Consider the following 72,089-nt stretch of genomic DNA (forward strand, 5'->3'; position numbering starts at 1 on the left):
GAGAGCGTCTGTGTTGTCGCTCCAGTCCAGTTTATTGTTCAGATGAACACCCAGGTACTTGTAAGTTGAGACCCTCTCAACGTCTGTTCCCTGGATATTCACTGGTGCAGGTGGAGAGTGCCGACGCTTGCGGAAATCCACCACCAGCTCTTTGGATTTCCCAGCGTTGATTTGGAGGCGGTTCTGCTGACACCAGTCCACGAACCCCTGCGTAACCCCTCTGTACTCCCGATCGTCATCGTCAGTGATGAGGCCGACAATCGCAGAGTCATCAGAGAACTTCTGCAGGTGACAGGTTGTGGAATTGTATTTGTAGTCCGAGGTGTAGAGGGTGAACAGGAAGGGAGCCAGCACAGTTCCCTGCGGCGCTCCCGTGCTGCAGAGGAGCACGTCAGACACACAGTCCTGTGTTCTCACGTACTGTGGCCGGTTTGTGAGGTAGTTGTGAATCCATGTGATGAGGTGGTGGGCCACTCCCGCCTGCTCCAGCTTGTCTCCCAATAAGGCGGGCTGGATGGTGTTGAAAGCACTTGAGAAATCAAAGAACATGATCCTCACCGTGCCCCCCGCCTTCTCCAGGTGGAAGAGTGAAGTGTGGAGCAGGTAGATGATGGCATCATCCACACTGATGCCAGGCTGGTATGCAAATTGGAGTGGGTCCATTGAGGAGCTGACCAGGGGGCGCAGATGGACGAGGACCAGTCTCTCCAGGGTCTTCATCAGATGAGACGTCAGCGCCACTGGTCTGAAGTTGTTGAGCTCCTTCGGATGGGGTGTCTTTGGAACCGGAACCAGGCAGGATGTTTTCCACAGCTGGGGGACTCTGCCCAGCTTCAAGCTCAGGTTGAACATGTGCTGGACGATTCCACACAGCTGGTCTGCGCAGGATTTGAGGAGCTGGGAGCTGGTCCCATCTGGGCCTGCCGCCTTCCTCGCCTTCATCTTCCTCAGCTGGTTCTTCACCTGAGATGTTGTGAGGAACAAGGCTGAGCAGGAGGAAGTGGTGGTTGTCTGATGAGGCTGGGAACTGGAGCCTGTGGAGAGAGAGAGGGGGAGAGAGGGTCTTGTTCGCAGTGGCAGGAGGGGTGGGTGGGGGCTGCATCAGGGAAGCCTGAGCGGGGTCAGACATTTGATCAAACCTATTGAAAAATAGGTTCAACTCATTTGCCCACTGAAGCCCCCCCCCCTTCTGGGTCTTACCTGCTTGTCCGTGGCCTGAGATGGTCTTCAGGCCCCTCCAGACATCCCTGGCATTGTTCCGCTGCAGTTGTTCTTCCATCCGCATCCTGTAGGACAGCCGTCCTTACCTCCCGGATCTTCGTGTATGGTGTGTGTGTGTGTGCACGTGTGAGGACAGGGGCAAGAAGTCCATGTGTTTTTACGTTTCAGTGTCCAGTTTGAGTTCGTCATTCTCAACATTAATCAGGTTGTAATGGTACATTTGGGCAACAAACCTACGATTAACCATCGTCTTTGTCATAAAAATAATGCAACATGAACAGACTACACATAACAAAATGAAAACTATAATTATCCCTATATATTTTAAATTCTTCATAGTGGTCATAACATCAATAATTGTTTCATTTTTATTAAAAATTTAAATGCAGTAATGTACTCCAATCAAGGCTGATATTCCTTTATGTACGTCATTAATTTCCAAACAATATCTAATCTTTTTGTTCTGTGGCTTCAACATATTTATCATCTCATCAATATTAGCACCACAGAGTACTGAGTTTCGAGATCCTCACAATAGTCGTTCTCAAAATGATATTTTATTTTTATCAATTTAGCTTTGTTAAGGTAAGATATTTTATTGACAATCTAACATTAATATGCAAAGAACATGTACATTAGTACGAAATGTAAAAGAAAATTGTGGTGGGGGGGGTGTGAATTGTTTTCTTCTTGGTAGGGGGGGCATGACAGGAAATAATTGAGAACCACTGGTCTCGTCACACACCAGCTCGGGTTCATTCCCTACCAGAGAAATGACATTCCATGTCCCCAGAGCTAGGCGCTTTATGTTGCCGGGGATTGGACTGCCTTTGACTGCCTCCTAGCTCAAAGGAAACCCAAATTCTTTGGTCCCGCCCACTGGTAGTGAGCCGAAGCCCTTGTATTAAATAATAAATAAATACATAAAATAAAAAAATTAATAAATTTAAAAAACGGACCGATCCACTGCTTGGGTTAGTTTGACCCACCTTGAGATCCGTTCCCACTCAGTGACAGTGTCTACAAGCCACTGCCACCAGGCCAGTGAACCCAACGTCCAGGCAGTGACAAAAAACGTGATCAAATTACATTGCTCATCATAAGGTGTTTGTGAGACGCTCTTTGTATGTTTCCTCAATTAAGACCTGTTTTCCATTGGTGTATTTGAAAAAAGTGGTGAACCTGTTAAATTCACTACAAAACGTTAAGAAGATGAAAGTAATGTTTGAAGGAATATTATTTTTCTATCGACGTGCCGGCGGGCGGGCACAGATAGAGAGTGATAAAGCAGCACCACCCGCGCGGGGCGTGCTGACGAAAAGGCAAGCGCTCCTCCTCTCATCGCGTCCTTATTAAGACAGAAAAAAGACGCTGTTGAATTTGACCTATTCGCAGTTCGAGCAGGTGCTTAACGCTGGAGAATATCACCACTTCGAAGTTCGAACTGCTGTTGAAACGGAGAGGTAAGTGTTTTTCGTTGGGTTTTTTTCAAAACATGCGTCGAGTGCATTTGTTCATAGTTAGAGATAGTTGTGTGGAAAACACTATACAAAGTAGCACCATGGATGTGGGCCTACAACACTGGCCTAGCAAACATGTGCTCCTACATCGACATAATTGACGAGCTCCAGTTAAGCATTGAATAATTATAAAACGTCATGGTGCTTTTACTCATTTAAAGAACTAAACCGACGCGTATTGTCATCCGGTGGTCAGGTTTGCATTGAATGTGAGCACGAGGGACGCTAGCTTGTTGCGTTAGCTTTGCGGAGCTAACAGCTTGCACTTTTGTTATAGAACCACAGAATGCAAGTACCATGATAATTTCTGTCATTAATTTTTGTGTAAGACACGATGTTCACTGGTTAATTACATGATTCTTAAAGCAAAGGTTACTGTGAATGCAATTTTGGTAAGATTTTTGTAGTCGCACTGCATAAATCTGTCTGTGTCTGTTGTTTAAACTTCAATATAAACTATTATGGTTGAAATCGTTAATTGGGATGGAGGAATTGATATTTTTTTAATTTATAATTTATTTTTCTTACACTGATATTGTTAAAACTCCATTTAGCCCATAGTATTAATAATTCTCAACACAATACTGTCTTTTTTCTTTATAGAATAAACAATGCCTTCCCTGAGATGCAGGAAGTCCCCAAAGCAGGATACTATTGAACATTCAGTCAAGGGTCTGGACAAGACTGCAGAGTTAGAAGCGAAGTATATAAACTCATTTAAAGGTATGATGTTAACGCTTTTGCTAAGATATATTATTGTTTTCTGATAACCAAGCTGACATCGTTTTTTAAGTGGTTATTTTACATTAAGAGTGTCTTGACCTTTTCTTTTGCCACTTTTGTCAGTTTCAAGTTATTTCAGTGAGTGTGAAACCTGATGGTAGGAGTTCTATCTAAATTAAGGCTGTACTTGATGACGCCCTCCGGCATTTTTATACCACAATAGACCGGTGAACAAGTCCGATATTGATAGTCTAGTGTAAAGCACGTAATACGTCACAGAGATCACGTGACGCGATCCAATATGACTGTGTACAGTGTATGTCATTGTTTTGAAACTAAATAATCTTAAAGTTTTTTTTTTACGTAACCAGGTGCAATTGACATTTGTACTTTCAGTCCTAATACATACTGGCTAATGCAATGCTGGAAAATGAATTTTGGCTAGTCTGTTCCTTTAAAATCATAAAGAAGGGCTCTGCTCTATCCCTCACAAGAAGCAATGTTTCAAACCACCCTACATTAGTATAGTGGCCCAAATGAATATGATGACTCCTTATTTGTGTGCTTAAAAATATGACGAAGCTAACTTGATTTCCCTGTTAACTAGGTCGAGGAGTATTTACCAAGGCCCCTTTCAGGAAAGACGACTTTATTCTTTATTATGGAGTACAGAGGAAAATTGATAGATTCTGATGAATCTCAACGCAGGAAGATGGATGGAAGAGGCACTGTCTTTTTGTTTGACTTCCGCCGGCAAGAAAAAACTTGGAGGTGAGGCAAAGATTGAGATGTTATCTTATTTTTGTTTTTATTTAAAAAAATAAACACATACTCATCCCATAAGTGTTAGGGGAAAAATCATTCTCTAAGCAAAAATGTATAATTACTTTTATTCATGCGTTGAATCTGTACAAATGAAAATATAGATCATGAAGTCTCAAAGACAAGCTGTTAATAGGGTCTGATTCCAATAGAAATTTCTTGTATGATTTGATTTAGATTTAAAAATTGTGGATTTCCTATTTTTATGTTTTGTGTACACAAGATTGTCTCAAAGATTAATTTCTGACATTGATTGAATAATTGTTTTTTTTTTTTTTAATCTATTTTAAGTGTTGATGCAGCTCAAGAAGATGGCAGTCTGGGAAGACTGGTTAATGATGACCACATGCACCCCAACTGTAAAATGAAGAAGATGACAACAGAGGACAGACCACACCTCTGTCTGTTTGCGCTCCGAGACATTGATGTTGGCGAAGAAATAACTTAAGACTATGGACCAGCTGGCCTTGGAGAACACAGGTTTGTAAGATGCATCTTTAAGTACAATAACAGAGCCCACTTGTGGTGTTCTGGTGATGTAGTTTCCAATTAGTTTGGCAATCTAATAAATGTATGTGAAGTTTCTATGGAAGTTGAACATGATGACTGACTGGGGGAGTTCTCCATTGTCCACTATCTGTAATTCAAATTTGTGGGTCTGAGTCAAAGTTTGGCTCTGCAGGAACAACGAACTGGTCAGGGAGTGACAGTATTACAAAGTTCTGCGTTACTCCTTTCTGGGCGGTGGCCCTGTTAGGCCATCATATGCCATATTGCAAATATCCCCATTGTGGGACTAATTAAGGACATCTTTATGTTGTGGTTTCCCTACCAGAACCAGCACCAACCCTGTATATTCATGATATAAAACACTGTTTCAATTTGATATTTAGCCTTTCTATACTGTAAAAATAGAAGACCCCAGGCTTTCCTGCGCTCCCTTGCCCAATTGGTGGTGTTCAGGAGACAACCTGGGACTGAAATATCAGTCACAACCAGTGTTGTTTTCGTCACTGATGACTATGACGAAAATACTTCGTTAACGCCCCTTTTTTAATGACGATGACAAGCTATACGAGGTTCTTTTATGACGAAAACATGACGTGATGTACATGAATTTTTTTCGTTGACTAGACAAAATTGTTAGCATGTGGTTCATAAATTATTTTATGTTGCTTTTAGTGAAATAAAGCCACAACAGTTGCCCAACAAAATGTTTTGCTTCTCTGCTTATTTTGGAGTAGTGAGTATTGATTCCACTGTTGCCACTTTTTTCTGTTTGTAATGAAGAATCCTTAGTAGTCCATCCAAAAGTCTTTGTTATTGGGTGGAAACCTTGAATGCCTTGTTTTAACTCAAATGGACTTAAACCCATCCATCCATCCATCCATCCGTTATCTGTACCGCTTCTCCTCACTAGGGTCGCGGGGGGTGTTGGAGCCTATCCCAGCTGTCTTCGGCAGTAGGCGAGGTACACCCTGAATTGGTGTCCAGCCAATCGCAGGACATGCATAGACGAACAACCATCCACGCTCACACTCATGCCTCGGGGCAATTAGAGTGTCCAAGCAACTTGCCATGCATGTTTTAAGAATATGGGAGGAAACCGGATTACCCAGAGGAAACCCACGCAGGAAGGCCGGAGCCAGAATCGTACCTACGACCTCAATATTGTGAGGCCATCATGCTAACCAGTTGGGCCACCGTGCCGCTTGGACTAAAACCTTTGTGAATAAATTGACGAAAACTAGGGTAAAACTTTTTTTGCGTTTCCGTCGATTAAAACTGGACTAAAACCCTTTTTTTAGTTTTCGTTGACTAAAACTGGACTAAAACTATAACGAATTGGGATGACTAAATGTGATGTAAACAAATCAGCACTTTGTCCAAATGACTTGGACAAAATCTAAAATGCCTGCCAAAAACAACACTGGTCACAACACGTGTCTACAGAAGATTAATTGGCATGGGCGAAATTAATTAGTTTTATTTCATTCATGAGCTTATGTTTTGTTTTGGGTGGCTAAGGCTTAAAATGTGTAAAAATCTAATCCAACCTCAAATATAATTAATTCAATAAATTTATGATGCTACTAAAACATCGAAGCAGCCTCCTCCAGGCTTTACAGACTCAGAAATGGAGGTATGCGTATCGTGTGCTCATCCTGTCGTGTCTCGAGATGTTAAAATTGCAGTTAGATAGACGTGTGCTGATTAGACAAGACTTCTAATATATCTGGTGTCACAGGATATTTGTCAGTGAATGTGTATGTCTGGTTTGAGGCTCACTCAGCTTTTTCTTGTGTTGTGGGGTCCAGTTGAGTTGAATTGCGAGTCAGGTATGTTGGCCATCTGACACCCAACTGTCAGGTTTGCGTTCGTGGGGCCCCCGTAGAGCCATTTTTATTGTTGACATAAATCATAGCTAATCATCTTTTCCTTCATTATCATATGAAATACAGTTAGGAGTTGTATGTGCCTTTACTATGTTATAATCTTAGAACCTACCAGCCACTACAGCTGTCCGACAAGAAGACTTTTGGCTGTCCTGTGCTCCATTGCGGCCCTGGTGGCGTTCAAAAGACAACCTGTGACTGAAATATCAGTCACAACATATCTCTACTGAAGATTAATTGTCATGCGCTAAAGTAATTGGTTTTGTTTCATTCGTGAACTTGTTCGTTAAAATGTGTAAAATTCTGATCCATTTTCTTTTTTTGAATTCATTAAATTAATATTCAACTTGTTCATTAGGATGGAGGACAACCGACAATGACTGAATCGGCTGAGGTTGATGCCACCAGAACATCGAAGCAGCCTTCTCAAGGTTTGACAGACTCTGAAAAGGAGGTATGCGTATCATGTGGTCATCCTGTCGTGTCTTGAGATGTTAAAATTACAGTTAGATAGACCTGTGCTGGTTGGACAAGTTTTCTAATATATCTGGACATAAATCGTAGCTAATAATATTTTCCCTCATCATCATATGATATACAGTTATGCGTAGTGTATGTCTTTACTATGTTACAATCTAAGAACCTACCAGACACTACAGTTCTCTCATTGGGAGACTTAAGCTTTCGTCAGGCTGTCGACTGCTGCATTGCCCTCTTATTGGCTTTAAGTACACAACCTGTAACTGAATTATCTGTCAGAACAGAACCTATGTGTCCACAGCAGGTGATTTGGCATGTGGATTCTTCAGATTTTTAGAAAATAGGTAAAATTGTGATCAAAAGTTTAAAATGTATAAAATTCTGGTATAGTTTGCAATAGTATATCTATTAAATCATTTCAAAACTTCTTAACAAGGATGGAGAACATTGGCTGTGACCGAATTGGTTGAGGTTTACATTACCAGGACCATTGAGCAGCCTCCTCAGGATCTACAAATTTAGGAATGAAGATATGCATCCCATGTTACAATCCTGTTATGGCCCGAGGTTTTGAAGTTGCAGTTACATATTGGGCTGGGCGATATGGCTGATAAGTACATAGCGATATAAGTATTTCATATGGGTCCATCGATACACATTGAATTCTTTTTTCGTATTATTTTATTCATTATTTTTTTTATTTTCCAATATTTTCACTGCCCTGTTAAAAAAACATTTAATGTAGTTTTCCTCCCGGGAGCTTTTTGTTACGGTCAATTAAGTGTTTTTGTTAAATATAGCTGCGTAGAATAATTATATGCATTATTATCGTACCACAATGTTTTGGTTTTGCAAATAATTTCCTAAAATCATTCTAATTTTATGACATTATTTTGTCATAATATCATTCATCAATATTTTAGTTTTTTTTTTTTTTCAAATAGAATTAAGACCTTTTTCTGTGCAGATTCCTCTGGGGATTAAGTATTTAATGGGTTCTCAATTTTCTCTTGGACTCTGATGCAACCCAGTCTCCTCCCTTGGACAAAAAATATGGGCTGAATCTTCCTTGGAATAACGACACAGATTCTGACGAATCATTGTCAAATCCTGCCCCTGAACTTTGTGCCTCAGACCCAGACCATATTACTATCCCAAGGCTCCGGAGGACCAAAAGTATACAGGTAAACAACCCATATAGATTTCAGGGAATCTTACAAGCAAATTGCATATATTTTATTGGTCTCCTGCCTTCTATCCTTTATATTTCGTTGTTGTTGTTGTTTTTTAGATTAAAAAAACAGGCTGACTTTGGAATGGAGAAGCATTATTACTCCAACTCAGATGACGGTGGAGATGAATATATTCCGGATACAAGTGAGGCCTCTGATTCAGACGGAAGTGAATCTTTGAAAATTGTGGACCCTCTCTTGAAGTCTAAGAATGCCTTCAGAGATTTTTCTCCCACACCACGAATCTCAAAAGCCACCTCAACGCAGGTTGTTAATCAAGGGCGTTCACCCGTTCGGAGGAGTAGCAGCACTGGTGTGATTCTTGAATTCTATGGCTCTTCAAATATTTGTGCAGTTTAACACAAATCATCCAAAATAGAATTCAAGCACATCTGTGACAGAAATTCAAATTCAGAAGTCAAAGAGAGAGAACAAAAAAAAAATCTAATGCTGCGCTTCTTCCGAAGACATATACTGTAAACAGTAAATGTATGTTAGGACAATCTTGAAAAAAGTATTAGAACACCCTTTACTTTTATTTCTTGTTAATTTTATTAACCAAAATATGTCCATTTTTATTACAGATTAATGAATACAAAATTAAAACTCTAATCAGCTACTTTTTAATCGTTATATTTGTATAAACAAATGTTATACATCTGTGTGTTAACTTATACAAGAAATGACGGAAAAGCAAGGGTGGTTTAGTATTTTTTTATCGTATATAGTCTGTATAATATCTTTAACCTATGCTGATGCTGTTTAATACTGATTTAAATAATAATAATAATGTCATAATCTGTTGGTTTTACATGAACAAAACCTTTCAAGCACTTTTTAAAATTCTAAATACTACCTCTTGTCAGTAAGTTGGTTCACAGCACTGCCTTGGAGTGAAAGTGTGTAGTGCTGAGACAGTCGGTATGTGCTGAGTCGTCTGACGTTTGTGTGACTGGTACCCAGGAAGGTAGCAAAACCAGGCAGTGTGTATGTCGTACCCAGGAAGGCAGAGAAACCAAGCAATATGTATGTGGTACCCACGAAGGCAGAGAAACTAAGCAGTGTGTATGTGGTACCCGGGAAGGTAGCAAAACCAGGGAGTGTGCATAGATACAGACCCCAAAAGTGATTAAAACCAAATAAAGTCCCCAGAAGATCATCTGTAGTCAGGTGAAGGACCCTGTACTTTGTTCAACTCATTTACTCCCTTAGACGTACAAAGACGTCTTTTAATGCAATGGCGCCCTCTACCAAAGACGTATAAGTACGTTTCCTGTCTTTTTTACGTCATAGTGTACATAAGGGTCTGATGCAACCTCTGACTGAGAATCAGCCTTGTCCGCATTGTGAATCATGTAAAAATCACCCAGCAGGGGGCAGAGGTGCAAAAGATCCGCCTTGAATCTGCGCCAGAGGTACAAATGGGGGGGCGGGATCCTGGGGTAGACTTATAAGTGTGGAGAGCAGCGTGGGTAGCAGCAGCATCGGCAGCACTAGCAGCAGTCGCATTAGTAGCGTTAGCAATGAAATCCTCCAAGCAAATGACGATCGAGGAATGCTTTTTTTTTAAAAAAAAGCTTCCTAAAAGCATCAAGGCGATGGAGACGCTTTGGTTGAGAGGATGACGCTTCGTCGTCGTCACAACAAAACGGCGTCTAAAGAGGGTGCGCGTGCCTTGCGGCCTGCATCGCCTGCCTTCGGACAATAGCCAAAGCAGCTGAGAGTCCTCACCAGATCCCCCCGAACGAGGAGGTAAGCGCTCGCAAGTTACCATTGAACATGTGGTTTTACCCCTCATGCTTTTATTGTACATATCATGCATCTTGCGGGCAGAAAATGTCGCGTAAATGTGCAGTTAGACGCGAGCTTGCTCGCTGACTTCCTCATCCGGCCGCCTCTATTGCACAATTACACGCGAGCGTAAGTCCTCGCCGACGAGGAAGTAAACGCTCGCAAGTTACCATTAAACATGTGGTTTTAGCCCTCATGCTTTTATTGTACATATCATGCATCTTGGGGGCAGAAAATGTCGCGTAAATGTGCAGTTAGACGCAAGCTTGCTCGCTGACTTTCTCGTCCGGGCGCCTATTGCACAATTACACGCGAGCGTAAGTCCTCGCCGACGAGGAAGTAAACGCTCGCAAGTTACCATTGAACATGTGGTTTTAGCCCTCATGCTTTTATTGTACATATCATGCATCTTGCGGGCAGAAAATGTCGCGTAAATGTGCAGTTACGCGCGAGCGCATCTCCTCCCCGACGAGGAAACAACAATACTGAATGGTGTGGTAATCATGCATACTTTCTAAAATTCACAGATTGTGCATCCCGCGGCAAGAAAGTTCCTCCTCGTCTTGTTGGTGTAAAGAAAGGTAAATTATAATATGAAACTTCACACGCCAGCAATAAAATGCAGCAATAAATATATATTTCCAATTGTTTGTATTTCTGTAATTTACAGGTTGTGCATCAGGAAGCAGTGGTTCCGGATGGCGTCACACTGGATGGCAACCGAGGAAAATCGACTTTACAGCAACCCCTGGACCACTGAATGCCGCTGCCCATTTGGAGTCTGAGGAGCCAGCTGATTTCCTGCAGCTGTTTCTCACGGATGAGCTTCTGCAGCACATCGCGGATGCCAGCAATCACTTCCCAGACAATTATTTTCACACAAACCCCAGTGGACAAACACAAGCTCGCCTATTTTCCACGGACCAGCAAAGCCAGACCACAACGAAAGTGTCGGGTCTGTTTGTGCAAAGGCAAACGGAGTGAAACAAGAATGTGGTGTGAACTATGTTGTGTGCCCTTGCATCAAGGCAACTGTTTTATTTTATATCACACAAAAAAAAAGTATGTATGACACTGATGTATTTCATTTTTGTACATAGTTCAACAGTTCAGTCGTTTAGTGTTATGTGCAAATAAATTTATTTTATCAAAAACATTTTTTGTGCTTTTTTTTGTTATTTTATAGAAGGCATGCATTATTTAGATGTTAGAGGTGTCATAAAAGCCATAAATAATAGTGTCAAAATTCAAATTATGGTCAAAATGCATCAGTTTACAAAAAGCTCATTTTCTCAGTTTTTTCCCCAGGGATTGGAGTTTTCATGAAATTTAGCTATTTTCAAATGCCGATTGCTCAAGAATGGAAAAAGATAGGAACAAACATTTTTTTCTGTTGAAAGAAGAGAGTCTCATCTTTCTTCGGGTGTGCTCCATGTCTATATAGCATTAGAATACTATATTCTGTGGGCCTTGCAATATTAGTCAAAACCCAGGAAAACGCTGGGATTGAGCGGGTTGCTCCAGTGAAAATGGCTGGTATTTAATGAGTTAAGACTGGTTAGGACATCCGGCTCGCAGTCCCAAGGTGCAGGGTTCGATCCCGGGACCCAGCTTTCCTGTGTGGAGGTTGCATTTGTGAGTGAGTTTGAGCGCAGATGGTTGTTCGTCTTTGCGTGCCCTGCGATTGGCTGGCAACCACTTCAGGGTGTGCCCCGCCTACTGTCCGTTGACAGCTGGGTAGGCTCCAGCACGCTATCCTTGTGAGAATAAGCGGATTGGATATTACATGTATGTGTTTATGCCCTAGGCCAGGCGAGGGCAAACTACGGCCCGGGGGCCACATGTGGCCCGTTAAGTTTTAATCCGGGCCGCCGAACTTGAAAAAAATTTAATGAATAAACCTTGTTAATGTTTTATTTTCTAAACACTGTGGTTTTCAAAGACAAATATTATTGTTGGAATGCTTTTATTCACTTTCATTTAAAATTAAATGTATTTTTTTTCTCAGATGAGGTGAGGTTTCCAAAACACTCCATCCATCTGCTCCTGGTCCGGCCCCTCTGTCATATTTTAGAACCCATTGTGGTCCTCCAATCAAAAAGTTTGCCCGCCCCTGCCCTAGGCTTTGTGTCTTTGCTTGGTTGACTGTGTAATGAGTGTATGAATGCATTTCTTTCTACCAGACACCTTGGACTTCCCATGGCAGATTAATAATCTATTTTATCTATCCATCAGGGTCACGAATGTCATTTGATGAGTAGAGAATTTAGAGTCTCCAATTAACCTAATATACATGGATTTGCGCATGGAAACCTGAGAAAAAGCCCTTAGTCCTACTTTTCCATCTGAACCACTTTATCCTCACGAGGGTCACAGCCGTGACATCCCAGCTGACTTCAGAAAGTAAGTGGGCGACGACTCATGATCTCTTGGTTGAATAATATTGTTAGGGGCTCAAAATGGCCCTCTACAATAAAATGGCAGAAGAATATTACATACTCTCTGGCAGAAGAATATTGCGTTTTTTTTGTTTTGTCCAATTAACTTAAATAAAACTTGGGAAAATTTAATGATTACATGTAAACCAGCTGGTCTTCCCCATACCAAGCCCTGGCTAAAACTGACTGAAAAATGCATGATGTGTGCCTTTTAAACTCCTCGGCCCATCCACTATGCCAGGGATGGGCAAACTTTTTGATTGGGAGGGGGGGGGCACAATGAGTCCTAAAATACATTTAATTTTAAACGAAAGTGAACAAAAGCGTTACAACAATATATATGTCTTTGAAAAACCACAGTATTTAGAAAATAAACCATTAACAAGGCTTATTCATTTAATTTTTTTCAAGTTTGGGGGGCTGGATTGAAACGTTTAACGGGCCACAAGTGGCCCCCGGGCCGTAGTTTGCCCAAGTGCCCTAAGCCAATTGATTCTAAAAAATAACAGTTTTCTTCATCAAAACAACATTTTATGATCAACATAAATGTTAGTGAGTACATAAAGGTATACTCATTCGATCTATCATAACCCCATGCACTTAGACTGTACAAAAAAAAGAAAATTTTTATTTTAAAACCTAGTATTTCGCCATGACGTCACACGCTAGCGTCAAGTGCTTGGCGCTAAAAACCCGGAAGTAACAGCGGCGCTCGGTTTGAAAGTGGAGAGTTGTGCATGGTAGGCGAATTCGGGAGAAATGTTTGTTGAACACGAGGACTGTGGCGTAGAAGATGGTTTAACAGCGATCTAGTGCGCACCCAACCGTGATGGCTGACCAACGAAATAAATGCGGACCGACGGAGTGGACTGACAGGACGTGGAAAACAGGTGTGTGGCATGTGTGCGTGTGCACGAATGTGGGAGCGCGTTCACTATGGTGGCAGCGATCGCAAAGCAGCAGCACCACTCCTTGACAAAAGTATTGTACTTTCTCTGATGTTTTGGGTTTGCTCTGCTTTGGGGTTTGTAGTTCTGGCCACGCAAAAGTAACAAAGCAAGTTCTTGGATGTCTGCTTTTTTCTTGAACTGTTAATTGGTTAACATCGTGGCTCTTATTTTTATCTAATGTATGGAGTTTGGTGGCTATCTATATGCACAACTATATTAGTTGCACTTGAAATTGCATACAGAAAATTAGTATAAATAGGTTACGCTATAAAGTATAACAATATTAACAATCGTTATTGTTGTTACTGTTTATTTATTTTATTTTGCAATAACTGTGCTCCAAGCTTAGCTGTTGTGCCAGCTGCCAAGTAAAAATATGTAATCTCACTCAATAATAGGAATAAATACTTAACTAACATCTCAATTTTTCGGGTTGGGCTGTGGGGGAGGGGAGGGTGGCTGCCTGACATAAAGCAGACTGTCCTGCACATGCGCAGACCAGCCGAGTGTGTGAAGTGTGCGTAAGTGCAGTACCGGGACCGACCACTAGACAGCGATCCTGAGTAATTTTTCCGCACACACATTTCGAGCACACTCGTCTTGTTTTTGTGACCTTCCTGGGAAGCCCTGAAACTTTGACAGGACCTCCCCCTGAGCTTCTTATCACTGAATTCAATGCTCTTTTTTGTGGGGCCCAAATTTTTGGTCCCCACAAAAATTTTGGTCCCCTACAGTGGGTGTGCTGTCCGATGTTGGTCCCCAACATGTAGCTTATACAAACACACACACACACCCCTACTTGTTTTTGTGACATTGTTGGGCCACCTGAGCAAAACTCACATTGCTGGAACCACCCTTTCTAGTGGTTGTACAGCTCTGAAAAAAATCAGGCAGTGTCCAGGAATTTAGTTAAACACAAAAACCACTTCAAATTACCAATTAATGACCTGGAGGTCAAATGAGTGACTCAAGTGCATGTAATTCAGTCACTGTAGCCCAAAGATTCTCTGGGCCAGTGGATGAACCATTATTCGTCTTGGACAGCATTGAAGCAGGCCGTAGCCTGGTTTCTAAAGCTGAAAGACTTACTGACAGAGTAAAGGAAAATAGAAAGGAGTTAATCACATTAGGTGAAGAAGGCAAGATGAATTTATTCAAGAGAACTGTCAAAGGAAAGTATTTGACCTGCGACGACTTGGATAAAGCAGAAAGAGAACTTGTGAAATACTGTCAAAGGCGAAGTTTCAAAAAAGATTTAGCCATATTTGAAAAACAAAAAAGGGTGAAGAAAAGTAGCCCACTTTACAAGTTCAATATAGTACTTCAAGATGGTGTCATGAGGGTTGGTGGACAGTTGAGCCACGCAGCCATGCCTGAAACAGCAAAACAGCAAGCCATCTTGCCAAGGATTCACATAACACAAAGCTAGTCCTGAGATACATTCATGAGATTACAGCTCACGCTGGAAGGAACCACATGATGGCTAATCTGCATCAACAGTTTTGGATACCTCGAGCTGCTAGAGTCATCAGAAGAGTGCTACCTGACGATCCGCCTTTCAAGAGAATTGGCGTTGATTATTTTGGTCCATTCTAAGTAAGTAGGGTTAGAGGACAAGTAAAGAGATACGGCGTGATTTTTACATGTCTCGCTGTACGAGCCGTACATCTGGAAATTGCATCTTCACGTGACACAGATGCTTGTCTCAACGCAATCCGAAGATTTCTTGTCAGAAGAGGACAAGTGAGAGAGATGTATTCTGATAATGGAACCAACTTTAGATCAGCTGACAGTGAAATGAAGAAATCAATCAAAGAATGGAACACTAAGTAAATCGAGAAACACTTGCTGCAAAAAGGTATTCAGTGGCATAGCAATCCCCCAGCAGGTTCCCACCACGGAGGAAGCTGTGAGCGACTTATTTGGTCTGTGAGAAAAATCCTGAATGTCACTGTAAAAGAACAAATTTCGGGTGAAGAAAGTCAATATACCTTGCTTGGTGAGGCTGAAGCAGTTATAAACAGCAGGCCTATCACAAGGACATCTTCCGACCTCAACGACTTGGAAGCACTCACACCCAACACTCTGTTGTGGCTGAAGGTCAAACCTGAGTTACCTCCTGGAGTCTTCTGTAAAGACGACCAATACGCCCCAATACGTACCTCTGGGAATGAGCTGGTCAGCTCTTTAAAGAGTATTATGTAAGTTGAAATACATTAATCCATTTTTCTTTTTTGGACCATCTTTAACTGTGTAGTGTGTAATGTCTAAAATACAAAATGATCAGATTTTAGGGTGCAGTTGACGACTGTGGCACAGGTCCTCGCTCTACAAGTGCTAATAGTCTTCGGCAAAGAGAAAAATCTGCCATAAGGTACAGAAAACATTGGCATCAGAGTAAATGGATGCATGTTTTTGCAATGTGCGAGGAAACTGGCGAACTCAGAGAAAACTACGCAGGCTTGGGAGAACATGCAAACTCTACACAGGAAGGCCGGAGCCGGAATCGATCCCACAACCTCTGCATTGTGAGACCATCGTGCTCACAAGTCGCCCACCGTGGCGGCCGTCCATTATGAATGCCATCCCACCATCCATTATCTGTACGGCTTCTCCTCACAAGGGTTGCGGGGGGTGCTGGAGCCTATCCCAGCTATCTTGGGGCAGTAGGTGGGGTACACCCTAAACTGGTTGCCAGCCAATCGCAGGTCACACAAAGACAAACAACCATCCGCGCTCACACTCACACCAATTTAGGGTGTCCAAACAACCTGCCATGCATGTGTTTGGAATGTGGGAGGAAACCGGAGAACCCACGCAGGCGTGTGGGAAACATGCAAACTCCAAACAGGAAAGCCGGAATCAATCCCGCGACCTCTGCATTGTGAGACCATCGTGCTAACAAGTCGCCCACCATGCATCCCTGCTAAATAAATGATTAATTTTTACATTTTAGTATTTGTAAGCGATCTTGTGTTCATGACAGCATTTTCAACAGTGTGGGTGTTTGTATGAAAGCATTTCACTCGTGTATGGGCATGAGCATGTTTCAGTTGTATTTATGAATAACAATAATTTCACAATTGTGCCTGAGCGCCTTTCACTGGTGTGTATGAGAATGTTTCACCTATGTGTATGAGCGCATTTGACGAGTGTATGAGCAACAACTATTTCACTAGTGTGTATGAGAGCGTTTCACTCGTATGTATGATAGCGTTTCATAAGTATGCATGAGCAACAACAATTTCACTGGTGTGTAAGAGTGCATTTCAGAAGTGTGAAGCGATTCCTGACTTTTGTCCCCAACGGCACCTCATACTCCCCATCTCCCGCTCACTTCTCCTGACCCCATGAGCCATCCCCGTTGCTACTACATGGAGATTTGATGTGTTTTTTTGTTTTTTTTGTTATTAGCTTCTTCAACATCTCTTCTGATTCTCATCTCTTCTCTGGCGCTCGTCTCCGCCTGTCTGATTTGAAGTCGACCTCAGAATTTGCACTATTTTGACATGACTTCTGTGGTAATCACTACTGACATATTGATAGAAGTATTGTAATAAGAATACTGTAATGGTAAACAAAATACATCATTGGTCAATATTTAAGTACACCCTTGGCTGAAAGTACAGTAGTAGTTAATATTGCATCCTAGGACTGCACAATTGCACTAATGCCCTCCCGTTTGTAGGCCTGACCCAATGTTCTTGTTAAAAAGTCTGACAGCAGTTGGCAGGAAGGAGCGGCGAAATCTCTCTTTGGTACAGCGAGGGTGTAAAAGTCTGTCACTGAAGGAGCTGTAAAGTGTTCTCAGAGTGTCATTGAATGGGTGGGCTGGTTTGTCCAGCATTGATGACAGTTTTGCCGTCATCCTTCTGCCCCCCACTGAGTCCACAGAGTCCAGGGAGCAGCCCAGGACAGAGCTGGCCCTCCTCACCAGTTTGTCCAGTCTCTTTTTGTCTCGGCCCGAGATGCCTCCTGCCCAGGAGACCACTCCATAGAAGATGACTGATGAAACCACCGAGTCATAGAAGTTCCTGAGGAGTGTTCCCCGAACGCCAAAGGACCTCAGCCGCCTGAGTAGGAAGAGTCTGCTCTGACCCTTCCTATAGAGAGCGTCTGTGTTGTCGCTCCAGTCCAGTTTATTGTTCAGATGAACACCCAGGTACTTGTAAGTTGAGACCCTCTCAACGTCTGTTCCCTGGATATTCACTGGTGCAGGTGGAGAGTGCCGACGCTTGCGGAAATCCACCACCAGCTCTTTGGATTTCCCAGCGTTGATTTGGAGGCGGTTCTGCTGACACCAGTCCACGAACCCCTGCGTAACCCCTCTGTACTCCCGATCGTCATCGTCAGTGATGAGGCCGACAATCGCAGAGTCATCAGAGAACTTCTGCAGGTGACAGGTTGTGGAATTGTATTTGTAGTCCGAGGTGTAGAGGGTGAACAGGAAGGGAGCCAGCACAGTTCCCTGCGGCGCTCCCGTGCTGCAGAGGAGCACGTCAGACACACAGTCCTGTGTTCTCACGTACTGTGGCCGGTTTGTGAGGTAGTTGTGAATCCATGTGATGAGGTGGTGGGCCACTCCCGCCTGCTCCAGCTTGTCTCCCAATAAGGCGGGCTGGATGGTGTTGAAAGCACTTGAGAAATCAAAGAACATGATCCTCACCGTGCCCCCCGCCTTCTCCAGGTGGAAGAGTGAAGTGTGGAGCAGGTAGATGATGGCATCATCCACACTGATGCCAGGCTGGTATGCAAATTGGAGTGGGTCCATTGAGGAGCTGACCAGGGGGCGCAGATGGACGAGGACCAGTCTCTCCAGGGTCTTCATCAGATGAGACGTCAGCGCCACTGGTCTGAAGTTGTTGAGCTCCTTCGGATGGGGTGTCTTTGGAACCGGAACCAGGCAGGATGTTTTCCACAGCTGGGGGACTCTGCCCAGCTTCAAGCTCAGGTTGAACATGTGCTGGACGATTCCACACAGCTGGTCTGCGCAGGATTTGAGGAGCTGGGAGCTGGTCCCATCTGGGCCTGCCGCCTTCCTCGCCTTCATCTTCCTCAGCTGGTTCTTCACCTGAGATGTTGTGAGGAACAAGGCTGAGCAGGAGGAAGTGGTGGTTGTCTGATGAGGCTGGGAACTGGAGCCTGTGGAGAGAGAGAGGGGCGAGAGAGGGGGAGAGAGGGTCTTGTTCGCAGTGGCAGGAGGGGTGGGTGGGGGCTGCATCAGGGAAGCCTGAGCGGGGTCAGACATTTGATCAAACCTATTGAAAAATAGGTTCAACTCATTTGCCCACTGAAGCCCCCCCCCCTTCTGGGTCTTACCTGCTTGTCCGTGGCCTGAGATGGTCTTCAGGCCCCTCCAGACATCCCTGGCATTGTTCCGCTGCAGTTGTTCTTCCATCCGCATCCTGTAGGACAGCCGTCCTTACCTCCCGGATCTTCGTGTATGGTGTGTGTGTGTGTGCACGTGTGAGGACAGGGGCAAGAAGTCCATGTGTTTTTACGTTTCAGTGTCCAGTTTGAGTTCGTCATTCTCAACATTAATCAGGTTGTAATGGTACATTTGGGCAACAAACCTACGATTAACCATCGTCTTTGTCATAAAAATAATGCAACATGAACAGACTACACATAACAAAATGAAAACTATAATTATCCCTATATATTTTAAATTCTTCATAGTGGTCATAACATCAATAATTGTTTCATTTTTATTAAAAATTTAAATGCAGTAATGTACTCCAATCAAGGCTGATATTCCTTTATGTACGTCATTAATTTCCAAACAATATCTAATCTTTTTGTTCTGTGGCTTCAACATATTTATCATCTCATCAATATTAGCACCACAGAGTACTGAGTTTCGAGATCCTCACAATAGTCGTTCTCAAAATGATATTTTATTTTTATCAATTTAGCTTTGTTAAGGTAAGATATTTTATTGACAATCTAACATTAATATGCAAAGAACATGTACATTAGTACGAAATGTAAAAGAAAATTGTGGTGGGGGGGGTGTGAATTGTTTTCTTCTTGGTAGGGGGGGCATGACAGGAAATAATTGAGAACCACTGGTCTCGTCACACACCAGCTCGGGTTCATTCCCTACCAGAGAAATGACATTCCATGTCCCCAGAGCTAGGCGCTTTATGTTGCCGGGGATTGGACTGCCTTTGACTGCCTCCTAGCTCAAAGGAAACCCAAATTCTTTGGTCCCGCCCACTGGTAGTGAGCCGAAGCCCTTGTATTAAATAATAAATAAATACATAAAATAAAAAAATTAATAAATTTAAAAAACGGACCGATCCACTGCTTGGGTTAGTTTGACCCACCTTGAGATCCGTTCCCACTCAGTGACAGTGTCTACAAGCCACTGCCACCAGGCCAGTGAACCCAACGTCCAGGCAGTGACAAAAAACGTGATCAAATTACATTGCTCATCATAAGGTGTTTGTGAGACGCTCTTTGTATGTTTCCTCAATTAAGACCTGTTTTCCATTGGTGTATTTGAAAAAAGTGGTGAACCTGTTAAATTCACTACAAAACGTTAAGAAGATGAAAGTAATGTTTGAAGGAATATTATTTTTCTATCGACGTGCCGGCGGGCGGGCACAGATAGAGAGTGATAAAGCAGCACCACCCGCGCGGGGCGTGCTGACGAAAAGGCAAGCGCTCCTCCTCTCATCGCGTCCTTATTAAGACAGAAAAAAGACGCTGTTGAATTTGACCTATTCGCAGTTCGAGCAGGTGCTTAACGCTGGAGAATATCACCACTTCGAAGTTCGAACTGCTGTTGAAACGGAGAGGTAAGTGTTTTTCGTTGGGTTTTTTTCAAAACATGCGTCGAGTGCATTTGTTCATAGTTAGAGATAGTTGTGTGGAAAACACTATACAAAGTAGCACCATGGATGTGGGCCTACAACACTGGCCTAGCAAACATGTGCTCCTACATCGACATAATTGACGAGCTCCAGTTAAGCATTGAATAATTATAAAACGTCATGGTGCTTTTACTCATTTAAAGAACTAAACCGACGCGTATTGTCATCCGGTGGTCAGGTTTGCATTGAATGTGAGCACGAGGGACGCTAGCTTGTTGCGTTAGCTTTGCGGAGCTAACAGCTTGCACTTTTGTTATAGAACCACAGAATGCAAGTACCATGATAATTTCTGTCATTAATTTTTGTGTAAGACACGATGTTCACTGGTTAATTACATGATTCTTAAAGCAAAGGTTACTGTGAATGCAATTTTGGTAAGATTTTTGTAGTCGCACTGCATAAATCTGTCTGTGTCTGTTGTTTAAACTTCAATATAAACTATTATGGTTGAAATCGTTAATTGGGATGGAGGAATTGATATTTTTTTAATTTATAATTTATTTTTCTTACACTGATATTGTTAAAACTCCATTTAGCCCATAGTATTAATAATTCTCAACACAATACTGTCTTTTTTCTTTATAGAATAAACAATGCCTTCCCTGAGATGCAGGAAGTCCCCAAAGCAGGATACTATTGAACATGCAGTCAAGGGTCTGGACAAGACTGCAGAGTTAGAAGCGAAGTATATAAACTAATTTAAAGGTATGATGTTAACGCTTTTGCTAAGATATATTATTGTTTTCTGATAACCAAGCTGACATCGTTTTTTAAGTGGTTATTTTACATTAAGAGTGTCTTGACCTTTTCTTTTGCCACTTTTGTCAGTTTCAAGTTATTTCAGTGAGTGTGAAACCTGATGGTAGGAGTTCTATCTAAATTAAGGCTGTACTTGATGACGCCCTCCGGCATTTTTATACCACAATAGACCGGTGAACAAGTCCGATATTGATAGTCTAGTGTAAAGCACGTAATACGTCACAGAGATCACGTGACGCGATCCAATATGACTGTGTACAGTGTATGTCATTGTTTTGAAACTAAATAATCTTAAAGTTTTTTTTTTACGTAACCAGGTGCAATTGACATTTGTACTTTCAGTCCTAATACATACTGGCTAATGCAATGCTGGAAAATGAATTTTGGCTAGTCTGTTCCTTTAAAATCATAAAGAAGGGCTCTGCTCTATCCCTCACAAGAAGCAATGTTTCAAACCACCCTACATTAGTATAGTGGCCCAAATGAATATGATGACTCCTTATTTGTGTGCTTAAAAATATGACGAAGCTAACTTGATTTCCCTGTTAACTAGGTCGAGGAGTATTTACCAAGGCCCCTTTCAGGAAAGACGACTTTATTCTTTATTATGGAGTACAGAGGAAAATTGATAGATTCTGATGAATCTCAACGCAGGAAGATGGATGGAAGAGGCACTGTCTTTTTGTTTGACTTCCGCCGGCAAGAAAAAACTTGGAGGTGAGGCAAAGATTGAGATGTTATCTTATTTTTGTTTTTATTTAAAAAAATAAACACATACTCATCCCATAAGTGTTAGGGGAAAAATCATTCTCTAAGCAAAAATGTATAATTACTTTTATTCATGCGTTGAATCTGTACAAATGAAAATATAGATCATGAAGTCTCAAAGACAAGCTGTTAATAGGGTCTGATTCCAATAGAAATTTCTTGTATGATTTGATTTAGATTTAAAAATTGTGGATTTCCTATTTTTATGTTTTGTGTACACAAGATTGTCTCAAAGATTAATTTCTGACATTGATTGAATAATTGTTTTTTTTTTTTTTAATCTATTTTAAGTGTTGATGCAGCTCAAGAAGATGGCAGTCTGGGAAGACTGGTTAATGATGACCACATGCACCCCAACTGTAAAATGAAGAAGATGACAACAGAGGACAGACCACACCTCTGTCTGTTTGCGCTCCGAGACATTGATGTTGGCGAAGAAATAACTTAAGACTATGGACCAGCTGGCCTTGGAGAACACAGGTTTGTAAGATGCATCTTTAAGTACAATAACAGAGCCCACTTGTGGTGTTCTGGTGATGTAGTTTCCAATTAGTTTGGCAATCTAATAAATGTATGTGAAGTTTCTATGGAAGTTGAACATGATGACTGACTGGGGGAGTTCTCCATTGTCCACTATCTGTAATTCAAATTTGTGGGTCTGAGTCAAAGTTTGGCTCTGCAGGAACAACGAACTGGTCAGGGAGTGACAGTATTACAAAGTTCTGCGTTACTCCTTTCTGGGCGGTGGCCCTGTTAGGCCATCATATGCCATATTGCAAATATCCCCATTGTGGGACTAATTAAGGACATCTTTATGTTGTGGTTTCCCTACCAGAACCAGCACCAACCCTGTATATTCATGATATAAAACACTGTTTCAATTTGATATTTAGCCTTTCTATACTGTAAAAATAGAAGACCCCAGGCTTTCCTGCGCTCCCTTGCCCAATTGGTGGTGTTCAGGAGACAACCTGGGACTGAAATATCAGTCACAACCAGTGTTGTTTTCGTCACTGATGACTATGACGAAAATACTTCGTTAACGCCCCTTTTTTAATGACGATGACAAGCTATACGAGGTTCTTTTATGACGAAAACATGACGTGATGTACATGAATTTTTTTCGTTGACTAGACAAAATTGTTAGCATGTGGTTCATAAATTATTTTATGTTGCTTTTAGTGAAATAAAGCCACAACAGTTGCCCAACAAAATGTTTTGCTTCTCTGCTTATTTTGGAGTAGTGAGTATTGATTCCACTGTTGCCACTTTTTTCTGTTTGTAATGAAGAATCCTTAGTAGTCCATCCAAAAGTCTTTGTTATTGGGTGGAAACCTTGAATGCCTTGTTTTAACTCAAATGGACTTAAACCCATCCATCCATCCATCCATCCGTTATCTGTACCGCTTCTCCTCACTAGGGTCGCGGGGGGTGTTGGAGCCTATCCCAGCTGTCTTCGGCAGTAGGCGAGGTACACCCTGAATTGGTGTCCAGCCAATCGCAGGACATGCATAGACGAACAACCATCCACGCTCACACTCATGCCTCGGGGCAATTAGAGTGTCCAAGCAACTTGCCATGCATGTTTTAAGAATATGGGAGGAAACCGGATTACCCAGAGGAAACCCACGCAGGAAGGCCGGAGCCAGAATCGTACCTACGACCTCAATATTGTGAGGCCATCATGCTAACCAGTTGGGCCACCGTGCCGCTTGGACTAAAACCTTTGTGAATAAATTGACGAAAACTAGGGTAAAACTTTTTTTGCGTTTCCGTCGATTAAAACTGGACTAAAACCCTTTTTTTAGTTTTCGTTGACTAAAACTGGACTAAAACTATAACGAATTGGGATGACTAAATGTGATGTAAACAAATCAGCACTTTGTCCAAATGACTTGGACAAAATCTAAAATGCCTGCCAAAAACAACACTGGTCACAACACGTGTCTACAGAAGATTAATTGGCATGGGCGAAATTAATTAGTTTTATTTCATTCATGAGCTTATGTTTTGTTTTGGGTGGCTAAGGCTTAAAATGTGTAAAAATCTAATCCAACCTCAAATATAATTAATTCAATAAATTTATGATGCTACTAAAACATCGAAGCAGCCTCCTCCAGGCTTTACAGACTCAGAAATGGAGGTATGCGTATCGTGTGCTCATCCTGTCGTGTCTCGAGATGTTAAAATTGCAGTTAGATAGACGTGTGCTGATTAGACAAGACTTCTAATATATCTGGTGTCACAGGATATTTGTCAGTGAATGTGTATGTCTGGTTTGAGGCTCACTCAGCTTTTTCTTGTGTTGTGGGGTCCAGTTGAGTTGAATTGCGAGTCAGGTATGTTGGCCATCTGACACCCAACTGTCAGGTTTGCGTTCGTGGGGCCCCCGTAGAGCCATTTTTATTGTTGACATAAATCATAGCTAATCATCTTTTCCTTCATTATCATATGAAATACAGTTAGGAGTTGTATGTGCCTTTACTATGTTATAATCTTAGAACCTACCAGCCACTACAGCTGTCCGACAAGAAGACTTTTGGCTGTCCTGTGCTCCATTGCGGCCCTGGTGGCGTTCAAAAGACAACCTGTGACTGAAATATCAGTCACAACATATCTCTACTGAAGATTAATTGTCATGCGCTAAAGTAATTGGTTTTGTTTCATTCGTGAACTTGTTCGTTAAAATGTGTAAAATTCTGATCCATTTTCTTTTTTTGAATTCATTAAATTAATATTCAACTTGTTCATTAGGATGGAGGACAACCGACAATGACTGAATCGGCTGAGGTTGATGCCACCAGAACATCGAAGCAGCCTTCTCAAGGTTTGACAGACTCTGAAAAGGAGGTATGCGTATCATGTGGTCATCCTGTCGTGTCTTGAGATGTTAAAATTACAGTTAGATAGACCTGTGCTGGTTGGACAAGTTTTCTAATATATCTGGACATAAATCGTAGCTAATAATATTTTCCCTCATCATCATATGATATACAGTTATGCGTAGTGTATGTCTTTACTATGTTACAATCTAAGAACCTACCAGACACTACAGTTCTCTCATTGGGAGACTTAAGCTTTCGTCAGGCTGTCGACTGCTGCATTGCCCTCTTATTGGCTTTAAGTACACAACCTGTAACTGAATTATCTGTCAGAACAGAACCTATGTGTCCACAGCAGGTGATTTGGCATGTGGATTCTTCAGATTTTTAGAAAATAGGTAAAATTGTGATCAAAAGTTTAAAATGTATAAAATTCTGGTATAGTTTGCAATAGTATATCTATTAAATCATTTCAAAACTTCTTAACAAGGATGGAGAACATTGGCTGTGACCGAATTGGTTGAGGTTTACATTACCAGGACCATTGAGCAGCCTCCTCAGGATCTACAAATTTAGGAATGAAGATATGCATCCCATGTTACAATCCTGTTATGGCCCGAGGTTTTGAAGTTGCAGTTACATATTGGGCTGGGCGATATGGCTGATAAGTACATAGCGATATAAGTATTTCATATGGGTCCATCGATACACATTGAATTCTTTTTTCGTATTATTTTATTCATTATTTTTTTTATTTTCCAATATTTTCACTGCCCTGTTAAAAAAACATTTAATGTAGTTTTCCTCCCGGGAGCTTTTTGTTACGGTCAATTAAGTGTTTTTGTTAAATATAGCTGCGTAGAATAATTATATGCATTATTATCGTACCACAATGTTTTGGTTTTGCAAATAATTTCCTAAAATCATTCTAATTTTATGACATTATTTTGTCATAATATCATTCATCAATATTTTAGTTTTTTTTTTTTTTCAAATAGAATTAAGACCTTTTTCTGTGCAGATTCCTCTGGGGATTAAGTATTTAATGGGTTCTCAATTTTCTCTTGGACTCTGATGCAACCCAGTCTCCTCCCTTGGACAAAAAATATGGGCTGAATCTTCCTTGGAATAACGACACAGATTCTGACGAATCATTGTCAAATCCTGCCCCTGAACTTTGTGCCTCAGACCCAGACCATATTACTATCCCAAGGCTCCGGAGGACCAAAAGTATACAGGTAAACAACCCATATAGATTTCAGGGAATCTTACAAGCAAATTGCATATATTTTATTGGTCTCCTGCCTTCTATCCTTTATATTTCGTTGTTGTTGTTGTTTTTTAGATTAAAAAAACAGGCTGACTTTGGAATGGAGAAGCATTATTACTCCAACTCAGATGACGGTGGAGATGAATATATTCCGGATACAAGTGAGGCCTCTGATTCAGACGGAAGTGAATCTTTGAAAATTGTGGACCCTCTCTTGAAGTCTAAGAATGCCTTCAGAGATTTTTCTCCCACACCACGAATCTCAAAAGCCACCTCAACGCAGGTTGTTAATCAAGGGCGTTCACCCGTTCGGAGGAGTAGCAGCACTGGTGTGATTCTTGAATTCTATGGCTCTTCAAATATTTGTGCAGTTTAACACAAATCATCCAAAATAGAATTCAAGCACATCTGTGACAGAAATTCAAATTCAGAAGTCAAAGAGAGAGAACAAAAAAAAAATCTAATGCTGCGCTTCTTCCGAAGACATATACTGTAAACAGTAAATGTATGTTAGGACAATCTTGAAAAAAGTATTAGAACACCCTTTACTTTTATTTCTTGTTAATTTTATTAACCAAAATATGTCCATTTTTATTACAGATTAATGAATACAAAATTAAAACTCTAATCAGCTACTTTTTAATCGTTATATTTGTATAAACAAATGTTATACATCTGTGTGTTAACTTATACAAGAAATGACGGAAAAGCAAGGGTGGTTTAGTATTTTTTTATCGTATATAGTCTGTATAATATCTTTAACCTATGCTGATGCTGTTTAATACTGATTTAAATAATAATAATAATGTCATAATCTGTTGGTTTTACATGAACAAAACCTTTCAAGCACTTTTTAAAATTCTAAATACTACCTCTTGTCAGTAAGTTGGTTCACAGCACTGCCTTGGAGTGAAAGTGTGTAGTGCTGAGACAGTCGGTATGTGCTGAGTCGTCTGACGTTTGTGTGACTGGTACCCAGGAAGGTAGCAAAACCAGGCAGTGTGTATGTCGTACCCAGGAAGGCAGAGAAACCAAGCAATATGTATGTGGTACCCACGAAGGCAGAGAAACTAAGCAGTGTGTATGTGGTACCCGGGAAGGTAGCAAAACCAGGGAGTGTGCATAGATACAGACCCCAAAAGTGATTAAAACCAAATAAAGTCCCCAGAAGATCATCTGTAGTCAGGTGAAGGACCCTGTACTTTGTTCAACTCATTTACTCCCTTAGACGTACAAAGACGTCTTTTAATGCAATGGCGCCCTCTACCAAAGACGTATAAGTACGTTTCCTGTCTTTTTTACGTCATAGTGTACATAAGGGTCTGATGCAACCTCTGACTGAGAATCAGCCTTGTCCGCATTGTGAATCATGTAAAAATCACCCAGCAGGGGGCAGAGGTGCAAAAGATCCGCCTTGAATCTGCGCCAGAGGTACAAATGGGGGGGCGGGATCCTGGGGTAGACTTATAAGTGTGGAGAGCAGCGTGGGTAGCAGCAGCATCGGCAGCACTAGCAGCAGTCGCATTAGTAGCGTTAGCAATGAAATCCTCCAAGCAAATGACGATCGAGGAATGCTTTTTTTTTAAAAAAAAGCTTCCTAAAAGCATCAAGGCGATGGAGACGCTTTGGTTGAGAGGATGACGCTTCGTCGTCGTCACAACAAAACGGCGTCTAAAGAGGGTGCGCGTGCCTTGCGGCCTGCATCGCCTGCCTTCGGACAATAGCCAAAGCAGCTGAGAGTCCTCACCAGATCCCCCCGAACGAGGAGGTAAGCGCTCGCAAGTTACCATTGAACATGTGGTTTTACCCCTCATGCTTTTATTGTACATATCATGCATCTTGCGGGCAGAAAATGTCGCGTAAATGTGCAGTTAGACGCGAGCTTGCTCGCTGACTTCCTCATCCGGCCGCCTCTATTGCACAATTACACGCGAGCGTAAGTCCTCGCCGACGAGGAAGTAAACGCTCGCAAGTTACCATTAAACATGTGGTTTTAGCCCTCATGCTTTTATTGTACATATCATGCATCTTGGGGGCAGAAAATGTCGCGTAAATGTGCAGTTAGACGCAAGCTTGCTCGCTGACTTTCTCGTCCGGGCGCCTATTGCACAATTACACGCGAGCGTAAGTCCTCGCCGACGAGGAAGTAAACGCTCGCAAGTTACCATTGAACATGTGGTTTTAGCCCTCATGCTTTTATTGTACATATCATGCATCTTGCGGGCAGAAAATGTCGCGTAAATGTGCAGTTACGCGCGAGCGCATCTCCTCCCCGACGAGGAAACAACAATACTGAATGGTGTGGTAATCATGCATACTTTCTAAAATTCACAGATTGTGCATCCCGCGGCAAGAAAGTTCCTCCTCGTCTTGTTGGTGTAAAGAAAGGTAAATTATAATATGAAACTTCACACGCCAGCAATAAAATGCAGCAATAAATATATATTTCCAATTGTTTGTATTTCTGTAATTTACAGGTTGTGCATCAGGAAGCAGTGGTTCCGGATGGCGTCACACTGGATGGCAACCGAGGAAAATCGACTTTACAGCAACCCCTGGACCACTGAATGCCGCTGCCCATTTGGAGTCTGAGGAGCCAGCTGATTTCCTGCAGCTGTTTCTCACGGATGAGCTTCTGCAGCACATCGCGGATGCCAGCAATCACTTCCCAGACAATTATTTTCACACAAACCCCAGTGGACAAACACAAGCTCGCCTATTTTCCACGGACCAGCAAAGCCAGACCACAACGAAAGTGTCGGGTCTGTTTGTGCAAAGGCAAACGGAGTGAAACAAGAATGTGGTGTGAACTATGTTGTGTGCCCTTGCATCAAGGCAACTGTTTTATTTTATATCACACAAAAAAAAAGTATGTATGACACTGATGTATTTCATTTTTGTACATAGTTCAACAGTTCAGTCGTTTAGTGTTATGTGCAAATAAATTTATTTTATCAAAAACATTTTTTGTGCTTTTTTTTGTTATTTTATAGAAGGCATGCATTATTTAGATGTTAGAGGTGTCATAAAAGCCATAAATAATAGTGTCAAAATTCAAATTATGGTCAAAATGCATCAGTTTACAAAAAGCTCATTTTCTCAGTTTTTTCCCCAGGGATTGGAGTTTTCATGAAATTTAGCTATTTTCAAATGCCGATTGCTCAAGAATGGAAAAAGATAGGAACAAACATTTTTTTCTGTTGAAAGAAGAGAGTCTCATCTTTCTTCGGGTGTGCTCCATGTCTATATAGCATTAGAATACTATATTCTGTGGGCCTTGCAATATTAGTCAAAACCCAGGAAAACGCTGGGATTGAGCGGGTTGCTCCAGTGAAAATGGCTGGTATTTAATGAGTTAAGACTGGTTAGGACATCCGGCTCGCAGTCCCAAGGTGCAGGGTTCGATCCCGGGACCCAGCTTTCCTGTGTGGAGGTTGCATTTGTGAGTGAGTTTGAGCGCAGATGGTTGTTCGTCTTTGCGTGCCCTGCGATTGGCTGGCAACCACTTCAGGGTGTGCCCCGCCTACTGTCCGTTGACAGCTGGGTAGGCTCCAGCACGCTATCCTTGTGAGAATAAGCGGATTGGATATTACATGTATGTGTTTATGCCCTAGGCCAGGCGAGGGCAAACTACGGCCCGGGGGCCACATGTGGCCCGTTAAGTTTTAATCCGGGCCGCCGAACTTGAAAAAAATTTAATGAATAAACCTTGTTAATGTTTTATTTTCTAAACACTGTGGTTTTCAAAGACAAATATTATTGTTGGAATGCTTTTATTCACTTTCATTTAAAATTAAATGTATTTTTTTTCTCAGATGAGGTGAGGTTTCCAAAACACTCCATCCATCTGCTCCTGGTCCGGCCCCTCTGTCATATTTTAGAACCCATTGTGGTCCTCCAATCAAAAAGTTTGCCCGCCCCTGCCCTAGGCTTTGTGTCTTTGCTTGGTTGACTGTGTAATGAGTGTATGAATGCATTTCTTTCTACCAGACACCTTGGACTTCCCATGGCAGATTAATAATCTATTTTATCTATCCATCAGGGTCACGAATGTCATTTGATGAGTAGAGAATTTAGAGTCTCCAATTAACCTAATATACATGGATTTGCGCATGGAAACCTGAGAAAAAGCCCTTAGTCCTACTTTTCCATCTGAACCACTTTATCCTCACGAGGGTCACAGCCGTGACATCCCAGCTGACTTCAGAAAGTAAGTGGGCGACGACTCATGATCTCTTGGTTGAATAATATTGTTAGGGGCTCAAAATGGCCCTCTACAATAAAATGGCAGAAGAATATTACATACTCTCTGGCAGAAGAATATTGCGTTTTTTTTGTTTTGTCCAATTAACTTAAATAAAACTTGGGAAAATTTAATGATTACATGTAAACCAGCTGGTCTTCCCCATACCAAGCCCTGGCTAAAACTGACTGAAAAATGCATGATGTGTGCCTTTTAAACTCCTCGGCCCATCCACTATGCCAGGGATGGGCAAACTTTTTGATTGGGAGGGGGGGGGCACAATGAGTCCTAAAATACATTTAATTTTAAACGAAAGTGAACAAAAGCGTTACAACAATATATATGTCTTTGAAAAACCACAGTATTTAGAAAATAAACCATTAACAAGGCTTATTCATTTAATTTTTTTCAAGTTTGGGGGGCTGGATTGAAACGTTTAACGGGCCACAAGTGGCCCCCGGGCCGTAGTTTGCCCAAGTGCCCTAAGCCAATTGATTCTAAAAAATAACAGTTTTCTTCATCAAAACAACATTTTATGATCAACATAAATGTTAGTGAGTACATAAAGGTATACTCATTCGATCTATCATAACCCCATGCACTTAGACTGTACAAAAAAAAGAAAATTTTTATTTTAAAACCTAGTATTTCGCCATGACGTCACACGCTAGCGTCAAGTGCTTGGCGCTAAAAACCCGGAAGTAACAGCGGCGCTCGGTTTGAAAGTGGAGAGTTGTGCATGGTAGGCGAATTCGGGAGAAATGTTTGTTGAACACGAGGACTGTGGCGTAGAAGATGGTTTAACAGCGATCTAGTGCGCACCCAACCGTGATGGCTGACCAACGAAATAAATGCGGACCGACGGAGTGGACTGACAGGACGTGGAAAACAGGTGTGTGGCATGTGTGCGTGTGCACGAATGTGGGAGCGCGTTCACTATGGTGGCAGCGATCGCAAAGCAGCAGCACCACTCCTTGACAAAAGTATTGTACTTTCTCTGATGTTTTGGGTTTGCTCTGCTTTGGGGTTTGTAGTTCTGGCCACGCAAAAGTAACAAAGCAAGTTCTTGGATGTCTGCTTTTTTCTTGAACTGTTAATTGGTTAACATCGTGGCTCTTATTTTTATCTAATGTATGGAGTTTGGTGGCTATCTATATGCACAACTATATTAGTTGCACTTGAAATTGCATACAGAAAATTAGTATAAATAGGTTACGCTATAAAGTATAACAATATTAACAATCGTTATTGTTGTTACTGTTTATTTATTTTATTTTGCAATAACTGTGCTCCAAGCTTAGCTGTTGTGCCAGCTGCCAAGTAAAAATATGTAATCTCACTCAATAATAGGAATAAATACTTAACTAACATCTCAATTTTTCGGGTTGGGCTGTGGGGGAGGGGAGGGTGGCTGCCTGACATAAAGCAGACTGTCCTGCACATGCGCAGACCAGCCGAGTGTGTGAAGTGTGCGTAAGTGCAGTACCGGGACCGACCACTAGACAGCGATCCTGAGTAATTTTTCCGCACACACATTTCGAGCACACTCGTCTTGTTTTTGTGACCTTCCTGGGAAGCCCTGAAACTTTGACAGGACCTCCCCCTGAGCTTCTTATCACTGAATTCAATGCTCTTTTTTGTGGGGCCCAAATTTTTGGTCCCCACAAAAATTTTGGTCCCCTACAGTGGGTGTGCTGTCCGATGTTGGTCCCCAACATGTAGCTTATACAAACACACACACACACCCCTACTTGTTTTTGTGACATTGTTGGGCCACCTGAGCAAAACTCACATTGCTGGAACCACCCTTTCTAGTGGTTGTACAGCTCTGAAAAAAATCAGGCAGTGTCCAGGAATTTAGTTAAACACAAAAACCACTTCAAATTACCAATTAATGACCTGGAGGTCAAATGAGTGACTCAAGTGCATGTAATTCAGTCACTGTAGCCCAAAGATTCTCTGGGCCAGTGGATGAACCATTATTCGTCTTGGACAGCATTGAAGCAGGCCGTAGCCTGGTTTCTAAAGCTGAAAGACTTACTGACAGAGTAAAGGAAAATAGAAAGGAGTTAATCACATTAGGTGAAGAAGGCAAGATGAATTTATTCAAGAGAACTGTCAAAGGAAAGTATTTGACCTGCGACGACTTGGATAAAGCAGAAAGAGAACTTGTGAAATACTGTCAAAGGCGAAGTTTCAAAAAAGATTTAGCCATATTTGAAAAACAAAAAAGGGTGAAGAAAAGTAGCCCACTTTACAAGTTCAATATAGTACTTCAAGATGGTGTCATGAGGGTTGGTGGACAGTTGAGCCACGCAGCCATGCCTGAAACAGCAAAACAGCAAGCCATCTTGCCAAGGATTCACATAACACAAAGCTAGTCCTGAGATACATTCATGAGATTACAGCTCACGCTGGAAGGAACCACATGATGGCTAATCTGCATCAACAGTTTTGGATACCTCGAGCTGCTAGAGTCATCAGAAGAGTGCTACCTGACGATCCGCCTTTCAAGAGAATTGGCGTTGATTATTTTGGTCCATTCTAAGTAAGTAGGGTTAGAGGACAAGTAAAGAGATACGGCGTGATTTTTACATGTCTCGCTGTACGAGCCGTACATCTGGAAATTGCATCTTCACGTGACACAGATGCTTGTCTCAACGCAATCCGAAGATTTCTTGTCAGAAGAGGACAAGTGAGAGAGATGTATTCTGATAATGGAACCAACTTTAGATCAGCTGACAGTGAAATGAAGAAATCAATCAAAGAATGGAACACTAAGTAAATCGAGAAACACTTGCTGCAAAAAGGTATTCAGTGGCATAGCAATCCCCCAGCAGGTTCCCACCACGGAGGAAGCTGTGAGCGACTTATTTGGTCTGTGAGAAAAATCCTGAATGTCACTGTAAAAGAACAAATTTCGGGTGAAGAAAGTCAATATACCTTGCTTGGTGAGGCTGAAGCAGTTATAAACAGCAGGCCTATCACAAGGACATCTTCCGACCTCAACGACTTGGAAGCACTCACACCCAACACTCTGTTGTGGCTGAAGGTCAAACCTGAGTTACCTCCTGGAGTCTTCTGTAAAGACGACCAATACGCCCCAATACGTACCTCTGGGAATGAGCTGGTCAGCTCTTTAAAGAGTATTATGTAAGTTGAAATACATTAATCCATTTTTCTTTTTTGGACCATCTTTAACTGTGTAGTGTGTAATGTCTAAAATACAAAATGATCAGATTTTAGGGTGCAGTTGACGACTGTGGCACAGGTCCTCGCTCTACAAGTGCTAATAGTCTTCGGCAAAGAGAAAAATCTGCCATAAGGTACAGAAAACATTGGCATCAGAGTAAATGGATGCATGTTTTTGCAATGTGCGAGGAAACTGGCGAACTCAGAGAAAACTACGCAGGCTTGGGAGAACATGCAAACTCTACACAGGAAGGCCGGAGCCGGAATCGATCCCACAACCTCTGCATTGTGAGACCATCGTGCTCACAAGTCGCCCACCGTGGCGGCCGTCCATTATGAATGCCATCCCACCATCCATTATCTGTACGGCTTCTCCTCACAAGGGTTGCGGGGGGTGCTGGAGCCTATCCCAGCTATCTTGGGGCAGTAGGTGGGGTACACCCTAAACTGGTTGCCAGCCAATCGCAGGTCACACAAAGACAAACAACCATCCGCGCTCACACTCACACCAATTTAGGGTGTCCAAACAACCTGCCATGCATGTGTTTGGAATGTGGGAGGAAACCGGAGAACCCACGCAGGCGTGTGGGAAACATGCAAACTCCAAACAGGAAAGCCGGAATCAATCCCGCGACCTCTGCATTGTGAGACCATCGTGCTAACAAGTCGCCCACCATGCATCCCTGCTAAATAAATGATTAATTTTTACATTTTAGTATTTGTAAGCGATCTTGTGTTCATGACAGCATTTTCAACAGTGTGGGTGTTTGTATGAAAGCATTTCACTCGTGTATGGGCATGAGCATGTTTCAGTTGTATTTATGAATAACAATAATTTCACAATTGTGCCTGAGCGCCTTTCACTGGTGTGTATGAGAATGTTTCACCTATGTGTATGAGCGCATTTGACGAGTGTATGAGCAACAACTATTTCACTAGTGTGTATGAGAGCGTTTCACTCGTATGTATGATAGCGTTTCATAAGTATGCATGAGCAACAACAATTTCACTGGTGTGTAAGAGTGCATTTCAGAAGTGTGAAGCGATTCCTGACTTTTGTCCCCAACGGCACCTCATACTCCCCATCTCCCGCTCACTTCTCCTGACCCCATGAGCCATCCCCGTTGCTACTACATGGAGATTTGATGTGTTTTTTTGTTTTTTTTGTTATTAGCTTCTTCAACATCTCTTCTGATTCTCATCTCTTCTCTGGCGCTCGTCTCCGCCTGTCTGATTTGAAGTCGACCTCAGAATTTGCACTATTTTGACATGACTTCTGTGGTAATCACTACTGACATATTGATAGAAGTATTGTAATAAGAATACTGTAATGGTAAACAAAATACATCATTGGTCAATATTTAAGTACACCCTTGGCTGAAAGTACAGTAGTAGTTAATATTGCATCCTAGGACTGCACAATTGCACTAATGCCCTCCCGTTTGTAGGCCTGACCCAATGTTCTTGTTAAAAAGTCTGACAGCAGTTGGCAGGAAGGAGCGGCGAAATCTCTCTTTGGTACAGCGAGGGTGTAAAAGTCTGTCACTGAAGGAGCTGTAAAGTGTTCTCAGAGTGTCATTGAATGGGTGGGCTGGTTTGTCCAGCATTGATGACAGTTTTGCCGTCATCCTTCTGCCCCCCACTGAGTCCACAGAGTCCAGGGAGCAGCCCAGGACAGAGCTGGCCCTCCTCACCAGTTTGTCCAGTCTCTTTTTGTCTCGGCCCGAGATGCCTCCTGCCCAGGAGACCACTCCATAGAAGATGACTGATGAAACCACCGAGTCATAGAAGTTCCTGAGGAGTGTTCCCCGAACGCCAAAGGACCTCAGCCGCCTGAGTAGGAAGAGTCTGCTCTGACCCTTCCTATAGAGAGCGTCTGTGTTGTCGCTCCAGTCCAGTTTATTGTTCAGATGAACACCCAGGTACTTGTAAGTTGAGACCCTCTCAACGTCTGTTCCCTGGATATTCACTGGTGCAGGTGGAGAGTGCCGACGCTTGCGGAAATCCACCACCAGCTCTTTGGATTTCCCAGCGTTGATTTGGAGGCGGTTCTGCTGACACCAGTCCACGAACCCCTGCGTAACCCCTCTGTACTCCCGATCGTCATCGTCAGTGATGAGGCCGACAATCGCAGAGTCATCAGAGAACTTCTGCAGGTGACAGGTTGTGGAATTGTATTTGTAGTCCGAGGTGTAGAGGGTGAACAGGAAGGGAGCCAGCACAGTTCCCTGCGGCGCTCCCGTGCTGCAGAGGAGCACGTCAGACACACAGTCCTGTGTTCTCACGTACTGTGGCCGGTTTGTGAGGTAGTTGTGAATCCATGTGATGAGGTGGTGGGCCACTCCCGCCTGCTCCAGCTTGTCTCCCAATAAGGCGGGCTGGATGGTGTTGAAAGCACTTGAGAAATCAAAGAACATGATCCTCACCGTGCCCCCCGCCTTCTCCAGGTGGAAGAGTGAAGTGTGGAGCAGGTAGATGATGGCATCATCCACACTGATGCCAGGCTGGTATGCAAATTGGAGTGGGTCCATTGAGGAGCTGACCAGGGGGCGCAGATGGACGAGGACCAGTCTCTCCAGGGTCTTCATCAGATGAGACGTCAGCGCCACTGGTCTGAAGTTGTTGAGCTCCTTCGGATGGGGTGTCTTTGGAACCGGAACCAGGCAGGATGTTTTCCACAGCTGGGGGACTCTGCCCAGCTTCAAGCTCAGGTTGAACATGTGCTGGACGATTCCACACAGCTGGTCTGCGCAGGATTTGAGGAGCTGGGAGCTGGTCCCATCTGGGCCTGCCGCCTTCCTCGCCTTCATCTTCCTCAGCTGGTTCTTCACCTGAGATGTTGTGAGGAACAAGGCTGAGCAGGAGGAAGTGGTGGTTGTCTGATGAGGCTGGGAACTGGAGCCTGTGGAGAGAGAGAGGGGCGAGAGAGGGGGAGAGAGGGTCTTGTTCGCAGTGGCAGGAGGGGTGGGTGGGGGCTGCATCAGGGAAGCCTGAGCGGGGTCAGACATTTGATCAAACCTATTGAAAAATAGGTTCAACTCATTTGCCCACTGAAGCCCCCCCCCCTTCTGGGTCTTACCTGCTTGTCCGTGGCCTGAGATGGTCTTCAGGCCCCTCCAGACATCCCTGGCATTGTTCCGCTGCAGTTGTTCTTCCATCCGCATCCTGTAGGACAGCCGTCCTTACCTCCCGGATCTTCGTGTATGGTGTGTGTGTGTGTGCACGTGTGAGGACAGGGGCAAGAAGTCCATGTGTTTTTACGTTTCAGTGTCCAGTTTGAGTTCGGCATTCTCAACATTAATCAGGTTGTAATGGTACATTTGGGCAACAAACCTACGATTAACCATCGTCTTTGTCATAAAAATAATGCAACATGAACAGACTACACATAACAAAATGAAAACTATAATTATCCCTATATATTTTAAATTCTTCATAGTGGTCATAACATCAATAATTGTTTCATTTTTATTAAAAATTTAAATGCAGTAATGTACTCCAATCAAGGCTGATATTCCTTTATGTACGTCATTAATTTCCAAACAATATCTAATCTTTTTGTTCTGTGGCTTCAACATATTTATCATCTCATCAATATTAGCACCACAGAGTACTGAGTTTCGAGATCCTCACAATAGTCGTTCTCAAAATGATATTTTATTTTTATCAATTTAGCTTTGTTAAGGTAAGATATTTTATTGACAATCTAACATTAATATGCAAAGAACATGTACATTAGTACGAAATGTAAAAGAAAATTGTGGTGGGGGGGGTGTGAATTGTTTTCTTCTTGGTAGGGGGGGCATGACAGGAAATAATTGAGAACCACTGGTCTCGTCACACACCAGCTCGGGTTCATTCCCTACCAGAGAAATGACATTCCATGTCCCCAGAGCTAGGCGCTTTATGTTGCCGGGGATTGGACTGCCTTTGACTGCCTCCTAGCTCAAAGGAAACCCAAATTCTTTGGTCCCGCCCACTGGTAGTGAGCCGAAGCCCTTGTATTAAATAATAAATAAATACATAAAATAAAAAAATTAATAAATTTAAAAAACGGACCGATCCACTGCTTGGGTTAGTTTGACCCACCTTGAGATCCGTTCCCACTCAGTGACAGTGTCTACAAGCCACTGCCACCAGGCCAGTGAACCCAACGTCCAGGCAGTGACAAAAAACGTGATCAAATTACATTGCTCATCATAAGGTGTTTGTGAGACGCTCTTTGTATGTTTCCTCAATTAAGACCTGTTTTCCATTGGTGTATTTGAAAAAAGTGGTGAACCTGTTAAATTCACTACAAAACGTTAAGAAGATGAAAGTAATGTTTGAAGGAATATTATTTTTCTATCGACGTGCCGGCGGGCGGGCACAGATAGAGAGTGATAAAGCAGCACCACCCGCGCGGGGCGTGCTGACGAAAAGGCAAGCGCTCCTCCTCTCATCGCGTCCTTATTAAGACAGAAAAAAGACGCTGTTGAATTTGACCTATTCGCAGTTCGAGCAGGTGCTTAACGCTGGAGAATATCACCACTTCGAAGTTCGAACTGCTGTTGAAACGGAGAGGTAAGTGTTTTTCGTTGGGTTTTTTTCAAAACATGCGTCGAGTGCATTTGTTCATAGTTAGAGATAGTTGTGTGGAAAACACTATACAAAGTAGCACCATGGATGTGGGCCTACAACACTGGCCTAGCAAACATGTGCTCCTACATCGACATAATTGACGAGCTCCAGTTAAGCATTGAATAATTATAAAACGTCATGGTGCTTTTACTCATTTAAAGAACTAAACCGACGCGTATTGTCATCCGGTGGTCAGGTTTGCATTGAATGTGAGCACGAGGGACGCTAGCTTGTTGCGTTAGCTTTGCGGAGCTAACAGCTTGCACTTTTGTTATAGAACCACAGAATGCAAGTACCATGATAATTTCTGTCATTAATTTTTGTGTAAGACACGATGTTCACTGGTTAATTACATGATTCTTAAAGCAAAGGTTACTGTGAATGCAATTTTGGTAAGATTTTTGTAGTCGCACTGCATAAATCTGTCTGTGTCTGTTGTTTAAACTTCAATATAAACTATTATGGTTGAAATCGTTAATTGGGATGGAGGAATTGATATTTTTTTAATTTATAATTTATTTTTCTTACACTGATATTGTTAAAACTCCATTTAGCCCATAGTATTAATAATTCTCAACACAATACTGTCTTTTTTCTTTATAGAATAAACAATGCCTTCCCTGAGATGCAGGAAGTCCCCAAAGCAGGATACTATTGAACATGCAGTCAAGGGTCTGGACAAGACTGCAGAGTTAGAAGCGAAGTATATAAACTAATTTAAAGGTATGATGTTAACGCTTTTGCTAAGATATATTATTGTTTTCTGATAACCAAGCTGACATCGTTTTTTAAGTGGTTATTTTACATTAAGAGTGTCTTGACCTTTTCTTTTGCCACTTTTGTCAGTTTCAAGTTATTTCAGTGAGTGTGAAACCTGATGGTAGGAGTTCTATCTAAATTAAGGCTGTACTTGATGACGCCCTCCGGCATTTTTATACCACAATAGACCGGTGAACAAGTCCGATATTGATAGTCTAGTGTAAAGCACGTAATACGTCACAGAGATCACGTGACGCGATCCAATATGACTGTGTACAGTGTATGTCATTGTTTTGAAACTAAATAATCTTAAAGTTTTTTTTTTACGTAACCAGGTGCAATTGACATTTGTACTTTCAGTCCTAATACATACTGGCTAATGCAATGCTGGAAAATGAATTTTGGCTAGTCTGTTCCTTTAAAATCATAAAGAAGGGCTCTGCTCTATCCCTCACAAGAAGCAATGTTTCAAACCACCCTACATTAGTATAGTGGCCCAAATGAATATGATGACTCCTTATTTGTGTGCTTAAAAATATGACGAAGCTAACTTGATTTCCCTGTTAACTAGGTCGAGGAGTATTTACCAAGGCCCCTTTCAGGAAAGACGACTTTATTCTTTATTATGGAGTACAGAGGAAAATTGATAGATTCTGATGAATCTCAACGCAGGAAGATGGATGGAAGAGGCACTGTCTTTTTGTTTGACTTCCGCCGGCAAGAAAAAACTTGGAGGTGAGGCAAAGATTGAGATGTTATCTTATTTTTGTTTTTATTTAAAAAAATAAACACATACTCATCCCATAAGTGTTAGGGGAAAAATCATTCTCTAAGCAAAAATGTATAATTACTTTTATTCATGCGTTGAATCTGTACAAATGAAAATATAGATCATGAAGTCTCAAAGACAAGCTGTTAATAGGGTCTGATTCCAATAGAAATTTCTTGTATGATTTGATTTAGATTTAAAAATTGTGGATTTCCTATTTTTATGTTTTGTGTACACAAGATTGTCTCAAAGATTAATTTCTGACATTGATTGAATAATTGTTTTTTTTTTTTTTTAATCTATTTTAAGTGTTGATGCAGCTCAAGAAGATGGCAGTCTGGGAAGACTGGTTAATGATGACCACATGCACCCCAACTGTAAAATGAAGAAGATGACAACAGAGGACAGACCACACCTCTGTCTGTTTGCGCTCCGAGACATTGATGTTGGCGAAGAAATAACTTAAGACTATGGACCAGCTGGCCTTGGAGAACACAGGTTTGTAAGATGCATCTTTAAGTACAATAACGGAGCCCACTTGTGGTGTTCTGGTGATGTAGTTTCCAATTAGTTTGGCAATCTAATAAATGTATGTGAAGTTTCTATGGAAGTTGAACATGATGACTGACTGGGGGAGTTCTCCATTGTCCACTATCTGTAATTCAAATTTGTGGGTCTGAGTCAAAGTTTGGCTCTGCAGGAACAACGAACTGGTCAGGGAGTGACAGTATTACAAAGTTCTGCGTTACTCCTTTCTGGGCGGTGGCCCTGTTAGGCCATCATATGCCATATTGCAAATATCCCCATTGTGGGACTAATTAAGGACATCTTTATGTTGTGGTTTCCCTACCAGAACCAGCACCAACCCTGTATATTCATGATATAAAACACTGTTTCAATTTGATATTTAGCCTTTCTATACTGTAAAAATAGAAGACCCCAGGCTTTCCTGCGCTCCCTTGCCCAATTGGTGGTGTTCAGGAGACAACCTGGGACTGAAATATCAGTCACAACCAGTGTTGTTTTCGTCACTGATGACTATGACGAAAATACTTCGTTAACGCCCCTTTTTTAATGACGATGACAAGCTATACGAGGTTCTTTTATGACGAAAACATGACGTGATGTACATGAATTTTTTTCGTTGACTAGACAAAATTGTTAGCATGTGGTTCATAAATTATTTTATGTTGCTTTTAGTGAAATAAAGCCACAACAGTTGCCCAACAAAATGTTTTGCTTCTCTGCTTATTTTGGAGTAGTGAGTATTGATTCCACTGTTGCCACTTTTTTCTGTTTGTAATGAAGAATCCTTAGTAGTCCATCCAAAAGTCTTTGTTATTGGGTGGAAACCTTGAATGCCTTGTTTTAACTCAAATGGACTTAAACCCATCCATCCATCCATCCATCCGTTATCTGTACCGCTTCTCCTCACTAGGGTCGCGGGGGGTGTTGGAGCCTATCCCAGCTGTCTTCGGCAGTAGGCGAGGTACACCCTGAATTGGTGTCCAGCCAATCGCAGGACATGCATAGACGAACAACCATCCACGCTCACACTCATGCCTCGGGGCAATTAGAGTGTCCAAGCAACTTGCCATGCATGTTTTAAGAATATGGGAGGAAACCGGATTACCCAGAGGAAACCCACGCAGGAAGGCCGGAGCCAGAATCGTACCTACGACCTCAATATTGTGAGGCCATCATGCTAACCAGTTGGGCCACCGTGCCGCTTGGACTAAAACCTTTGTGAATAAATTGACGAAAACTAGGGTAAAACTTTTTTTGCGTTTCCGTCGATTAAAACTGGACTAAAACCCTTTTTTTAGTTTTCGTTGACTAAAACTGGACTAAAACTATAACGAATTGGGATGACTAAATGTGATGTAAACAAATCAGCACTTTGTCCAAATGACTTGGACAAAATCTAAAATGCCTGCCAAAAACAACACTGGTCACAACACGTGTCTACAGAAGATTAATTGGCATGGGCGAAATTAATTAGTTTTATTTCATTCATGAGCTTATGTTTTGTTTTGGGTGGCTAAGGCTTAAAATGTGTAAAAATCTAATCCAACCTCAAATATAATTAATTCAATAAATTTATGATGCTACTAAAACATCGAAGCAGCCTCCTCCAGGCTTTACAGACTCAGAAATGGAGGTATGCGTATCGTGTGCTCATCCTGTCGTGTCTCGAGATGTTAAAATTGCAGTTAGATAGACGTGTGCTGATTAGACAAGACTTCTAATATATCTGGTGTCACAGGATATTTGTCAGTGAATGTGTATGTCTGGTTTGAGGCTCACTCAGCTTTTTCTTGTGTTGTGGGGTCCAGTTGAGTTGAATTGCGAGTCAGGTATGTTGGCCATCTGACACCCAACTGTCAGGTTTGCGTTCGTGGGGCCCCCGTAGAGCCATTTTTATTGTTGACATAAATCATAGCTAATCATCTTTTCCTTCATTATCATATGAAATACAGTTAGGAGTTGTATGTGCCTTTACTATGTTATAATCTTAGAACCTACCAGCCACTACAGCTGTCCGACAAGAAGACTTTTGGCTGTCCTGTGCTCCATTGCGGCCCTGGTGGCGTTCAAAAGACAACCTGTGACTGAAATATCAGTCACAACATATCTCTACTGAAGATTAATTGTCATGCGCTAAAGTAATTGGTTTTGTTTCATTCGTGAACTTGTTCGTTAAAATGTGTAAAATTCTGATCCATTTTCTTTTTTTGAATTCATTAAATTAATATTCAACTTGTTCATTAGGATGGAGGACAACCGACAATGACTGAATCGGCTGAGGTTGATGCCACCAGAACATCGAAGCAGCCTTCTCAAGGTTTGACAGACTCTGAAAAGGAGGTATGCGTATCATGTGGTCATCCTGTCGTGTCTTGAGATGTTAAAATTACAGTTAGATAGACCTGTGCTGGTTGGACAAGTTTTCTAATATATCTGGACATAAATCGTAGCTAATAATATTTTCCCTCATCATCATATGATATACAGTTATGCGTAGTGTATGTCTTTACTATGTTACAATCTAAGAACCTACCAGACACTACAGTTCTCTCATTGGGAGACTTAAGCTTTCGTCAGGCTGTCGACTGCTGCATTGCCCTCTTATTGGCTTTAAGTACACAACCTGTAACTGAATTATCTGTCAGAACAGAACCTATGTGTCCACAGCAGGTGATTTGGCATGTGGATTCTTCAGATTTTTAGAAAATAGGTAAAATTGTGATCAAAAGTTTAAAATGTATAAAATTCTGGTATAGTTTGCAATAGTATATCTATTAAATCATTTCAAAACTTCTTAACAAGGATGGAGAACATTGGCTGTGACCGAATTGGTTGAGGTTTACATTACCAGGACCATTGAGCAGCCTCCTCAGGATCTACAAATTTAGGAATGAAGATATGCATCCCATGTTACAATCCTGTTATGGCCCGAGGTTTTGAAGTTGCAGTTACATATTGGGCTGGGCGATATGGCTGATAAGTACATAGCGATATAAGTATTTCATATGGGTCCATCGATACACATTGAATTCTTTTTTCGTATTATTTTATTCATTATTTTTTTTATTTTCCAATATTTTCACTGCCCTGTTAAAAAAACATTTAATGTAGTTTTCCTCCCGGGAGCTTTTTGTTACGGTCAATTAAGTGTTTTTGTTAAATATAGCTGCGTAGAATAATTATATGCATTATTATCGTACCACAATGTTTTGGTTTTGCAAATAATTTCCTAAAATCATTCTAATTTTATGACATTATTTTGTCATAATATCATTCATCAATATTTTAGTTTTTTTTTTTTTTCAAATAGAATTAAGACCTTTTTCTGTGCAGATTCCTCTGGGGATTAAGTATTTAATGGGTTCTCAATTTTCTCTTGGACTCTGATGCAACCCAGTCTCCTCCCTTGGACAAAAAATATGGGCTGAATCTTCCTTGGAATAACGACACAGATTCTGACGAATCATTGTCAAATCCTGCCCCTGAACTTTGTGCCTCAGACCCAGACCATATTACTATCCCAAGGCTCCGGAGGACCAAAAGTATACAGGTAAACAACCCATATAGATTTCAGGGAATCTTACAAGCAAATTGCATATATTTTATTGGTCTCCTGCCTTCTATCCTTTATATTTCGTTGTTGTTGTTGTTTTTTAGATTAAAAAAACAGGCTGACTTTGGAATGGAGAAGCATTATTACTCCAACTCAGATGACGGTGGAGATGAATATATTCCGGATACAAGTGAGGCCTCTGATTCAGACGGAAGTGAATCTTTGAAAATTGTGGACCCTCTCTTGAAGTCTAAGAATGCCTTCAGAGATTTTTCTCCCACACCACGAATCTCAAAAGCCACCTCAACGCAGGTTGTTAATCAAGGGCGTTCACCCGTTCGGAGGAGTAGCAGCACTGGTGTGATTCTTGAATTCTATGGCTCTTCAAATATTTGTGCAGTTTAACACAAATCATCCAAAATAGAATTCAAGCACATCTGTGACAGAAATTCAAATTCAGAAGTCAAAGAGAGAGAACAAAAAAAAAATCTAATGCTGCGCTTCTTCCGAAGACATATACTGTAAACAGTAAATGTATGTTAGGACAATCTTGAAAAAAGTATTAGAACACCCTTTACTTTTATTTCTTGTTAATTTTATTAACCAAAATATGTCCATTTTTATTACAGATTAATGAATACAAAATTAAAACTCTAATCAGCTACTTTTTAATCGTTATATTTGTATAAACAAATGTTATACATCTGTGTGTTAACTTATACAAGAAATGACGGAAAAGCAAGGGTGGTTTAGTATTTTTTTATCGTATATAGTCTGTATAATATCTTTAACCTATGCTGATGCTGTTTAATACTGATTTAAATAATAATAATAATGTCATAATCTGTTGGTTTTACATGAACAAAACCTTTCAAGCACTTTTTAAAATTCTAAATACTACCTCTTGTCAGTAAGTTGGTTCACAGCACTGCCTTGGAGTGAAAGTGTGTAGTGCTGAGACAGTCGGTATGTGCTGAGTCGTCTGACGTTTGTGTGACTGGTACCCAGGAAGGTAGCAAAACCAGGCAGTGTGTATGTCGTACCCAGGAAGGCAGAGAAACCAAGCAATATGTATGTGGTACCCACGAAGGCAGAGAAACTAAGCAGTGTGTATGTGGTACCCGGGAAGGTAGCAAAACCAGGGAGTGTGCATAGATACAGACCCCAAAAGTGATTAAAACCAAATAAAGTCCCCAGAAGATCATCTGTAGTCAGGTGAAGGACCCTGTACTTTGTTCAACTCATTTACTCCCTTAGACGTACAAAGACGTCTTTTAATGCAATGGCGCCCTCTACCAAAGACGTATAAGTACGTTTCCTGTCTTTTTTACGTCATAGTGTACATAAGGGTCTGATGCAACCTCTGACTGAGAATCAGCCTTGTCCGCATTGTGAATCATGTAAAAATCACCCAGCAGGGGGCAGAGGTGCAAAAGATCCGCCTTGAATCTGCGCCAGAGGTACAAATGGGGGGGCGGGATCCTGGGGTAGACTTATAAGTGTGGAGAGCAGCGTGGGTAGCAGCAGCATCGGCAGCACTAGCAGCAGTCGCATTAGTAGCGTTAGCAATGAAATCCTCCAAGCAAATGACGATCGAGGAATGCTTTTTTTTTAAAAAAAAGCTTCCTAAAAGCATCAAGGCGATGGAGACGCTTTGGTTGAGAGGATGACGCTTCGTCGTCGTCACAACAAAACGGCGTCTAAAGAGGGTGCGCGTGCCTTGCGGCCTGCATCGCCTGCCTTCGGACAATAGCCAAAGCAGCTGAGAGTCCTCACCAGATCCCCCCGAACGAGGAGGTAAGCGCTCGCAAGTTACCATTGAACATGTGGTTTTACCCCTCATGCTTTTATTGTACATATCATGCATCTTGCGGGCAGAAAATGTCGCGTAAATGTGCAGTTAGACGCGAGCTTGCTCGCTGACTTCCTCATCCGGCCGCCTCTATTGCACAATTACACGCGAGCGTAAGTCCTCGCCGACGAGGAAGTAAACGCTCGCAAGTTACCATTAAACATGTGGTTTTAGCCCTCATGCTTTTATTGTACATATCATGCATCTTGCGGGCAGAAAATGTCGCGTAAATGTGCAGTTAGACGCAAGCTTGCTCGCTGACTTTCTCGTCCGGGCGCCTATTGCACAATTACACGCGAGCGTAAGTCCTCGCCGACGAGGAAGTAAACGCTCGCAAGTTACCATTGAACATGTGGTTTTAGCCCTCATGCTTTTATTGTACATATCATGCATCTTGCGGGCAGAAAATGTCGCGTAAATGTGCAGTTACGCGCGAGCGCATCTCCTCCCCGACGAGGAAACAACAATACTGAATGGTGTGGTAATCATGCATACTTTCTAAAATTCACAGATTGTGCATCCCGCGGCAAGAAAGTTCCTCCTCGTCTTGTTGGTGTAAAGAAAGGTAAATTATAATATGAAACTTCACACGCCAGCAATAAAATGCAGCAATAAATATATATTTCCAATTGTTTGTATTTCTGTAATTTACAGGTTGTGCATCAGGAAGCAGTGGTTCCGGATGGCGTCACACTGGATGGCAACCGAGGAAAATCGACTTTACAGCAACCCCTGGACCACTGAATGCCGCTGCCCATTTGGAGTCTGAGGAGCCAGCTGATTTCCTGCAGCTGTTTCTCACGGATGAGCTTCTGCAGCACATCGCGGATGCCAGCAATCACTTCCCAGACAATTATTTTCACACAAACCCCAGTGGACAAACACAAGCTCGCCTATTTTCCACGGACCAGCAAAGCCAGACCACAACGAAAGTGTCGGGTCTGTTTGTGCAAAGGCAAACGGAGTGAAACAAGAATGTGGTGTGAACTATGTTGTGTGCCCTTGCATCAAGGCAACTGTTTTATTTTATATCACACAAAAAAAAAGTATGTATGACACTGATGTATTTCATTTTTGTACATAGTTCAACAGTTCAGTCCTTTAGTGTTATGTGCAAATAAATTTATTTTATCAAAAACATTTTTTGTGCTTTTTTTTGTTATTTTATAGAAGGCATGCATTATTTAGATGTTAGAGGTGTCATAAAAGCCATAAATAAGTGTCAAAATTCAAATTATGGTCAAAATGCATCAGTTTACAAAAAGCTCATTTTCTCAGTTTTTTCCCCAGGGATTGGAGTTTTCATGAAATTTAGCTATTTTCAAATGCCGATTGCTCAAGAATGGAAAAAGATAGGAACAAACATTTTTTTCTGTTGAAAGAAGAGAGTCTCATCTTTCTTCGGGTGTGCTCCATGTCTATATAGCATTAGAATACTATATTCTGTGGGCCTTGCAATATTAGTCAAAACCCAGGAAAACGCTGGGATTGAGCGGGTTGCTCCAGTGAAAATGGCTGGTATTTAATGAGTTAAGACTGGTTAGGACATCCGGCTCGCAGTCCCAAGGTGCAGGGTTCGATCCCGGGACCCAGCTTTCCTGTGTGGAGGTTGCATTTGTGAGTGAGTTTGAGCGCAGATGGTTGTTCGTCTTTGCGTGCCCTGCGATTGGCTGGCAACCACTTCAGGGTGTGCCCCGCCTACTGTCCGTTGACAGCTGGGTAGGCTCCAGCACGCTATCCTTGTGAGAATAAGCGGATTGGATATTACATGTATGTGTTTATGCCCTAGGCCAGGCGAGGGCAAACTACGGCCCGGGGGCCACATGCGGCCCGTTAAGTTTTAATCCGGGCCGCCGAACTTGAAAAAAATTTAATGAATAAACCTTGTTAATGTTTTATTTTCTAAACACTGTGGTTTTCAAAGACAAATATTATTGTTGGAATGCTTTTATTCACTTTCATTTAAAATTAAATGTATTTTTTTTCTCAGATGAGGTGAGGTTTCCAAAACACTCCATCCATCTGCTCCTGGTCCGGCCCCTCTGTCATATTTTAGAACCCATTGTGGTCCTCCAATCAAAAAGTTTGCCCGCCCCTGCCCTAGGCTTTGTGTCTTTGCTTGGTTGACTGTGTAATGAGTGTATGAATGCATTTCTTTCTACCAGACACCTTGGACTTCCCATGGCAGATTAATAATCTATTTTATCTATCCATCAGGGTCACGAATGTCATTTGATGAGTAGAGAATTTAGAGTCTCCAATTAACCTAATATACATGGATTTGCGCATGGAAACCTGAGAAAAAGCCCTTAGTCCTACTTTTCCATCTGAACCACTTTATCCTCACGAGGGTCACAGCCGTGACATCCCAGCTGACTTCAGAAAGTAAGTGGGCGACGACTCATGATCTCTTGGTTGAATAATATTGTTAGGGGCTCAAAATGGCCCTCTACAATAAAATGGCAGAAGAATATTACATACTCTCTGGCAGAAGAATATTGCGTTTTTTTTGTTTTGTCCAATTAACTTAAATAAAACTTGGGAAAATTTAATGATTACATGTAAACCAGCTGGTCTTCCCCATACCAAGCCCTGGCTAAAACTGACTGAAAAATGCATGATGTGTGCCTTTTAAACTCCTCGGCCCATCCACTATGCCAGGGATGGGCAAACTTTTTGATTGGGAGGGGGGGGGCACAATGAGTCCTAAAATACATTTAATTTTAAACGAAAGTGAACAAAAGCGTTACAACAATATATATGTCTTTGAAAAACCACAGTATTTAGAAAATAAACCATTAACAAGGCTTATTCATTTAATTTTTTTCAAGTTTGGGGGGCTGGATTGAAACGTTTAACGGGCCACAAGTGGCCCCCGGGCCGTAGTTTGCCCAAGTGCCCTAAGCCAATTGATTCTAAAAAATAACAGTTTTCTTCATCAAAACAACATTTTATGATCAACATAAATGTTAGTGAGTACATAAAGGTATACTCATTCGATCTATCATAACCCCATGCACTTAGACTGTACAAAAAAAAGAAAATTTTTATTTTAAAACCTAGTATTTCGCCATGACGTCACACGCTAGCGTCAAGTGCTTGGCGCTAAAAACCCGGAAGTAACAGCGGCGCTCGGTTTGAAAGTGGAGAGTTGTGCATGGTAGGCGAATTCGGGAGAAATGTTTGTTGAACACGAGGACTGTGGCGTAGAAGATGGTTTAACAGCGATCTAGTGCGCACCCAACCGTGATGGCTGACCAACGAAATAAATGCGGACCGACGGAGTGGACTGACAGGACGTGGAAAACAGGTGTGTGGCATGCGTGCGTGTGCACGAATGTGGGAGCGCGTTCACTATGGTGGCAGCGATCGCAAAGCAGCAGCACCACTCCTTGACAAAAGTATTGTACTTTCTCTGATGTTTTGGGTTTGCTCTGCTTTGGGGTTTGTAGTTCTGGCCACGCAAAAGTAACAAAGCAAGTTCTTGGATGTCTGCTTTTTTCTTGAACTGTTAATTGGTTAACATCGTGGCTCTTATTTTTATCTAATGTATGGAGTTTGGTGGCTATCTATATGCACAACTATATTAGTTGCACTTGAAATTGCATACAGAAAATTAGTATAAATAGGTTACGCTATAAAGTATAACAATATTAACAATCGTTATTGTTGTTACTGTTTATTTATTTTATTTTGCAATAACTGTGCTCCAAGCTTAGCTGTTGTGCCAGCTGCCAAGTAAAAATATGTAATCTCACTCAATAATAGGAATAAATACTTAACTAACATCTCAATTTTTCGGGTTGGGCTGTGGGGGAGGGGAGGGTGGCTGCCTGACATAAAGCAGACTGTCCTGCACATGCGCAGACCAGCCGAGTGTGTGAAGTGTGCGTAAGTGCAGTACCGGGACCGACCACTAGACAGCGATCCTGAGTAATTTTTCCGCACACACATTTCGAGCACACTCGTCTTGTTTTTGTGACCTTCCTGGGAAGCCCTGAAACTTTGACAGGACCTCCCCCTGAGCTTCTTATCACTGAATTCAATGCTCTTTTTTGTGGGGCCCAGATTTTTGGTCCCCACAAAAATTTTGGTCCCCTACAGTGGGTGTGCTGTCCGATGTTGGTCCCCAACATGTAGCTTATACAAACACACACACACACCCCTACTTGTTTTTGTGACATTGTTGGGCCACCTGAGCAAAACTCACATTGCTGGAACCACCCTTTCTAGTGGTTGTACAGCTCTGAAAAAAATCAGGCAGTGTCCAGGAATTTAGTTAAACACAAAAACCACTTCAAATTACCAATTAATGACCTGGAGGTCAAATGAGTGACTCAAGTGCATGTAATTCAGTCACTGTAGCCCAAAGATTCTCTGGGCCAGTGGATGAACCATTATTCGTCTTGGACAGCATTGAAGCAGGCCGTAGCCTGGTTTCTAAAGCTGAAAGACTTACTGACAGAGTAAAGGAAAATAGAAAGGAGTTAATCACATTAGGTGAAGAAGGCAAGATGAATTTATTCAAGAGAACTGTCAAAGGAAAGTATTTGACCTGCGACGACTTGGATAAAGCAGAAAGAGAACTTGTGAAATACTGTCAAAGGCGAAGTTTCAAAAAAGATTTAGCCATATTTGAAAAACAAAAAAGGGTGAAGAAAAGTAGCCCACTTTACAAGTTCAATATAGTACTTCAAGATGGTGTCATGAGGGTTGGTGGACAGTTGAGCCACGCAGCCATGCCTGAAACAGCAAAACAGCAAGCCATCTTGCCAAGGATTCACATAACACAAAGCTAGTCCTGAGATACATTCATGAGATTACAGCTCACGCTGGAAGGAACCACATGATGGCTAATCTGCATCAACAGTTTTGGATACCTCGAGCTGCTAGAGTCATCAGAAGAGTGCTACCTGACGATCCGCCTTTCAAGAGAATTGGCGTTGATTATTTTGGTCCATTCTAAGTAAGTAGGGTTAGAGGACAAGTAAAGAGATACGGCGTGATTTTTACATGTCTCGCTGTACGAGCCGTACATCTGGAAATTGCATCTTCACGTGACACAGATGCTTGTCTCAACGCAATCCGAAGATTTCTTGTCAGAAGAGGACAAGTGAGAGAGATGTATTCTGATAATGGAACCAACTTTAGATCAGCTGACAGTGAAATGAAGAAATCAATCAAAGAATGGAACACTAAGTAAATCGAGAAACACTTGCTGCAAAAAGGTATTCAGTGGCATAGCAATCCCCCAGCAGGTTCCCACCACGGAGGAAGCTGTGAGCGACTTATTTGGTCTGTGAGAAAAATCCTGAATGTCACTGTAAAAGAACAAATTTCGGGTGAAGAAAGTCAATATACCTTGCTTGGTGAGGCTGAAGCAGTTATAAACAGCAGGCCTATCACAAGGACATCTTCCGACCTCAACGACTTGGAAGCACTCACACCCAACACTCTGTTGTGGCTGAAGGTCAAACCTGAGTTACCTCCTGGAGTCTTCTGTAAAGACGACCAATACGCCCCAATACGTACCTCTGGGAATGAGCTGGTCAGCTCTTTAAAGAGTATTATGTAAGTTGAAATACATTAATCCATTTTTCTTTTTTGGACCATCTTTAACTGTGTAGTGTGTAATGTCTAAAATACAAAATGATCAGATTTTAGGGTGCAGTTGACGACTGTGGCACAGGTCCTCGCTCTACAAGTGCTAATAGTCTTCGGCAAAGAGAAAAATCTGCTATAAGGTACAGAAAACATTGGCATCAGAGTAAATGGATGCATGTTTTTGCAATGTGCGAGGAAACCGGCGAACTCAGAGAAAACTACGCAGGCTTGGGAGAACATGCAAACTCTACACAGGAAGGCCGGAGCCGGAATCGATCCCACAACCTCTGCATTGTGAGACCATCGTGCTCACAAGTCGCCCACCGTGGCGGCCGTCCATTATGAATGCCATCCCACCATCCATTATCTGTACGGCTTCTCCTCACAAGGGTTGCGGGGGGTGCTGGAGCATATCCCAGCTATCTTGGGGCAGTAGGTGGGGTACACCCTAAACTGGTTGCCAGCCAATCGCAGGTCACACAAAGACAAACAACCATCCGCGCTCACACTCACACCAATTTAGGGTGTCCAAACAACCTGCCATGCATGTGTTTGGAATGTGGGAGGAAACCGGAGAACCCACGCAGGCGTGTGGGAAACATGCAAACTCCAAACAGGAAAGCCGGAATCAATCCCGCGACCTCTGCATTGTGAGACCATCGTGCTAACAAGTCGCCCACCATGCATCCCTGCTAAATAAATGATTAATTTTTACATTTTAGTATTTGTAAGCGATCTTGTGTTCATGACAGCATTTTCAACAGTGTGGGTGTTTGTATGAAAGCATTTCACTCGTGTATGGGCATGAGCATGTTTCAGTTGTATTTATGAATAACAATAATTTCACAATTGTGCCTGAGCGCCTTTCACTGGTGTGTATGAGAATGTTTCACCTATGTGTATGAGCGCATTTGACGAGTGTATGAGCAACAACTATTTCACTAGTGTGTATGAGAGCGTTTCACTCGTATGTATGATAGCGTTTCATAAGTATGCATGAGCAACAACAATTTCACTGGTGTGTAAGAGTGCATTTCAGAAGTGTGAAGCGATTCCTGACTTTTGTCCCCAACGGCACCTCATACTCCCCATCTCCCGCTCACTTCTCCTGACCCCATGAGCCATCCCCGTTGCTACTACATGGAGATTTGATGTGTTTTTTTGTTTTTTTTGTTATTAGCTTCTTCAACATCTCTTCTGATTCTCATCTCTTCTCTGGCGCTCGTCTCCGCCTGTCTGATTTGAAGTCGACCTCAGAATTTGCACTATTTTGACATGACTTCTGTGGTAATCACTACTGACATATTGTGTCATTTGCTCAATAATACATTAAAATTATAATAAATAATTAAAATGGGTCCGGTGCCGAGCTCTGGCTTCATATCTTTAAAAGTGGTCTTCTCAAATCTGTTACTAATGGCCTCTAAATCAGTTGTGGTAGAGAAGGGGCAAATTAGACCTTATGGCATCTTAATTTGGTCAAGTCTTGTACCCATTTTCAAGGCCAGCGACTATTGCTTTAGCTATATACAAGAAAAGGATTACTCTGAATATACACAACAACAAATCCCAGATGTCCAACCCAAATGTTGTTTCAAAATAATCCAGTTCAGATGATAAACAAATGTATTGGTATGTTGAGGTCATTATTTCAAATCAAAATATACACTTCTTTTTCAGACAATGGGGAGGATCGAAGAAGTGGAAAAGTTGCAGGAGTAACTTCAAAACAATGCAAAGAGACAGAATCTGGAAGAATGTCAAGTTTGTCCATGTTTATATTTCTGGAATTTAGTGGGCGTGCATCTCGAAATGTTTGGGGATGGTTCGGGCTGCCAGACAAGACTTTCACTGCGAGCGCTGGACCACTGGATGCTGCGGCAAACAGCGGACTTCTTGCAGCTATTTATTACCAACAAGCTACTCCTGCACATCAATGATGCGGATGGCACAGACTGCTTTGCAGACAATTATTTTGAGGCAAAACCAAGAGGTCTGTAAGCACTCTGAAAACAAAGTAAAATATTTGACACCCACGGCAAAAAAAGCCATGCTACAGCATAGGGCTGGGCGATAAACCGAAAATTTACCGTTACCGAAATTTATTACAATGACCGAAATCATTTTGCCCATGTCGGTAAATTCGATGAATAAAAAAAGAAAAGCCTTTTGTCTGCGGCAATGTTCATGCCCCTTTAAGACCGCTACAGCGCCTCTAGTCATGTGACTCCACCCGTCTGTTGCTCTCGTTGCTGGCGATTCAAATCCAGAAGCTTTCTCACCACCCACAACACAACCATGCTGTGCTGAAAGTTCAAAGTGAGAAGCAAGGTTCGACAAGTGACAACAGCCCATGAACGGAGGCGACACCATACGAGAGAACGTCTCAGAGGTGGACGCGATAGCTTAGCACATAGCTAAAGATAAAGCTCCTCTAGTTACGTGGCGCGCACAGGATTTAAACGCTTCATGAAAGCCGTATTTCCCGATATGGACTACATCGGGCCGGGAGCTTAGACATGTCAAGCATTTTGCATCTACATCCGACTTGTGGTCGGGTCGCAACATGGATCCCTGATTGAGCCTAACTGTGCATTACATAGATGACAAGTGGCGACTGCGCAGCAGAGTACTCGAGACGGCACATTTTCCCCGATAATACCCACTTGTTTATTTGGCTTGCATTGACATTTTCTTTCATTTTATTTAGCGTTTTTTTATTTGCCATTATTTACATCATGAGAGCATCTTGGCGCAATCTATTTGCAGAAAAAGATTTCGCAAGAGGTACCCTTTTTCTTTGTGACATTGTTCAAGTCATGCAAAGCAAGCTCAGGGTTCGCGGTTAACCGCTTCCCGATTGCCCGGGGCAAGTGAAATTTGGCCACGGGCAAGGTAAAATTATGGGCAACTTGCCCGACCGGGCAAGCATTTTTTAAAGCAGCCAAATATCTTTAATTTTGACGAAAACGGTGGTGTGATCTGTTTGTGTGCACTGTATGGTGATGGTTTAACCCAGACAACCCCTTATGTTTTGGTATGGTCCATTGGCCTTATCGGGGGCAATGGGCGGGCGCTACGGGGATCAGTTAGTTCAGTGAATGTCGAGTTAAAGTGGACGTCAATAAATCCCGCAGTATTGGAACTCGCTGTCGTAGCATCCTCATTTGAAGTTTGAAAAACACAACAAAAACCTACGATATTTTGGCCGAAAATTGGCGACGAGTTCGTTCAAATCCGAACATTTCGGATTCCTCTGACATGACTAAAATAGCTCGAATATTTTTAAGTAGACAATTCAGTTGTGAGTAAGGAAGGGAGTAATATTTGATTATTGGCTGTTAATTCATTAGCTCCATGATGTGACCTGACATAGTGTCAGTGACTGTGTTCTGTTTATGCTATGAAACTTATGGAGGCAGCACCACAGGCACTGGTCTTAAAGGAATACACAAATTTGCCACACTCATAATTTACTCATGTGATTCCTCAATTAATACGCTCTCCTGGACTTAAAATTGATCATCTGGATTGCTGTAATATCATTTTCCCAATTTAACATGCAGATTTGTTAATTATTAAAACTACAATTAACATTTTCAATAACTGCACAGGATGATACATTTGCTCTTGTGAGTAGGGTTTCATGGTTGACGATGAAAACAAGATTAATTTATGCTTATCAGATTATATGTTTATTTACATTTGTGGCGCACATTTTACAACCATAAACATTTTATTCTTAGAGAAAAAAAATTGTCACTTGCCCAAGTCGGGCAAGTAATTTGGCCACTCGGGCAAGGCAAATTTTAGTGGCACTTGCCCTATGGGCAAGCAGTTTTTAAAGTTAACCGCGAACCCTGCAAGCTATTTGGAATGTTCATACAAATGATTTTTGTACTTTTATTTTTCATTGAAAGTAAAGTGTACCAGTTGGTCAATAAAAAAAACAGTCAATATGCAATTCCTGCATTTATTTTGATTTTAGTCCACGTGGGAATTTATTGTGCATTTATCGTTATCGAGGTAAAATTGCTCGATTTCTCGCGATATTGATTTGAGGTCATATCGCCCAGCCCTTCTACAGCATGTATACAGTGTGAGACGTGTTGTGTTCACTTGCTCCAAGGCAATTGTTTTTAAGTGTATACCACATACCCAACGAATTGTGTAATTTGTATGGCGGGGTGTACACATGCGTTGCAAAAACACATGCACACACTGTCACTCACGCACTTCCGTATATAGTTTATTTCAGCACCTTTTGTCATGCTGTTTTTATTTTATAGAAGGAAAGCATTATTTTGATGTCTGAGCTGTCACAAAAGAAAAAATAGAACTGTTGAAGTCAAGTCAAGCTTGTGCTTGAAATGTTTGTTCTTAGTTTCTCAGTTTTTCGTGAGCAATGGGAATTCAGTTATATTCAAACGCTGTCAGGTAAAGGCTCCATATTTTTATAGCATTATAGCACACTATTCTGTGGGCGCTAGAATTGAAGGGTTTGCGTTAGTAAAAATAGGTGGGATTAAATGAGCTGAAGTGTATCTCTTGAGTGCTCCTTAAATATTTGCCTGTGTTGGTATATTTTATTTTGGTCGTGTCATGTTTATTCTTACGCTGAAAGAGACATGAGGTGTTCGAAAAAAATAAATGATTTTTTTTTCCCGGTCAAAACTACCAATGGTGTCTGTTTTTTTTCCCTCCGTGAAATGTACGAGTTATCACTTTGACGCGCATGATGTCACGTGGCTGGAGGACTGGAAACTTGCACGAACAACATTTACGTTGAAATGTAACAATGACACATATATCGACATCTAACAAACATGCATGGGCATCTAACATTGACACTTACATTGACGTCTATAACATAAACCATTACAATCACATCTAACAAACACGGACATCTAACAGACACATCGACATCCATCATAAACATTTACATAGACATCGACATCTAACCAACCTTTACATAGACATCTTACACACATCGACATCTAACAAACATTTACATAGACATCTAACATAAACACATCTAATATAGACACATAGATTGACATCTAACATCGACACATTGAGATCTAACATAGACATACATTGACATCTAACAAAGACTGTTACATCGACAACTAACATCGACACAAGGCTTTGTCAAATGACACGTCATGACGACATATACAGAGACACAAGGCACAACAGCATATTTTTGGTACAAATTGAACCCGATATGTTAGCTACCTCGTTCGACTTAAAGGGTTAGCGAACTTGTTATGGTGGTTGAGGCGTGGTGGCTACCCAGCTCGTGTAGTGTATATTAAACTTAAGTTAATAATTTATGACCAGTAAACACGGATGTTGTAACGCAAAACAATGTTCAAATGTTAGTTTTTTTTCAACACATTTCATGAGAAAAAGCTCTACTTGTCTGTGAGAAATGTATGTTGTAGACCCATTATATAACACAATATTACACAATTTTACATTGGAATTTCATTTAATAAAACATTGACAATTATCTTTACAAACACTGTGTATGATTCATCTTTTCATTTGTTGTTCAATGAGCAAAACAGTGGCGATCAAAACAGTGCAAATTAAATGACATTTTATAGGTATCTGGCTGCAATACAGTGAACCCTCGCTACTTCGCGGTTCACCTTTCGCGGGTTCAGTGCTTCGCGGGTCTAAAAAATATTCGGGGGCATTGTAGTTTCGCCGAGCGGCACGACGGGGCGCTGGAGTGGTTAGACGGCCGGCGTGCGCCGAAGAAGAACGTGGGCGAAGAGGAGAGTGGACAAAGAAGAGCACGTTCCCCCGGGCACGATTTGGGGCGACGTTTCGCGCGGTTCGGACCGTACCAGAGCTCCGGCCAGCGTGCGTGGCAGTTAAGCCGAAGAGGAACAACTTCCGCCCGGGCACTAGCGGGGCGACATTTCGCTCCGTTCGGGACCGTGCGAGAGCTCCGGAGGAGACCGGCCGGCGTGCGTGGTTGTTAAGCCGAAGAGGAACACCTTCCGCCCGGGCATGAGCGGAGCGCGAGGCTGTCAGTTATGAATGAATAAATGAATAAATAAATGAAGAATGCCAGGGCACACCGGACGGCGTACCAGCAGGTAAAAGTCGAAGTAATTAAATAAATACAAAAAGAAGTAATTGAATAAATACAAAAATAATGGCTGGGGAATAAAAAAATGTTTTAATAATTTTTTTTTTTGTTATAACATGAATTTCACCCTCTCTCTCTCTACCCGTATATATATATATATATATATATATATATATATATTATTTTATTTATTTATTTTTTTAAGCATTTTTGAAGGTGCGCCGCTACTTCGCACTTTTTTTTTTTAAGCATTTTTGAAGGTGCGCCGCTACTTCGCACTTTTTTTTTTTAAGCATTTTTGAAGGTGCGCCGCTACTTCGCGGATTTTCAGTTTTCGCGGGTGGTCTCGGTCCCCATTAACCGCGATAACCGAGGGTTCACTGTAGTAAGTTACATTCTAATTTACATTTACAGGTAATGGAAATGACTACTGGTAACCTCAATTTAACTGTATTTCAGTCAGAATGCCTCAAACATCATAAAAAAATAAAACGTTGAGTATTATTTCTCCTTCAAAATGTCAGAAGAAATACTCTATAATGGCCTGACGACATTAACATAGCTTATAGTATATAGCAGGGGTGGGAAAACTTTTTTATTGGCGGGCCACAATGGGTTCTAAAATTTGACAGAGGGGCTGGACCAGGAGCAGATGGATGGAGTGTTTTGGTAACCTCATCTCATCTGAGAAAAAAAATACATTTAATTTTAAATGAAAGTGAACAAAAGCTTGTCTTTGAAAAACCACACTATTTTGAAAATAAAACATTAACAAGGTTTATTTTTTTTTTTTTCAAATTCGGCGGGCCGGATTAAAACGTTTAACGGGCCGCATGTGGCCCCCAGGCCGTAGTTTTCTCACGCCGGTATATAGCATAGCGGCATAGGTTCCCTCGTCAACATCAAGTGAGTTACCCTCTTACCAAGACCAAAATACGGGGCTCCCCATCTCCCGGTCACTTCTCCAGACCCCAACAGTCACCCTCGTTGCGAGAACTTTAAGATTCGATGTTTATTTTTTTTCGCTTCTTCAACTTCGTGTCTGATTCTTTTCTCTTCTCTGGCTCCAGGATTCCGCTGTCAATCAGATGACGATTGAGGCGGGACTTCCGGTTCAAAGTCACCCTCAGAGTTTGCAACCATTTGAGATGGCTTCTGTGGTAATAACAACTGTCATAGGTGCAATTTGCTCTATAAAGCATTAAAAAAAAAAAAAAATAATAAATTACAAAAAATAGTCAAGTATAGCACTCGTCTCATAAACTAGGTAAGAATTTAGCGTTACTAACGTTGCTACACTATAAAGAGTGTTTTACTGACTAGCTAAACCCAGTTTTGGTTTAGCTGTTATAAAAGTTTGGTTTTTTAGTGCTGTAAATGCATTTTCAGCTCGCGCTGTACACATTTGCTATGAGAGGCATTATCTCATAAGGGAAATATTGGACAATCAAATTAATGACTGCCCAGGCATCAGGATGTCTTTTTACACTATATAAAGGTGGAAATTTACATTGGAAACGTTTAGTTTAGCTGTTAATGAAGTTTCGTTTTTTTTAGTGCTGAAAATTCATTGTCTCCTGGCGCTGTACACTTTTTCTAAGTGTTGCAATATCTCATGAAGGAAATACTGGACAATCAAATTAATGACTTTCCAGGCTTCAGGATGCCTTTCTACACTATATAAAGGTGGAAATTTACATTGGAAACGTTTGGTTTAGCTGTTATAAAAGTTTGGTTTTTTAGTGCTGTAAATGCATTTTCAGCTCGCGCTGTACACATTTGCTATGAGAGGCATTATCTCATAAGGGAAATATTGGACAATCAAATTAATGACTGCCCAGGCTTCAGGATGTCTTTTTACACTATATAAAGGTGGAAATTTACATTGGAAACGTTTGGTTTAGCTGTTATAAAAGTTTGGTTTTTTTAGTGCTGAAAATGCATTTTCAGCTCGCACTGTACACATTTGCTATGTGAGGCATTATCTCATAAGGGAAATACTGGACAATCAAATTAATGACTGCCCAGGCTTCAGGATGTCTTTTTACACTATATAAAGGTGGAATTTACATTGGAAACGTTTGGTTTAGCTGTTATAAAAGTTTGGTTTTTTGTGCTGAAAATGCATTTTCAGATCGCACTGTACACATTTGCTATGTGAGGCATTATCTCATGAAGGAAATACTGGACAATCAAATTAATGACTTTCCAGGCTTCAGGATGCCTTTTTACACTATATAAAGGTGGAAATTTACATTGGAAACGTTTGGTTTAGCTGTTATAAAAGTTTGGTTTTTTAGTGCTGTAAATGCATTTTCAGCTCGCGCTGTACACATTTGCTATGAGAGGCATTATCTCAAAAGGGAAATATTGGACAATCAAATTAATGACTGCCCAGGCTTCAGGATGTCTTTTTACACTATATAAAGGTGGAATTTACATTGGAAACGTTTGGTTTAGCTGTTATAAAAGTTTGGTTTTTTAGTGCTGAAAATGCATTTTCAGCTCGCACTGTACACATTTGCTATGTGAGGCATTATCTCATGAAGGAAATACTGGACAATCAAATTAATGACTTTCCAGGCTTCAGGATGCCTTTTTACACTATATAAAGGTGGAAATTTACATTGGAAACGTTTGGTTTAGCTGTTATAAAAGTTTGGTTTTTTAGTGCTGTAAATGCATTTTCAGCTCGCGCTGTACACATTTGCTATGAGAGGCATTATCTCATAAAGGAAATATTGGACAATCGAATTAATGACTGCCCAGGCTTCAGGATGTCTTTTTACACTATATAAAGGTGGAAATTTACATTGGAAACGTTTGGTTTAGCTGTTATAAAAGTTTGGTTTTTTAGTGCTGAAAATGCATTTTCAGCTCGCACTGTACACATTTGCTATGTGAGGCATTATCTCATAAGGGAAATACTGGACAATCAAATTAATGACTTCCCAGGCTTTCAGGATGCCTTTTTACACTCTATAAATGTGGAAATTTACATTGGAAACGTTTGGTTTAGCTGTTAATGAAGTTTCGTTTTTTTAGTGCTGAAAATTCATTGTCTGCTGGCGCTGTACACCTTTTCTAAGTGTTGCAATATCTCATGAAGGAAATACTGGACAATCAAATTAATGACTTTCCAGGCTTCAAGATGCCTTTCTACACTATATAAAGGTGGAAATTTACATTGGAAACGTTTGGTTTAGCTGTTATAAAAGTTTGGGTTTTTAGTCCTGTAAATGCATTTTCAGCTCGCGCTGTACACATTTGCTATGAGAGGCATTATCTCATAAGCGAAATATTGGACAATCAAATTAATGACTGCCCAGGCTTCAGGATGTCTTTTTACACTATATAAAGGTGGAAATTTACATTGGAAACGTTTAGTTTAGCTGTTATAAAAGTTTGTTTTTTTAGTGCTGTAAATGCATTTTCAGCTCGCGCTGTACACATTTGCTATGTGAGGCATTATCTCATAAGGGAAATACTGGACAATCAAATTAATGACTGCCCAGGCTTCAGGATGTCTTTTTACACTATATAAAGGTGGAAATTTACATTGGAAACGTTTGGTTTAGCTGTTATAAAAGTTTGGTTTTTTAGTGCTGAAAATGCATTTTCAGCTCGCACTGGACACATTTGCTATGTGAGGCATTATCTCATAAGGGAAATACTGGACAATCAAATTAATTACTTCCCAGGCTTCAGGATGCCTTTTTACACTCTATAAATGTGGAAATTTACATTGGAAACGTTTGGTTTAGCTGTTAATGAAGTTTCGTTTTTTTAGTGCTGAAAATTCATTGTCTGCTGGCGCTGTACACTTTTTCTAAGTGTTGCAATATCTCATGAAGGAAATACTGGACAATCAAATTAATGACTTTCCAGGCTTCAGGATGCCTTTCTACACTATATAAAGGTGGAAATTTACATTGGAAACGTTTGGTTTAGCTGTTATAAAAGTTTGGTTTTTTAGTGCTGTAAATGCATTTTCAGCTCGCGCTGTACACATTTGCTATGAGAGGCATTATCTCATAAGGGAAATATTGGACAATCAAATTAATGACTGCCCAGGCTTCAGGATGTCTTTTTACACTATATAAAGGTGGAAATTTACATTGGAAACGTTTGGTTTAGCTGTTATAAAAGTTTGGTTTTTTAGTGCTGTAAATGCATTTTCAGCTCGCGCTGTACACATTTGCTATGAGAGGCATTATCTCATAAGGGAAATATTGGACAATCAAATTAATGACTGCCCAGGCTTCAGGATGTCTTTTTACACTATATAAAGGTGGAAATTTACATTGGAAACGTTTAGTTTAGCTGTTAATGAAGTTTCGTTTTTTTAGTGCTGAAAATTCATTGTCTGCTGGCCTGTACACTTTTTCTAAGTGTTGCAATATCTCATGAAGGAAATACTGGACAATCAAATTAATGACTTTCCAGGCTTCAGGATGCCTTTCTACACTATATAAAGGTAGAAATTTACATTGGAAACGTTTGGTTTAGCTGTTATAAAAGTTTGGTTTTTTAGTGCTGAAAATGCATTTTCAGCTCGCGCTGTACACATTTGCTATGAGAGGCATTATCTCATAAGGGAAATATTGGACAATCAAATTAATGACTGCCCAGGCTTCAGGATGTCTTTTTACACTATATAAAGGTGGAAATTTACATTGGAAACGTTTGGTTTAGCTGTTATAAAAGTTTGGTTTTTTAGTGCTGTAAATGCATTTTCAGCTCGCGCTGTACACATTTGCTATGAGAGGCATTATCTCATAAGGGAAATACTGGACAATCAAATTAATTACTTCCCAGGCTTCAGGATGCCTTTTTACACTCTATAAATGTGGAAATTTACATTGGAAACGTTTGGTTTAGCTGTTAATGAAGTTTCGTTTTTTTAGTGCTGAAAATTCATTGTCTGCTGGCGCTGTACACTTTTTCTAAGTGTTGCAATATCTCATGAAGGAAATACTGGACAATCAAATTAATGACTTTCCAGGCTTCAGGATGCCTTTCTACACTATATAAAGGTGGAAATTTACATTGGAAACGTTTGGTTTAGCTGTTATAAAAGTTTGGTTTTTTAGTGCTGTAAATGCATTTTCAGCTCGCGCTGTACACATTTGCTATGAGAGGCATTATCTCATAAGGGAAATATTGGACAATCAAATTAATGACTGCCCAGGCTTCAGGATGTCTTTTTACACTATATAAAGGTGGAAATTTACATTGGAAACGTTTGGTTTAGCTGTTATAAAAGTTTGGTTTTTTAGTGCTGTAAATGCATTTTCAGCTCGCGCTGTACACATTTGCTATGAGAGGCATTATCTCGTAAGGGAAATATTGGACAATCAAATTAATGACTGCCCAGGCTTCAGGATGTCTTTTTACACTATATAAAGGTGGAAATTTACATTGGAAACGTTTAGTTTAGCTGTTAATGAAGTTTCGTTTTTTTAGTGCTGAAAATTCATTGTCTGCTGGCCTGTACACTTTTTCTAAGTGTTGCAATATCTCATGAAGGAAATACTGGACAATCAAATTAATGACTTTCCAGGCTTCAGGATGCCTTTCTACACTATATAAAGGTAGAAATTTACATTGGAAACGTTTGGTTTAGCTGTTATAAAAGTTTGGTTTTTTAGTGCTGTAAATGCATTTTCAGCTCGCGCTGTACACATTTGCTATGAGAGGCATTATCTCATAAGGGAAATATTGGACAATCAAATTAATGACTGCCCAGGCTTCAGGATGTCTTTTTACACTATATAAAGGTGGAAATTTACATTGGAAACGTTTGGTTTAGCTGTTATAAAAGTTTGGTTTTTTAGTGCTGTAAATGCATTTTCAGCTCGCGCTGTACACATTTGCTATGAGAGGCATTATCTCATAAGGGAAATATTGGACAATCAAATTAATGGCTGCCCAGGCTTCAGGATGTCTTTTTACACTATATAAAGGTGGAAATTTACATTGGAAACGTTTAGTTTAGCTGTTAATGAAGTTTCGGTTTTTTAGTGCTGAAAATTCATTGTCTCCTGGCGCTGTACACTTTTTCTAAGTGTTGCAATATCTCATGAAGGAAATACTGGACAATCAAATTAATGACTTTCCAGGCTTCAGGATGCCTTTCTACACTATATAAAGGTGGAAATTTACATTGGAAACGTTTGGTTTAGCTGTTATAAAAGTTTGGTTTTTTAGTGCTGTAAATGCATTTTCAGCTCGCGCTGTACACATTTGCTATGAGAGGCATTATCTCAAAAGGGAAATATTGGACAATCAAATTAATGACTGCCCAGGCTTCAGGATGTCTTTTTACACTATATAAAGGTGGAATTTACATTGGAAACGTTTGGTTTAGCTGTTATAAAAGTTTGGTTTTTTAGTGCTGAAAATGCATTTTCAGCTCGCACTGTACACATTTGCTATGTGAGGCATTATCTCATGAAGGAAATACTGGACAATCAAATTAATGACTTTCCAGGCTTCAGGATGCCTTTTTACACTATATAAAGGTGGAAATTTACATTGGAAACGTTTGGTTTAGCTGTTATAAAAGTTTGGTTTTTTAGTGCTGTAAATGCATTTTCAGCTCGCGCTGTACACATTTGCAATGAGAGGCATTATCTCATAAAGGAAATATTGGACAATCGAATTAATGACTGCCCAGGCTTCAGGATGTCTTTTTACACTATATAAAGGTGGAAATTTACATTGGAAACGTTTGGTTTAGCTGTTATAAAAGTTTGGTTTTTTAGTGCTGAAAATGCATTTTCAGCTCGCACTGTACACATTTGCAATGAGAGGCATTATCTCATAAGGGAAATACTGGACAATCAAATTAATGACTTCCCAGGCTTTCAGGATGCCTTTTTACACTCTATAAATGTGGAAATTTACATTGGAAACGTTTGGTTTAGCTGTTAATGAAGTTTCGTTTTTTTAGTGCTGAAAATTCATTGTCTGCTGGCGCTGTACACCTTTTCTAAGTGTTGCAATATCTCATGAAGGAAATACTGGACAATCAAATTAATGACTTTCCAGGCTTCAAGATGCCTTTCTACACTATATAAAGGTGGAAATTTACATTGGAAACGTTTGGTTTAGCTGTTATAAAAGTTTGGGTTTTTAGTCCTGTAAATGCATTTTCAGCTCGCGCTGTACACATTTGCTATGAGAGGCATTATCTCATAAGCGAAATATTGGACAATCAAATTAATGACTGCCCAGGCTTCAGGATGTCTTTTTACACTATATAAAGGTGGAAATTTACATTGGAAACGTTTAGTTTAGCTGTTATAAAAGTTTGTTTTTTTAGTGCTGTAAATGCATTTTCAGCTCGCGCTGTACACATTTGCTATGTGAGGCATTATCTCATAAGGGAAATACTGGACAATCAAATTAATGACTGCCCAGGCTTCAGGATGTCTTTTTACACTATATAAAGGTGGAAATTTACATTGGAAACGTTTGGTTCAGCTGTTATAAAAGTTTGGTTTTTTAGTGCTGAAAATGCATTTTCAGCTCGCACTGTACACATTTGCTATGTGAGGCATTATCTCATAAGGGAAATACTGGACAATCAAATTAATGACTTCCCAGGCTTCAGGATGCCTTTTTACACTCTATAAATGTGGAAATTTACATTGGAAACGTTTGGTTTAGCTGTTAATGAAGTTTCGTTTTTTTAGTGCTGAAAATTCATTGTCTGCTGGCGCTGTACACTTTTTCTAAGTGTTGCAATATCTCATGAAGGAAATACTGGACAATCAAATTAATGACTTTCCAGGCTTCAGGATGCCTTTCTACACTATATAAAGGTGGAAATTTACATTGGAAACGTTTGGTTTAGCTGTTATAAAAGTTTGGTTTTTTAGTGCTGTAAATGCATTTTCAGCTCGCGCTGTACACATTTGCTATGAGAGGCATTATCTCATAAGGGAAATATTGGACAATCAAATTAATGACTGCCCAGGCTTCAGGATGTCTTTTTACACTATATAAAGGTGGAAATTTACATTGGAAACGTTTAGTTTAGCTGTTAATGAAGTTTGGTTTTTTTAGTGCTGAAAATTCATTGTCTGCTGGCGCTGTACACTTTTTCTAAGTGTTGCAATATCTCATGAAGGAAATACTGGACAATCAAATTAATGACTTTCCAGGCTTCAAGATGCCTTTCTACACTATATAAAGGTGGAAATGTACATTGGAAACGTTTGGTTTAGCTGTTATAAAAGTTTGTTTTTTTAGTGCTGTAAATGCATTTTCAGCTCGCGCTGTACACATTTGCTATGAGAGGCATTATCTCATAAGGGAAATATTGGACAATCAAATTAATGACTGCCCAGGCTCCAGGATGTCTTTTTACACTATATAAAGGTGGAAATTTACATTGGAAACGTTTGGTTTAGTTGTTATAAAAGTTTGGTTTTTTTCGTGCTGAAAATGCATTTTCAGCTCGCACTGTACACATTTGCTATGTGAGGCATTATCTCATAAGGGAAATACTGGACAATCAAATTAATGACTGCCCAGGCTTCAGGATGTCTTTTTACACTATATAAAGGTGGAAATTTACATTGGAAACGTTTGGTTTAGCTGTTATAAAAGTTTGGTTTTTTAGTGCTGAAAATGCATTTTCAGCTCGCACTGTACACATTTGCTATGTGAGGCATTATCTCATAAGGGAAATACTGGACAATCAAATTAATGACTTCCCAGGCTTCAGGATGCCTTTTTACACTCTATAAATGTGGAAATTTACATTGGAAACGTTTGGTTTAGCTGTTAATGAAGTTTCGTTTTTTTAGTGCTGAAAATTCATTGTCTGCTGGCGCTGTACACTTTTTCTAAGTGTTGCAATATCTCATGAAGGAAATACTGGACAATCAAATTAATGACTTTCCAGGCTTCAGGATGCCTTTCTACACTATATAAAGGTGGAAATTTACATTGGAAACGTTTGGTTTAGCTGTTATAAAAGTTTGTTTTTTTAGTGCTGTAAATGCATTTTCAGCTCGCGCTGTACACATTTGCTATGAGAGGCATTATCTCATAAGGGAAATATTGGACAATCAAATTAATGGCTGCCCAGGCTTCAGGATGTCTTTTTACACTATATAAAGGTGGAAATTTACATTGGAAACGTTTAGTTTAGCTGTTATAAAAGTTTGTTTTTTTAGTGCTGTAAATGCATTTTCAGCTCGCGCTGTACACATTTGCTATGTGAGGCATTATCTCATAAGGGAAATACTGGACAATCAAATTAATGACTGCCCAGGCTTCAGGATGTCTTTTTACACTATATAAAGGTGGAAATTTACATTGGAAACGTTTGGTTTAGCTGTTATAAAAGTTTGGTTTTTTAGTGCTGTAAATGCATTTTCAGCTCGCGCTGTACACATTTGCTATGAGAGGCATTATCTCATAAGGGAAATATTGGACAATCAAATTAATGGCTGCCCAGGCTTCAGGATGTCTTTTTACACTATATAAAGGTGGAAATTTACATTGGAAACGTTTAGTTTAGCTGTTAATGAAGTTTCGGTTTTTTAGTGCTGAAAATTCATTGTCTCCTGGCGCTGTACACTTTTTCTAAGTGTTGCAATATCTTATGAAGGAAATACTGGACAATCAAATTAATGACTTTCCAGGCTTCAGGATGCCTTTCTACACTATATAAAGGTGGAAATTTACATTGGAAACGTTTGGTTTAGCTGTTATAAAAGTTTGGTTTTTTAGTGCTGTAAATGCATTTTCAGCTCGCGCTGTACACATTTGCTATGAGAGGCATTATCTCATAAGGGAAATATTGGACAATCAAATTAATGACTGCCCAGGCTTCAGGATGTCTTTTTACACTATATAAAGGTGGAATTTACATTGGAAACGTTTGGTTTAGCTGTTATAAAAGTTTGGTTTTTTAGTGCTGAAAATGCATTTTCAGCTCGCACTGTACACATTTGCTATGTGAGGCATTATCTCATGAAGGAAATACTGGACAATCAAATTAATGACTTTCCAGGCTTCAGGATGCCTTTTTACACTATATAAAGGTGAAAATTTACATTGGAAACGTTTGGTTTAGCTGTTATAAAAGTTTGGTTTTTTAGTGCTGTTAATGCATTTTCAGCTCGCGCTGTACACATTTGCTATGAGAGGCATTATCTCATAAAGGAAATATTGGACAATCGAATTAATGACTGCCCAGGCTTCAGGATGTCTTTTTACACTATATATAGGTGGGAATTTACATTGGAAACGTTTGGTTTAGCTGTTATAAAAGTTTGGTTTTTTAGTGCTGAAAATGCATTTTCAGCTCGCACTGTACACATTTGCTATGTGAGGCATTATCTCATAAGGGAAATACTGGACAATCAAATTAATGACTTCCCAGGCTTCAGGATGCCTTTTTACACTCTATAAATGTGGAAATTTACATTGGAAACGTTTGGTTTAGCTGTTAATGAAGTTTCGTTTTTTAGTGCTGAAAATTCATTGTCTGCTGGCGCTGTACACCTTTTCTAAGTGTTGCAATATCTCATGAAGGAAATACTGGACAATCAAATTAATGACTTTCCAGGCTTCAAGATGCCTTTCTACACTATATAAAGGTGGAAATTTACATTGGAAACGTTTGGTTTAGCTGTTATAAAAGTTTGGGTTTTTAGTCCCGTAAATGCATTTTCAGCTCGCGCTGTACACATTTGCTATGAGAGGCATTATCTCATAAGGGAAATATTGGACAATCAAATTAATGACTGCCCAGGCTTCAGGATGTCTTTTTACACTATATAAAGGTGGAAATTTACATTGGAAACGTTTAGTTTAGCTGTTATAAAAGTTTGTTTTTTTAGTGCTGTAAATGCATTTTCAGCTCGCGCTGTACACATTTGCTATGTGAGGCATTATCTCATAAGGGAAATACTGGACAATCAAATTAATGACTGCCCAGGCTTCAGGATGTCTTTTTACACTATATAAAGGTGGAAATTTACATTGGAAACGTTTGGTTTAGCTGTTATAAAAGTTTGGTTTTTTAGTGCTGAAAATGCATTTTCAGCTCGCACTGTACACATTTGCTATGTGAGGCATTATCTCATAAGGGAAATACTGGACAATCAAATTAATGACTTCCCAGGCTTCAGGATGCCTTTTTACACTCTATAAATGTGGAAATTTACATTGGAAACGTTTGGTTTAGCTGTTAATGAAGTTTCGTTTTTTTAGTGCTGAAAATTCATTGTCTGCTGGCGCTGTACACTTTTTCTAAGTGTTGCAATATCTCATGAAGGAAATACTGGACAATCAAATTAATGACTTTCCAGGCTTCAGGATGCCTTTCTACACTATATAAAGGTGGAAATTTACATTGGAAACGTTTGGTTTAGCTGTTATAAAAGTTTGGTTTTTTAGTGCTGTAAATGCATTTTCAGCTCGCGCTGTACACATTTGCTATGAGAGGCATTATCTCATAAGGGAAATATTGGACAATCAAATTAATGACTGCCCAGGCTTCAGGATGTCTTTTTACACTATATAAAGGTGGAAATTTACATTGGAAACGTTTAGTTTAGCTGTTAATGAAGTTTCGTTTTTTTAGTGCTGAAAATTCATTGTCTGCTGGCGCTGTACACTTTTTCTAAGTGTTGCAATATCTCATGAAGGAAATACTGGACAATCAAATTAATGACTTTCCAGGCTTCAGGATGCCTTTCTACACTATATAAAGGTAGAAATTTACATTGGAAACGTTTGGTTTAGCTGTTATAAAAGTTTGGTTTTTTAGTGCTGTAAATGCATTTTCAGCTCGCGCTGTACACATTTGCTATGAGAGGCATTATCTCATAAGGGAAATTTTGGACAATCAAATTAATGACTGCCCAGGCTTCAGGATGTCTTTTTACACTATATAAAGGTGGAAATTTACATTGGAAACGTTTGGTTTCGCTGTTATAAAAGTTTGGTTTTTTAGTGCTGAAAATGCATTTTCAGCTCGCACTGTACACATTTGCTATGTGAGGCATTATCTCATAAGGGAAATACTGGACAATCAAATTAATGACTTCCCAGGCTTCGGGATGCCTTTTTACACTCTATAAATGTGGAAATTTGCATTGGAAACGTTTGGTTTAGCTGTTAATGAAGTTTCGTTTTTTTAGTGCTGAAAATGCATTTTCAGCTCGCACTGTACACATTTGCTATGTGAGGCATTATCTCATAAGGGAAATACTGGACAATCAAATTAATGACTTCCCAGGCTTCAGGATGCCTTTGTACACTATATAAAGGTGGAAATTTACATTGGAAAGTTTGGTTTAGCTGTTATAAAAGTTTGGTTTTTTAGTGCTGTAAATGCATTTTCAGCTCGCGCTGTACACATTTGCCGATGAGAGGCATTATCTCATAAAGGAAATATTGGACAATCGAATTAATGACTGCCCAGGCTTCAGGATGTCTTTTTACACTATATAAAGGTGGAAATTTACATTGGAAACGTTTGGTTTAGCTGTTATAAAAGTTTGGTTTTTTAGTGCTGAAAATGCATTTTCAGCTCGAACTGTACACATTTGCTATGTGAGGCATTATCTCATAAGGGAAATACTGGACAATCAAATTAATGACTTCCCAGGCTTCAGGATGCCTTTTTACACTCTATAAATGTGGAAATTTACATTGGAAACGTTTGGTTTAGCTGTTAATGAAGTTTCGTTTTTTTAGTGCTGAAAATTCATTGTCTGCTGGCGCTGTACACTTTTTCTAAGTGTTGCAATATCTCATGAAGGAAATACTGGACAATCAAATTAATGACTTTCCAGGCTTCAGGGTGCCTTTCTACACTATATAAAGGTGGAAATTTACATTGGAAACGTTTGGTTTAGCTGTTATAAAAGTTTGTTTTTTTTAGTGCTGTAAATGCATTTTCAGCTCGCGCTGTACACATTTGCTATGAGAGGCATTATCTCATAAGGGAAATATTGGACAATCAAATTAATGACTGCCCAGGCTTCAGGATGTCTTTTTACACTATATAAAGGTGGAAATTTACATTGGAAACGTTTGGTTTAGCTGTTATAAAAGTTTGTTTTTTTAGTGCTGTAAATGCATTTTCAGCTCGCGCTGTACACATTTGCTATGAGAGGCATTATCTCATAAGGGAAATATTGGACAATCAAATAAATGGCTGCCCAGGCTTCAGGATGTCTTTTTACTCTATATAAAGGTGGAAATTTACATTGGAAACGTTTAGTTTAGCTGTTAATGAAGTTTCGTTTTTTTAGTGCTGAAAATTCATTGTCTGCTGGCGCTGTACACCTTTTCTAAGTGTTGCAATATCTCATGAAGGAAATACTGGACAATCAAATCAATGACTTTCCAGGCTTCAGGATGCCTTTCTACACTATATAAAGGTGGAAATTTACATTGGAAACGTTTGGTTTAGCTGTTATAAAAGTTTGGTTTTTTAGTGCTGTAAATGCATTTTCAGCTCGAACTGTACACATTTGCTATGTGAGGCATTATCTCATAAGGGAAATACTGGACAATCAAATTAATGACTTCCCAGGCTTCAGGATGCCTTTTTACACTCTATAAATGTGGAAATTTACATTGGAAACGTTTGGTTTAGCTGTTAATGAAGTTTCGTTTTTTTAGTGCTGAAAATTCATTGTCTGCTGGCGCTGTACACCTTTTCTAAGTGTTGCAATATCTCATGAAGGAAATACTGGACAATCAAATTAATGACTTTCCAGGCTTCAGGATGCCTTTCTACACTATATAAAGGTGGAAATTTACATTGGAAACGTTTGGTTTAGCTGTTAATGAAGTTTCGATTTTTTAGTGCTGAAAATTCATTGTCTGCTGGCGCTGTACACCTTTTCTAAGTGTTGCAATATCTCATGAAGGAAATACTGGACAATCAAATTAATGACTTTCCAGGCTTCAGGATGCCTTTCTACACTATATAAAGGTGGAAATTTACATTGGAAACGTTTGGTTTAGCTGTTATAAAAGTTTGGGTTTTTAGTGCTGTAAATGCATTTTCAGCTCGCGCTGTACACATTTGCTATGAGAGGCATTATCTCATAAGGGAAATATTGGACAATCAAATTAATGACTGCCCAGGCTTCAGGATGTCTTTTTACACTATATAAAGGTGGAAATTTACATTGGAAACGTTTAGTTTAGCTGTTATAAAAGTTTGTTTTTTTAGTGCTGTAAATGCATTTTCAGCTCGCGCTGTACACATTTGCTATGTGAGGCATTATCTCATAAGGGAAATACTGGACAATCAAATTAATGACTGCCCAGGCTTCAGGATGTCTTTTTACACTATATAAAGGTGGAAATTTACATTGGAAACGTTTGGTTTAGCTGTTATAAAAGTTTGGTTTTTTAGTGCTGAAAATGCATTTTCAGCTCGCACTGTACACATTTGCTATGTGAGGCATTATCTCATAAGGGAAATACTGGACAATCAAATTAATGACTTCCCAGGCTTCAGGATGCCTTTTTACACTCTATAAATGTGGAAATTTACATTGGAAACGTTTGGTTTAGCTGTTAATGAAGTTTCGTTTTTTTAGTGCTGAAAATTCATTGTCTGCTGGCGCTGTACACTTTTTCTAAGTGTTGCAATATCTCATGAAGGAAATACTGGACAATCAAATTAATGACTTTCCAGGCTTCAGGATGCCTTTCTACACTATATAAAGGTGGAAATTTACATTGGAAACGTTTAGTTTAGCTGTTATACAAGTTTGGTTTTTTAGTGCTGTAAATGCA

General features: G+C 40.6%; 6 long non-coding RNA genes across 8 annotated transcripts; all 6 read left to right on the top strand.

The window, feature by feature from the left end:
- The first annotated feature begins 2,566 nt into the window (after positions 1 to 2,566).
- Positions 2,567 to 9,192, top strand: LOC148315770 (uncharacterized). Of its 2 annotated transcripts, none has more exons than XR_015840585.1 (7): positions 2,567 to 2,684; positions 3,345 to 3,464; positions 4,072 to 4,235; positions 4,578 to 4,766; positions 7,041 to 7,136; positions 8,130 to 8,346; positions 8,454 to 9,192. It is a non-coding gene; the product is annotated as an uncharacterized LOC148315770 (long non-coding RNA). The 2 variants fall into 2 exon arrangements; XR_015840584.1 differs by having other exon boundaries at positions 8,194 to 8,346.
- Positions 9,193 to 9,809: 617 nt separating this feature from the next.
- LOC148315771 (uncharacterized) lies at positions 9,810 to 11,115 on the top strand. The gene is made up of 3 exons (XR_015840597.1): positions 9,810 to 10,146; positions 10,713 to 10,766; positions 10,856 to 11,115. It is a non-coding gene; the product is annotated as an uncharacterized LOC148315771 (long non-coding RNA).
- A 9,143-nt stretch (positions 11,116 to 20,258) lies between these two features.
- On the top strand, positions 20,259 to 21,921 carry LOC148315772 (uncharacterized). The gene is made up of 3 exons (XR_015840583.1): positions 20,259 to 20,376; positions 21,037 to 21,156; positions 21,764 to 21,921. It is a non-coding gene; the product is annotated as an uncharacterized LOC148315772 (long non-coding RNA).
- A 353-nt stretch (positions 21,922 to 22,274) lies between these two features.
- On the top strand, positions 22,275 to 26,884 carry LOC148315773 (uncharacterized). 2 transcript variants are annotated; one of them, XR_015840582.1, is made up of 4 exons: positions 22,275 to 22,458; positions 24,733 to 24,828; positions 25,822 to 26,038; positions 26,146 to 26,884. It is a non-coding gene; the product is annotated as an uncharacterized LOC148315773 (long non-coding RNA). The 2 variants fall into 2 exon arrangements; XR_015840581.1 differs by having other exon boundaries at positions 25,886 to 26,038.
- A 617-nt stretch (positions 26,885 to 27,501) lies between these two features.
- LOC148315774 (uncharacterized) lies at positions 27,502 to 28,807 on the top strand. Its single transcript, XR_015840596.1, has 3 exons — positions 27,502 to 27,838; positions 28,405 to 28,458; positions 28,548 to 28,807. It is a non-coding gene; the product is annotated as an uncharacterized LOC148315774 (long non-coding RNA).
- Positions 28,808 to 45,194: 16,387 nt separating this feature from the next.
- On the top strand, positions 45,195 to 46,500 carry LOC148315775 (uncharacterized). Its single transcript, XR_015840595.1, has 3 exons — positions 45,195 to 45,531; positions 46,098 to 46,151; positions 46,241 to 46,500. It is a non-coding gene; the product is annotated as an uncharacterized LOC148315775 (long non-coding RNA).
- Positions 46,501 to 72,089: the final 25,589 nt, after the last annotated feature.

Source organism: Idiotropiscis lumnitzeri, unplaced genomic scaffold, assembly GCF_059441095.1.
Source record: "Idiotropiscis lumnitzeri isolate Australia: NSW breed Sydney's pygmy pipehorse unplaced genomic scaffold, RoL_Ilum_1.0 HiC_scaffold_40, whole genome shotgun sequence".
Lineage (NCBI taxonomy): Eukaryota > Metazoa > Chordata > Actinopteri > Syngnathiformes > Syngnathidae > Idiotropiscis > Idiotropiscis lumnitzeri.